At 30.5% G+C, this 53,933-nt stretch overlaps 1 protein-coding gene across 1 annotated transcript; it reads right to left on the reverse strand.

Moving 5' to 3' along the window:
- Nucleotides 1-6,044: 6,044 nt before the first annotated feature.
- LOC115890977 (gamma-aminobutyric acid type B receptor subunit 2) lies at nucleotides 6,045-49,243 on the reverse strand. Its single transcript, XM_030911351.1, has 13 exons — nucleotides 48,931-49,243; nucleotides 47,120-47,262; nucleotides 35,847-35,984; nucleotides 35,406-35,681; nucleotides 32,596-32,661; nucleotides 26,534-26,716; nucleotides 24,244-24,444; nucleotides 24,127-24,187; nucleotides 21,475-21,609; nucleotides 19,244-19,359; nucleotides 18,957-19,082; nucleotides 11,844-12,122; nucleotides 6,045-7,473 (listed from the first exon to the last, which is right to left on the reverse strand). Exons 1-13 carry the CDS (start codon nucleotides 49,241-49,243, stop codon nucleotides 6,607-6,609), a joined length of 2,904 nt encoding a protein of 967 aa, XP_030767211.1. The 3' UTR covers nucleotides 6,045-6,606.
- Nucleotides 49,244-53,933: the final 4,690 nt, after the last annotated feature.

The raw sequence follows: 53,933 nt of genomic DNA on the forward strand, positions 1-53,933 counted from the left end.
TGCTAAATCAAATCGTATTGTAGCCTCATCTTTTGTGAGCATTTTATTTTTTTAATCACGACATTATCTGTTGTTTGTATTGGAGATACGCTGCTTTAAACAAACGCCTCGGAAAAATGCTTCGCAGGCAGAAAGTTTTATGTAAAAATAATCAAGGCGACATAGGCGAAAACGGATTTATGAGTATTTGGTATACTGGCTACAGATACAAGTGGCACTAAAAAGTTTTATACAATTTTGCGGAAAATGTCAAGAAAAATATAACATTTTCAAAATTGTTTTTTTTTGCAAAAAACCTCTTATACCTGTTTCTGGGGATTAATTATACTACCAGTTAAAATACTTGTTTCTGAGACATGTTACAGAGAGAAAATACAGTTTCTGAGACATTACTGTATAATTAACAGCATTGTAGAAAATGTGTTTATGTTGCAGTTTATAAAAAAAGACTCAAAAGTTTTAAATAATCCTTGATTATACAGGGTGAGTCTTAAATAATTGGGTTAGTCTTAATAATTTTTAAGGGTGGTACATTTCGACCCCAGAAACACGATCATGAGTTTTTTCGCGAAAAAAAAAATTAAAATTTAAAATTTTTTGAAAAAAATTTTCGATTTTTTTTAGTTTTTAGTTAAAAAACATAATTTGTTGATAATATGGCAACAAAGGTAGTAGATTAAATTTACAAGAAAGAAAATCCAGATAAGATCCAGTGGCTCTCAAAATTATTCTGGATTTATTTGAAAAACGATAAAGAGAAAATATGTGTAATTTATCAAGATCTACCAACCCCGAAAATATTTGCACTTATTTAAGACTCACCCTGTATATTCGGTCAAAACGGAGGTAACTGCAGCTTTCACTAATACCTAGGGAGTTTAACAAATGTCTGATAGTTCAGTTAAGTTTCGTAAATCAATGTTTATGTTGGACCTTGAACAACTGTTGTTTCAGGAACGGTAATACCACCAATTTGGACAAGACGTAGAAATGCATATTGTTATAAGATGTTCTTATACAGGGTGAGTCTTTATGTGATGTCATAAGTGCAAATACTTTCAGGGGCGGTATATTTCGAAAGAAAAAGATGTTGAAAATCGTGCATTTTCTTTTAAATTTCCTTGTATATTTTTCGAAAACTTTTTAGAACTGCCTGTTTACCGCAAATTTTCCCACGGTATAATTTCTTAATCTCTGATATTACCATAGCTACAGCTTTACTCTATGGTTAGGGCACTAAAAGGGATGCAAATACAGAAAATTATATATACAGGGTGTTTACAAATTTGAATCTAACCATTATGATTTAGGAAACGGTAAGGGATACGGGGTGGCTTAAATTGGGGAAAAGTTGTCTATTAGTGACAGAGCTGCAAGTTCACAGAAAACTTAAGTCTTTTTTTGACTTAAATCATTTTAATGACATAAATCATTTGATTTTAAGTCATATTTTGAAAGCTGTCTTAAGACTTAAGATTTAAGTCATTTTCAAAATGTCTTTATTCCCTATTTGTTTTATTTATTTCTTTATTTTTTATTTTATTTATTTATTATTTATTTTATTTTTTTATCTTTATTATTATTATTTCTTTATTTTTCTTTATGTTTTTTTTTTTCTTTTTATTTATTTATTATTTTTTATGTGTGTTTTTATGTCTTTGATGCGTTTATTTTTTTATTGTTTTTTATTGTTTAATGTTCATTATAGTTGTTTATACAATATTTTATTCTAATTTAATATAGATAGTAAAAAAATCGGTTTTAATAGGTAATATAAGAAAATTAATTTAACAATTAAAAATAGGTATTTCAATTGAATTGTGATTGTCTTGACTTGAGGGAAATTGTAATGATTTAAGTCATTTTACTGATTTAACTTGCAGATTATCATGATTTAAGAAAAAAAAAGATTTAAGTAAAAAAAAGACCTTAGTCAAAAAAAGACTTAAATGACGTTATATTGATTTAAGTCTTCAGAAAATTGATTTGACCTGAAAAAAATGACTTACCTCAAAGACTTAAAACTTAAGTCATTTGAACTTTATATTGAAATTGACTTAAGACTTAAGTATTTTTAAAACTGACTTGTTGCACCTCTGATTAGTGAGCCCCATGGTAATGCGCTTAGTAATTAATGTTAAATAATGTTTTGTATTCTCTTTTGTTTGTTTACTTTATTTGTTTAGTTTACCTTTGTCTACAAATTGAAAATTTTTTAAACAATAAAGGCATTTATTTATTAGTAATTAACTTGTCTTTGTCATTTTTTGTAATGCGTGTCTTGTAAACCAAGTATAACAAATTATAAAACCAATTTAATCCAATAAAATTGTCATTTGAAAAAAAAATTACAAAAAAAAATACAATTTGCGTCTAATTATTTTGTTGTAGTACAGTTTAAAAAAAACACCCCTATTGCTCAAAAACCGCAAGAGGAAAATTTCCGATTTTGTTTATTTTACACTCAGAAGACAGTCGCTGATAAACTCTGAAAAAATCAGCTTGTCCGTAATTTTTTTTTCACTCTCTATACGGCGATACAATTTTACTGGATTAATTCCAGAATAAATATCACTAAGTATTGAAAATGAACTACGACAAAAGGAGGACAATATTTTTATAACGTAAAATAGATATTATATGTTTATGTTATTAAGTTTCTTCCACATGGAAATAGCAATACATATAAATGTTACTTTTCGAAAAGAATTTTACTTGGATGCTGTAATATAAAATGTAACCTATTGGCAGCAGGAGACTGTGCTATAAACGTACTAAAAATAATTTTATGACAGGCTTCACCTTTGCAGCTTTTTTTATATTTCACGGTTTTTATTAGCTATCATAAAAAAGTTTGGTCGGGAGTTTACCTTTTTTACGTAAAATATAGAAATACTTCTTTTTTAATTCATAAATACTGTTGCGGACCTGTGTGGACTCGGCCTAACCCGTTCAACAAAAGTCTTTAAGTAGAAAAAAAAATAATTTAAACCAGGTCTCTTCGAGAAGAATGGACGCCTTCTTTAAAAGTCTTTAAAGTAATTGCGTTGTTTCTATAAATCGCTCTGTATATTATTACAAAATTCATGAGACCTATTTATTTATAAATACCGTTCTTCTAAGTGCAATTCTATGTCGGATAATAATAAAATTGTGCAATAATTTATAATCTGTATAAAATTTCAATAAGGTTCTAGAGTACATTTTCATTTTAACCCATCCACGATATGAGGATGACATTAAATATACATTTCCTTTCCTCAATACATAAAATACAGAATATTTTTAAGGAAATATTGATTGGTATTCTATACAGGGTCTTAAATAAGTGCAAATATTTTCAGGGCTGGTAGATCTCGAAAAAAAGAAACATATTTTCTCCTTACCGTTTTTCAAATAAGTCCAAAATAACCGAGTTATTTTATGTTGAAAATTAAAAAAAAAATAACTCTTGTTTAAATTTTGAGAACCACTGGATCTTTCTGGGTTTTCATTGTTGTAAATTTACTCTACTACCTATGTTGCCATATTATCAAGCAATTATGTTTTTTAACAAAAAACTAAAAAAAAATTTAAAAAATTGAAAACTATACAAAACATTTTTCGCGAAAAAACTCATAATTGTGTTTCTGGAGTTGAAATATACCACCCCTAAAAATATTTACACTTATTTAAGACTCACCCTGTATAGACTAACCGACTCCTTCAAAATACTTATATGGATTAATCTTGAAATGACATATATTTGTATATTGATTATGTATGACTTTAAAGAAGCTAGGTAAAATCAAGAACAATTTACGCTTTAAAACTAAATCTTAAATAACTTAAAAACGATTTACTTTAGTTAATAAGTTTAACAAAATAAAAGAGTAGGTTTCAATTGAAAAAAAAAATTATGAAAATTTTTAATCTCTCAACTGCATGACGGCCAATATTATATGACATTCCAAAAAATTTAATTTTTGAAATAGATGGCCACATGTCTTCTCTTTATGTCACAGTGGCTGTGGTAATCACTAAATTTGACGTTTAGGCTGTACAGGGTGGGTCAAATTCGACGCTTTTAAATGGAAACACCCTTTTCTGTAGGAGATAGACGAAAACTAATATCGGTGTCTGGAGCTCAATTTTCATCAAAAACATGATGGAGAAAACCGCACATCAATATCTGTTACCGTTTCGGAGTTACGGGGTGTTTTTCAAAAATGTGCATTTTTAACAAATCGCTGTAACTTTTTTGCTATGGAAAATTTTGTATTTCTATGAAAACATTTCCAAAGCACCTTTTACGTAGAATTTAATGGTTTAAGTATAATTTTTATAAAAATAATAATTTAAGAGTTATCAACAGAAAAATTGATTTTTATTTGGGACACCCCTATATTTTTAATTAACTGTAAAAATTTAAAATTACCTTTCCAAAATATAGCACACCTGATATTTTGTTATAATCCCCTTCGAAATACAGAATTTTTAAAAGTTCGCCACTTTTAACTAGTAGGCTTTGGATCCCTTATTGCTGTTATGCCCTTAATGGAACTCGAAAACATATTTTTCCAGCATGACGACGCACCGCCTCTGAACGCTGAAGTTATCAGCAAATTTTTGCAGCCAATTTCAAGAATAATTGAATAGCTAATCAAGACCCCAGCCGTTGGCCGTCGAGGCCCCCTGACTTAGTGCCCATGGATCTAATCCTATGGATATATTTGCTGAAGAATAAAGGTTCCTTATTCCGTATAATCTAGACAAGCATTAGAAATACTTAGCAGTTATGAGAGGGTACCTTTCACCCCTACTGAGTTAATGAATTCCGCGAGAAATGTTCAAAAAGTGCCCCGTCTGTCCATAACAGAAGACGTCGATATGTGGAACATCTCTAGCAAAATCTCATGTCTTGGTTTGCTATTTATTTTTATTAGATATAGTTTAAATGTGTTGATGTTGGTTAAATATATTTTAAATTGTTATAAAATTCTGCATCTCTCATAACAAATATTATCTTCGTTTTAATTGATGCTCACAGTTTGAATTTTTTGTCAATTTTTTGAAATCATAGCCGGTGCCGTTCAAAGCCTACTTATTTAAAGCGGGCAAATTTGTATATACTCTATATCTCGAAGAGGAATCGAGCAAAATATCAAGTGTGTTATATTTTTGGAAAGGTAATTTTAAATTTTTTTCAATAAACTAAAAACATACAGGGTGTCCCATATAAAAAATCAAATTTTTTGTTGATAATTATCAAATTATTAATTTTACAAAAATTATACTTAAACCATTAAATTCTACGTAAAAAGGTGCTTTGGAAATGTTTTCATAAAAATACAACATATTCCATAGCAAAAAAGTTACAGCGATTTATTAAAAATGCATATTTTTGAAAAACACCCCGTAACTCCGAAACGGTAACAGATATCGATATGCGGTTATCACCATCATGTTTTTGACAAAAATTGAGCTCCAGACACCGATATTAGTTTTTGTCTATCTCCTACAGAAAAGGGTGTTTCCATTTAAAAGCGTCGAATTTGACCCACCCTGTACAATTTATTTTCACAGGCAGTTTTTTTTCGTCCAAAGGTTTTTTTTCTCAAAAACGGTTAATGTTAGGTATAGAGTGTTTGATAACAAAATTCACATAAAATTATATAGAGAATTTAAATATGTAAGAAAAAATAGGGGTACCCATTTCAAATAAGAAAGTTTCTGTTAAGTTCCGTCATATTAAAAGTATTTTTAATTGATAGATCTCATTGTGAAAAGGTGATGTGCAAAAAATATCTGATCTAGATATTGTAGTTGGGGCTGGGACACCCTGTATATATCTGTTTGTTCTGTGTTTAAATCGCTAGAAGAATAGTTCAACAAATCTTGAAACGTAACGTAATAACCAATGTAAGGAAAATTATTAAAATAATAAAAAAAATGTAGGAAAACGAGAATAAGTTTTAAAAAAAAAACTTTGTAAAATATTGGTCTTAATTTTGGTACAAAAATTAACACCAGAACTATAGATATTTATTTCAAAATACTTTTTTTCTTAACACGGACTAAAAAGAATTTATTTTAATTTGTCTAAAGCTAGTCTTCGTAATTTGCCTCTAATAAGACTTTCTAACACATGTCTCCGAACTTATCCCACCGAAATCCTGATTAACAGGAACATAAAGCCTGCTAAAAATCTCCGGATTGGACCTCAACACCTCGATTTCCCGGCTTCTTTCTTGCCTGTTATCGATTTTGTTGTTTCCCAAAGACGTAATGCTTCCAAACAACCGTTTTAGTTTACCCAAAATATTTAATTTTTCCGAGTTTTTCACGTTGTTCAATTAGGCCACAATTAGTTCTAGTAGGCCACGACGACCGAGGTATACGAAGGTAGTTTAAATCTGCTAACCAATATAAAAAAACAAAATAATAAAAAAAATTGTAGGAAAACCAGAATAAGTTTATAATAAACGTTGCAAAATATTGATCTTAATTTTGGTACAAAAATTAACACCAGAACTATAGATATCTATTTCAAAATACTTTTTTTCTTAACACGGACTAAAAAGAATTTATTTTAATTCGTCTAAAGCTAGTCTTCGCAATTTGCCTCTAATAAGACTTTCTAACACATGCCTCCGAACTTATCCCACCGAAATCCTGATTAACAGGAACATAAAGCCTGCTAAAAATCTCCGGATTGGACCTCAACACCTCGTTTTCCCGGCTTCCTTCTTGCCTGCTATCGATTTTGTTGTTTCCCAAAGACGTAATGCTTCCAAACAACCGTTTTAGTTTACCCAAAATATTTAATTTTTCCGAGATTTTCACGTTGTTCAATTTATGTTCAGAAGAAAACTGTTTAATGCTAGTTCTGTTGTCCCAAGTAGGCCACGACGAACGAGGTATACGAAAGTAGTTCAAATCTGCGGTTACGTGAAATATTTCTGTATGTGCTTTGTTTAAATCACTCGAAGAATAGTTCTTTAACAAATCTTCTAAATAAGCGATTTCTTTATCGAGATCTTCAAGTCGAGCCTTATAAACTCTGTTTTGAATCTCCAAACGATTCAAAGCTTCTTTTGAATCATCAGCAATGAATCTTCTCGTATTATACTCTACCTTCAATCCCATAGTCTGCATTATATTAACCTCTTCATCTACTTTGCAAAATATTGACTTTAACTTTGGCACAAACATCAACACTACAACTATAGTCGTCGATATCAATATGCTTGTTGTTTTGGCGATGTAGCTTAAAATGAAATAGTCGGTGACAAAACTGAACACGATAACTATAACTGTGCAAAATACGCAGCTGTATACACAAATTCCGATATAGTGGGAATCATTAAGTGCTGGAACCTTGACATGTCGTGTTTTCCAGGCCATATATGCCCCCATTATCAGAATTAGACCTTTGTATCCAAATAAGGCTATGAACCATCCTATAGTGTTCTGGCATTGGCATATACCAATCTAAAAAAAAAATCAGTATGTACCTATAATAAAAAAAATTATAACAAACTATACATTAGGATTGATATTTTATTTTTTAATGTCAAATCAGCACAGACAAGAATAATAGGGGTAGTCTATTACAACCTTTTACACTTATTTTAAAAAAGTGAAAAAATATATGGGCATCCTAGAATAAAAAATTTGCATTTCAGGAAAATATTTTAACTTTTATAGGTGGCTCAAAAAAGTGTGAGTGGATCGGAATGAGTTTTTATAAATGGAACATCCTGTATATTATTGAATTTTTGACTTCTTTTCAGATCACCTTACATATGTTTTTTAACTAAAAACTAAAAAAAAATTAAAAAATTGAAAACTATACAAAACATTTTTCGCGAAAAAACTCATAATTGTGTTTCTGGAGTCGAAATGTACCACCCCTAAAAATATTTACGCTTATTTAAGACTCACCCTGTATAGACTAACCGACTCCTTCAAAATACTTATATGGATTAATCTTGAAATGACATATATTAGTATATTGATTATGTATGACTTTAAAGAAGCTTTCTCAAATATAAAATAACTTTTCTTTGTTTTTTTTTAATGGAACAGCCTGTATATTATTGTTTTATTAGATGGAGGGTTAAAAAATGGACATTTTTTGGATTTAAAGTATTTCAAAATTTTGAATGGTTTCGCAGACACACGCAGTATTATTTCATATGGTTCTTTCAACGGTAATGTATGAAAAGAAAAACCATTGGATGGCTTTGTTAAAAATTTACTGTTGAAAATGACATATTAAATATAAAAGCGCGAATATCTGCGAAACAGTTAAATATTTTGAAATACTCTAAATACAAGTAAATTTAATTTTTTTAATTCTCTATCTATTGGGAAAATAATATACAGGGTGTTCGATTTAAAAAAAAAACGAAGAAAAATTATTTTATATTTACATACATACTGCCATTACTCGCTGACGAGTATTTGTCACGCATCAGAAGATGGTCACGCAAGGCGTTTTCTTTCATGAGCTTTTCTGTGACTGAAAAGCCCGATACGTGATGTTATTTGTCTACCGTACTCCAGACATTCAAAAATCTCATTACTTTGTTGCCTCTTTACTTTTTGGTTGTCGCTGTTAACTGACTTTACAATTCTTCTCCATTCCGTTCTATTGTGAGCTGCCTCCTCCCACTCATTCTGCTTGTTAATTCCCTTTAAGTTTTCGTGGCAAATATCCTTGTACCTTTTGAGTTGTCCACCCGGCCTCCTCTTACCGTCTACAAGCTCACCGTAAAGCAGAGCTTTTGGTATGCGGTTTTCTTGCATTCTGAATACGACCAGCCCATCTTAAGCGGGACTTTGCAATCATGACTTCAATTCTCTCGCAGTTAGCTTTTTCAAGGACCGATACGTTTGAGACATGATGGAACCATTTTATTCTTAAGAGTTATCTAAGATGTCTCTGTTGCAACTTGTTTAATGCGTTCAGTGATCCGGTATATGCACTCCAGGATTTGTTCCATATAACATAACATGGTGGGAATTATTATTGCTCGGTATACTGCAAGCTTCGTTTTGTGCTCAAGTCATGATTGTAGAAAACCCTGTCTTTTTAATTTCCAGAATGCTCTTGAGGGGCTGCTAATCCTGTGCTGAATTTCAGAGTCGATATTGGCCTTCTCCGAAATCAAACTGCCGAGGTAATTGAATTCCGCTACATATTCCAACAGCTCATCGATTTTTATAGCATTGTTGTGATCTTCCGGGGAGTGCACACGATTTTAGTTTTATCGATGTTTAGCTTATAATTGCCCAAAGCCTCGTATCTCTGTTCACAGAGTCGAAAAGCCCGTTTGCGATTCTTTCTATATGTTGGTGTGGGTGCAGGCGGTTTGACATATACAGATATATATTAGCCCCCTCCCATACCCCCTTACCAACCCCCACCCCCACCAAAAACTAATGACCAGATTCTCGGGTGCCACAGTATTTTTGTGCCAAATTTGGTTAAAATCGGTTTAGCGGTTTTTGAGTTATCGTGTTATAGACGGACAGACAGACAGACACCCTGAAAATATTTTGTATTTAGGTCATTTATGACCCAAATAACTCATTTTGAGTGAAATTAAAAAAACTTTTTTTTGCCGATCTTAATACCTGTTGGTATGGTCGGCTAAAAAGTTGCAACCAAAATGGGACACTGTGTGTAGTTGATAAAACAAAATTAATTTTGCAGCTTGAATAATAGCTATCGAGGGAGCTAACGGCATCAAAGAAGAGAATGTTTTGAACACGACCGTTACGATTTTTTTAATAAGTTAACCTAATTATAAATTTGCCTGGGGCTGATAGCATTCTGGACTTGCAGCAAATTTGTAAACAAATAATAAAAGGATACGTTTAATAAAGCAAATTTAATTTAGTTACTGGAAGCTTGCGTATTAGATATTTGAAAAGACCTATTGTAAATTTCTGAATAAGTTAACCTAATTAAAATGCCACCTGAGGCTGATACACCCACCACTCTGTATCACGTTAATTTAGAGTACGCTGTACGTTTACTAAACTAGCATTAATTTTGTAACTTGTATTATAGATTGCTCAAAAGCTATACACGGTGTCTCTATAAAAACCAGAAGAGTATATAAGCCGGAGCCATCGACAACTGAGACAGTTTTTGAAATTTGAATATACCGCGTGGAAATTGAAAATCGGACAATTTGGTGAAGGAATCTTAGTTTGTTGTGTGTTATAAGTTAGTAATTGTGTATAAAGTGAGAAAATAAATTCGTTAAGTATTTTATCGTGAGTTTAAATAGTGGACCCACGGAATCCGTAACATTATTAATCAACGCAGTCATTTAATGTAGTTTGAATACTGGAATCATATTAATTTGTCCTTTTTAACAAATATTTAAACAGTTTTTTTATTGCCAAGACTTTTTTAAAAAATTAAAAATATTAACTCTTCCTTCCTTATTTATATTTGAATCCGTTTGCCTAATACGTAAGCATGTATCAGCTTCTCAAGAAAGGCCATCTCACACTTATCCACTCAGGAACGCGGAGCAAGATCTTTATCTACCTACCCTTTACGCACTGTTAGTCTCTTTAGCTCTTTTACGAGTTAGTTAAAAATTCAATATTATACAACTCGAAAAAATGCACAATCACCTGCCATTTTAAATCAAATCCATAACACCATTTTCTTCATTTCGCAAAGCATTGAAATCTTATTTACTAGACAAGGCTTTCTACGCCGTAAATGACTTAAGTACATTTTAATAATCGAATTTGATCTTGAAATTGAAAATTGAAATTGAAATTGATCTTGCAAACACTGGTCTGTTTGCTATTACTATATTTACCAATGACATCGAGATAAATCTATCTAGAGGTCATTGATCTTTAGTACAAACTTACTAAATATTTTTGAATCTTATTTTTATTTTTTTGTTCTTTGACATCGTAAACATTTATAAATGTTTATTTTAAACAATAAAACTGACAATGTTATTTGTATAATGTTTTGTATTCTCTTTTATTTGTTGGTTTGTTTGTTTACTTTACCTTTGTCTACAAATTGTAAAATTTTTTGGGAATAAAGGCATTTATTTATTTATTTTTTTAATGAAATAAAGGAACCATATCGACAATTAGTATCTGTACTCTTTAAAAATTTGTTACATCTTTAAAAATAATCTAAATGTCAAAAGCTAGTCTTAAAATATGGTATAATACAATTTGATAGACAATTAAATTGTGCCATTTGATTCTGATAACATATACAGGATGTTCCATTTAAATTAAACAAGTTATTGCCGTTTAAAACTAGTAATTATATAAAATAAATTTTTCGACACTCTGTATAAGGTAGTATAATTTTTATTATTACAACACAAAATTTAGTAACAAGAAATACTTCAGTACAATATTTGGTTTTAAAACTTAAATACGTCTAAAGAAATGAAGCATTAAAATTATTACCTACTGTATTTTGCCCTAAACCAAAATATTTCAAAAACGGTAAGATGAAAATGCGGTAAACCTTAATCATATTTACCTTTTTTTTATTCGTAGAAACTGAAAATGCAATAATATACAGGGTGTTTCATTTAAAAAATACAACTTTGATATTTTTTATTTATTTGGGACACTCTGTATCTTGTAAAAATGTTTTTAAATTGTAGCTCTAATAGTCCTTCAACGAACCCAAAACTTACAATTTGCAAAAATTAAATCATTTAGCTACAATACCCCTTGTCGTATGTGGTGAACAACCCTGTATACACAGTGTATGGAGCATCAAAGAAGCGCTTGTCTTACACAGAACTGTTGCAATATTATTAAATAAGTTAATCTAAGTATAGATTTACCTGGGGCTGATAAACCACTCTGGGATCGTCTGGACTAATTTCGAGCAGTAAATTATACAGTCGCTTATTTAGGGGATCCACCGCCAACCATAAGCTCATTATTGCAGTGTCTATGAATAAAGGAATCAATATCAGGCCGATTAGATGCTGGTCTTTGAGCAGTTTATCTCGAACGAGGCCGGCTGTTGTGTAGGCGAATAAACGATGAACTCGGTACGTTTTGGCAAAGATCGAGCCAAAAGTTAGAGAAAAACCGGCAGACAGCAAGTAAACGTTAATCTAGAATACAGAAAAACACTTTTGTTTTCTAGCATTTTATTTTTAAAATCTACAGAAATTATTGTTTAATCAAAGCTGAACTGCTTTGAAGGTGCGAGTCGGACTCGCGCACGAAGGGTTCCGTACCATTCATTATCTATACAAAATAAATAAAACCTTAAAAATGTCTATTGGTAAAAATCGCTACGAGCAACCATTCTCGAGATACAGAGCTGCAACAAGTCAGTTTTAAAAATACTTGAGTCTTAAGTAGTCATTTCTAAAATCAAAGTGATTTAAGTCTTAAGTCAACTTTAATATAAAGTTCAAATGACTTAGGTTTTAAGTCTTTGATTTAAGTAATTTTCTTTCAAGTCAAGTCATTTTTGTAAAGACTTAAATCAATATAACGTTATATAAGTCTTTTTTGCGTAAGTTTTCTTGAACCATTTCTTAACTATACAAAAGTCATATTTTCTTGGGCTTAGGTTCGTTAATAATTAATAAATTTAGTTTTTTTTAAAAACATCTTCTGACGTTTCGCCCTTAAGTTCGGGGCATCTTAAAAAGTTTTTATTATCTAAACAATGTTTTTTTTTATAAATTACAATGTCAAAATAAACACTAAAAACATTCATACAACAAATTAAACTAATATACTATATAATTGAGTCACGAAAGCATTAAAGCATTAAGTCTACGAAAGTATTAAAGTAAAATATGGATTGGACGCACCAAAAATATTGAAAGAAATGTCCAAGTTATATACCAAATTAGCGACGCAAAAAAATAGAAGAATATTCCTACTTAGATGTAAACACATGGACGTAACACCGAAGTTTCTACAAATGAATGTCAATCATCTATGTTTTAAAGGTACGTACCTTGAGACGAAATTTAATAGCATTATGTCAAAAACTAAACTCGATTTATTAAATTTATCTATTACACAAACTGTTAAAAACATAAATCTTATCAACAAAAGCATTAATGAAACAATTGATAAAATAAAAAATATTATTCCTAACGATACTTTGAAAACATTTTTGAGTCTTGAACAAAAAAAATGCGAAATTACTTATTTGAAAATTAAAGACAAACATCAAAAAAAGTTAAATAGACTAATAAACACACAAGACATAACACCAATATAAAATTATAATTCTAACTGGATCCAAAATATATCAAACACCCCGATTCCAGAAGGTGTTGCTGAAATTTTATCACTAGGTCCAAAATTTGCTCTGGACGTTACAAGAGAACATGATATACCTACGACAGAGTACATAGCGGCCGTAGAATCAGTAATAAAAGGAAAATCTGACAGCGACAAAAATTTGATTAGAGCTGAAATTACAAATGCAATTACTAACCATAAAATTAAAATTAAACATAAAAAAATAAAACAAAACAAACTTCAAAAAAAGATAAAAAATAACATTCATAAAACAAGGAATTTCATAAAGGAAAACCCAAGTATAATAATTTTAAGACCAGATAAAAGCAATAAAACTGTCGTTATGAACAAGATCGATTATGAAGATAAAATGGAAAATATGCTTAACAACAACATATATAAAAAAATAAACAGTGACCCTACGAATATATTTCAAAATAGAAATAATACTTTTGTTAAAAAATTATTAAACGAAAACGAAATAAATGAAAATGTTTCAAAATACTTAAGCATACATAACCCCAACTGCGCCTAAAATATATGGTCTACCTAAAGTCCACAAGCCAGATCTGCCACTTAGGCCAATAGTATCGTATATAGGATCTCCTTTATATAAATTATCAATATATTTGGCAGATTGTATATCTAAAATAACATGTCAAAACGAATTTTACATTAAAGACTCGTTTTCCTTTAAGAACTTCCTTGACCAAGGAAGTTCTTAAAACCCAAACAATTCCACAAGGTTACAAACTTTTGTCTTTAGATGTGGTGTCCTTATACACAAGTATACTTTACGAGTTGGTCCAAACCGTTCTAAATAAAAAATGGGACCTTCTGAAAGAGCATACCACACTTTCAAAAAATAACTTTTTTGAGGCTGTCAATCTCATGTTCTCTTTGAATTATTTTCAGTATAACGAAGCCTTCTATAAACAACTAAATGGATGTGCTATGGGCTCCCTTATATCATCAGTTATAGCACAAATGGTAATGGAGTTTTTGGAGGAGACTGTAATAGGAGATTTAAATTTTAACATCATTTTTTTTAAACGTTACGTTGACGATTGCTTAGTTGCCGTACCAAACGATAAAGTAACTGATATCCAACAAGCGTTTAATAAGTTTCACAAAAATTTACAATTTACTTCAGAAAACTATAAAATAACAATGAAATAAACTTCCTTGATATGACTCTTATCAGAAAGGACAGCAAAATTTTGACTAAGTGGTACACAAAACCTACTTGGTCAGGTAGATATCTCAATGGTCACTCCAATCACTCCAAAAGCCAAAAAACTAGTGTCATCATAAGTTTAACTGACCGTGCAATTGCTCTAACATCCCCACAATTTAGACCTACCATATTGAAAAAAATTAGCTAGACTTTAGTTGGGAATAATTATAATATTAAGAAAATCAATCAAATTTTTAAAAAAAGAACTTATAAGTTTTATAACTCAATTTCGATCAGTAATAAAAAAGAAAGTGGTAATACAGAAAAAAACACCTATGTCGCCTTACCATATGTTCACGACCTTTCAGAGAATTTAAAAAATACTCTACAAAAACATAATATAACTGTCTGTCAAAAAACGTATAATAATCTCAACTTTTTGTTTACTAAACTTAAAAGCAAAGTACCAACTATGAAAAGATCAAATGTTATATATTCAATTCCATGTTCTGATTGTCCTAAAATATATATTGGAATGACATCCCAACTTCTCAAGAATAGAATAAATGGTCATAAGTACCAAAAATCAGCAAAAACTGCACTTCACAAACACGAAGAAAATACTAACCACTCTTTTGATTACCATAACACAAAAATAATTAATAGAGACACAAATTATAACAAGTTGGCTATAAAAGAAGTTATAGAAATAAAAAAAACATCCGAACGCCGTTAATGACAAGACTGAAATAGGCCAATTTTACAATATATACAATAACATTTCGATCTAAAAAAATAAACGCTAGATAAGAAAAATAAACGAATCATAGTAGGTACTCTTAATGTAAATATGCGATATAGGACCCTTAATTTTGTGACCAGCAGAAAGACGCATTTATCCAAACAAAAAACAACAAAAAAAAACAAAAAATGCATTCCAAGTGTTGATACGATTCTTAACATACAGTAAACTATTAAAGCAAGACCTGCTGAATAGCACGAACATCCTGAAAAAATAAAAATCTGAAGGTGCGTATCCCTTTTAAATTACATGTTTTCTTGTTTTTTAATTGTATTTGTTAGCTAATTGACTCAATTATATAGTATATTAGTTTAATTTGTTGTATGAATGTTTTTAGTGTTTATTTTGACATTGTAATTTATAATAAAAAAAACATTTTTTAGATAATAAAAACTTTTGAAGATGCCCCGAACTTAAGGGCGAAACGCCAGAAGATGTTTTAAAAAAAACTAAATTTATTATTTATTAACGAACCTAAGCCCAAGAAAATATGACTTTTGTATAGTTATATAAGTCTTTTTTTTTTACTTAAATTATGATAATCTGCAAGTTAAGTCAGTAAAATGACTTAAATCCTTATAATTTCCCTCGAGTCAAGATAACCAGAATTCAATTTAAATACCTATTTTTTAAATGTTAATATTAATTTTTACCCATGATTTTTTATTATCTATAGAAATTTTAAAACATTTTCCAATGCACGTCATCGACGTTGAGTGACAAGCGATGGGACAGCGCTGCCAGATTGTGATGGATTTATGAGATGAATCTTAATTTAAAAGTGACGAACAATATATTTAGTATCTAATTTTTACATATATTTTTTAAGACAGCAGCTACTTGCTACAAATTGAAATAAGTAGAAATAACTTGAAAGTGGTATAATGTGCTTACCAATCAATCTTACTTCTCTGACTGCATTCAAGGGTAATAAAGGACCTTTATTGTCACGTTCGCACAGTCTTGGAAAACACACCACAATTTTCCAAGCTGAGCTATATGCTATTGAAACCTGTGTGCAACTGCTGGTAGAACAGCAATACACCGGGAAAACAATATGCATTTTTTCGGATAGTCAAGCCGCGCTGAAAGCACTTGAGACAACGAAAAGCACGTCTATGACGATTCTTCATCGTAAGAAACTACTCAATATATTAGGAGATAGGAACCAAGTGTCGCTAATATGGATACCGGGACATGTCGGCCTAGAAGGGAATGAACGTGCTAATTCCCTCGCCAAAATTGGTGCAGGCTCGCCATTCGGGGGCCGAGAACCGACACTTAGCGTTCCTAAAAATCTCGCAAGAGACAGGCTCTGTGAATGGGTTAGGGGTGCGACGTGAATGGGTTCCAGAACTGTCATTCCAGTCCCGGAATGGAACATGCCAAGAAAATCCTAGCAGGGCCATCCAAACATAGAACAGGAGAACTCCTAAAGGCCGGTAGGAATGGAGCGCGTACGCTCACTGCAGTGTACACGGGCCACGGCCGGCGGAGATCTCACCTACAGAGGATGGGACTGGTGGAAGACGCCGAATGCCGACTCTGTATGGAAGATGACGAAACAATGAAGCACGTTATGTGTACCTGCCCCGCTGGGGGCAGGACCAGGTTTGAGATGTTTGGTAAACCCATGCTAGACCTATCAGACATAGGAGACATATCGCCCTCAGACATAACGGCCTATGTTAAAAGGCTGGGTCTTGAACTTTGACGCTCTTTGTATATTAGAGCCTGTAGAAACTGAGCCACAATAGGCCTTCGCGGCCGCAGTGGAGGGTCTCATGGGACCCACTCTTAATCAATACAATACAATACACGTTCGCGCTCAAAATATTTATCAGGGAAGCTACAAGTGCTTTGCTTCGACTGTTTAAAGGCTTCGGCATATTTTCAATCCACAATTTCAAAAAATGCAGTAAAAAATCTCGAAAATTTAGTTCTTAAAAGAACTGTTCGTGCTGAGAAGTCCAATTTAAAAGAAAAAAAACTATGAAAGACGGCAAAAAACGACAATAACTCCCAAAAAATCAAAAACGCGATATTATACAAAATAATGGGTGACACTAGGATAATTGTCAAATAATACATAACATTGCTGAACATGGCGCAATGTGACCAACAAGGAGATAATAAAAATCGGTTTAAACTAATTTTTGCAGCCTTAATCTAAATAAAATATCTGTTACAATCATTTGCTCTATAAAGTATAATGAAGAGCTGCTTGGTATTTTAAATTAGTCAACAAATTTAAACATTTTTGCTAAAATTTCATTTACTCAGGTTTATAGGCTTTAGTGTCAATTTCAATGTGATTGATGACGTGCATCGGAAAATGTTTTAAAATTTCTATATATTAATTTATTGTAGGTACAGATTAAAATAAAATATAATGTAAACAACTAAATAAAATTAAATTTCGTGGTACTTTGTACAGGTTGCCCCATTTTTGAGTGTTTTACAGGGTTTCTCGTTTATGAGCAGCGGTACAAAGATACGGTTTTCACAGTTGCTATTTTTTATGAAACTAAAAATGGTAAACACATATTTGATGCCGCTGTTAAAAATTTACGATAAAAATATATAAAAAAAGACTTAAATCTTTTCTAAAAAGACTTAAGTCTCATAAAAGACTTAAATCTTTTAAAATATTTAAGGCTTTCATAAAATGACTTAAGTCGTTAAAAAAGATTTAAATCTTTTTTAGTGGCTTAAATATTTTCGAAAAAGACTTAAATCTTTTTTTAATGACTTAAAACTTTTTCTCTTACGGAAGAAAATTATTTCGGAATCACAAGTCATTTTGAAAATGACTTAAATTTTAAGTCTTAAGTCAGCTTTCAAAATATGACTTAAAATCAAATGATTTAAGTCATTAAAATGATTTTAAGTGAAAAAAATTAAGTTTTCTGTGAGCTTGCAGCTCTGTCGAAATATTTAATGTATTGACAAAAAATAAACATGTTGAGTAGATTGTTATTTGACTGAAATGATAAATTTGGGAACTTTTTACTATTTTAAATTAATAATAAATTTTTCTTCTAAAAAAAGATGCTAAAACAGTTTCTGTTGAACTTTTGGCACAAAAATATGTAAAATTTATGATTTCAGTCGAATAACTATTTAGCAAACATGGTTAATTTATGTCAATAATGGCAAGTATTGGATAATTTAGATTCAAAATAGCTCGAGAACCATTACCTCGATTTTCACCAAGAGATCTTTTTTAAATAAAAAACGTCGTAAATGTATATTTTTTACTTATTAGTGTTATACAGGTACGGAGGAAAAGATATCAGTCTTCCAACCAGTTGGTTAAAAAATATGTTGGTGGCGCCCTCTACAAATAGGAGCCATATTGACATCAAAATCAAATTTCTCATGCCAAAAAACTCCCAGACACCAATTTTCATCTAAATATTAACGTTACTTCAGAAATTATTTAGAAAAAATCGAAATAAAAATGAAACTTCTACACCCTGTATCTCCGAAACTAAGCATTTTAGGAGTACATTTATACGAACTTTTTTACTTATTTTTATCTGCAGAATATGCTGCCGAAGTTTCCGGAATACAGTACGGACCACCCTATATAGTAATTAATATTAGACAATGATTAAAACTAAACATTCTTGTGTAACCTTAGAGGAGTTTCTAATTTAATCTACAAACCAGATTTCAATAAATAACTTTACTTACCGAACATAACTCGTCGGCATATGGTTGCCACATTTTGGTTATATTGTGAACTTCGTATAACACAACGGAGATATAAACTAAAATGCAACCTACTACAGCGATGTTGTTAAGATTTGGACTAGAAAGCTGAAATATAAAAATATTCAGTAAGTTCTCGTTAAGATGTAAAAAGATGTACTTGTAAAATGTAAGCAGATCGAAAAATAATTCTAGTGTCTGTATTTTATATTTCTAATAGCTGTTATATGATTAATTGATAAAATGCCAAATAATTCATATGTACTTACTTTTACTGTCTTCAACTGTCGAAATCTCATATTGAAATATAAGAATACTAGAGATATCGCTATACCCATCAAAGAAATTCCACAAATTATAATATACAGAGCGTTTGGTATATTAACTAAAATAAGGTAAAATTAAATCCAATATTACCAACAAAATTACCTGACTTTTCACGTAGTCTAAGAGCTAGCAACATTTTCGAGAAAGTATTTTAAGACGTCTGGCTCTTTGATATATCTTTTACTATGCTCTCTGGAACAGCATGCGGCCCGAAACCCGTTGCGTTCACTACTGCGCATCGGAAGAAAATCCTATATTTTTTGTTAATTTAGTCCTATAAATTCTAGTATTGAATATAAATCAAACATGTCTCCATAGCGCGGTGCGTAGAGTTTCCGACCACAAACCGATGGTTCAGAGTTCGAATCCAGATCAGGGCTATAATAAATATATTTAATAATTCTAGTGATTCAAAAAAACAAATATTTAATACTTTACTATCAGAATATAAACGAAAATAAAATAAAAAAGTATTTGCCCTGACCCGGATTCGAACTCTGAATCATCGGTTCGTGGTCGGAAACTCTACGCACTGCGCTATGGAGACATGTTCGATTTATATTCAATACTAGAATTTAAAGGACTAATAAAAATATAGGATCCTCTTTCAATGCGCAGTAGGGAACGCAACGTTTACCGGCAGCTAGACGAGCCGCATGCTGTTCTAGAGAGCATAGTAAAAGATATATCAAAGAGCCAGACGTCTTAAAATACTTGTTTTTCCGACGTTGCTAGCTCTCGTACTATACGGTTTTGTTTGTTTACTTAGATACAAACAAGTCACAATATACATGGTGGTCCGAACTGTATTCCGGAGACTTCGGCAGCATATTCTGAGAATAAAAATAAGTAAAAAAATACGTATAAATGTATGTCCGAAAATGCTTAGTTTCTGAGATACAGGATGTAGAAATTTCATTTTTATTTCGATATTTTCCAAATAATTTCTGAAGTAACGTCAATATTTGGTTGAAAATTGGTTTCTGGGAGTTTTTGACATGAGAAATTTGCTTTTGATGTCAATATGTCTCCTACTTGTAGAGGGCGCCACCTACATATTTTTTAACTGTATTGAAGAGTAATAACTTTTCGTCTGTACCTGTATAAAACTACTGAGTAAAAAAATATACATTTAAGATGTTTCTTACGTAAAAAAGATATCTTGGTAAAAATCGCTATGGGTAATGATTCTCGAGATATTTGGAATTGAAATTTATCAATACCTGTCGTCACTGACATAAATTAAACATATGTTGACTAAATTGTTATTAGATATTAATTTGTATCATAAATTTGAAATGTTTTTGTGCTCAAAGTTCAGCAGAAACAGTTTTATCATCATTTTTTAAATAGTAAAAATCGCTATGAGTAATGGTTCTCAAGATATTTGGAATCAAAATTATCAATACCTGTCATCATTGATATAAATTAAACATGTTGACTAAATGGTTATTAGACTGAAATATCACATTTCAAATAAATTTGAAATGTTTTGTGCCAAAAGTTCAACAGAAACTGTTTTATCATCATTTTTTCGAAAAAAAATTTATGATTAATTAAAAAAAATAAAAAGTTCCCAAATATATAACTTCAGTCAAATACCTATCTACTCAACATGTTTATTTTTTGTCAATAATGACATGTATTGACTAGTTCCATTCTAAATATCTTGAGAACGATTGCTCGTAACAATTTTTACAAAGAGATATTTTTTACGTAAAAAATCACGGAAATGTATATTTTTTCACTCAGTAGGTTGATACAGGTACAGACAAAAAATTATTACTCTTCAAACCAGTTAAGACACATGTACGTGGCGCCCCTGACAAATAAGAGTCATATTGACATCAAAATCAAATTTCCCATATCAAAAAACTCCCAGACACCAATTTTCATCCAAATATTGACGTTACATCAGAAATTATTTGAAAAAAATCAAAATAAAAATCACCCTGTATCTCTGAAACTAAGCATTTTAGGACATACATTTATACGAACTTTTTTACTTATTTTTATATGTTGCCAAAGTTTCCCGAATACAATTTGGATCAACCTATAAAATAATTGTCGGCCAGCTGGATAATATGAATAAGCTGTGGTTAGAACGATTTTTTATATTAATTATTTAAAAATATATTCTGTTTAATAATATATAAAGCTGGCCATGTCTTACCCAGTGTCTCTTTTAAAATTCGTTGAGCAATCGGTATCAGTCCATTATACCAGTAAATCTTTTGGCAGCCATTGCAAGCGAAATTCAGTTTATCTTTAATTGAATCGTATAACGCCACATCAGTTATGCGGCCGTCTGAAAATTGAGTTCAACGTTCATTTCACTTTAGAATTGATTGAAAAAGACATTTAGTCAATTAAAAAGAGCATAGTGCGATTCCCCAGATCATTTCACCAGCCAAAAATAATGTCTATATTGTCTATGCTCGAAAACCTATATTATCAACTTCTATAATTGCAAATTGTTGGTAACAAGTTCATTTCGCTCATAAAAATGAGCAAAGGCATGTTTTGACATGAAACAAAGAACAAAATGCTCCGTTTGATTGAAAGGTTCCGATTGATAAATTATGTTGTAGGAAAATTTGCTCATAAAATTATTGCACAGGGCGTTTTAACCCTGTATAACAAGCAAAATCTAAAATTTATAAAGAAAATGAGTTTACGAACTAAAGTTGATATACAAGGTAATCCGAACTGTATTCCGAAAACTTCGGCAGCATATTCTCCAGATAAAAATAAGTAAAAAAGTTCATATAAGTGTATGTCCTAAAATGCTTAGTTTCGGAGATACAGGGTGTAGAAGTTTCATTTTTAGTTCGTTTTTTGTTCAAGTAATTTCTGAAGTAACGTCAGTATTTGTATGAAAATTGGTGTGTGGTAGTTTTTTGACATGGGAAATTTGTTTTTGATGTCAATATGATTCTTATTTGTAGGAGGCGCCACCTACATGTGTTTTATCTCTTTTGAAGAGTAATAACTTTTCATCCGTACCTGTATAAAACTACCGAGTGAAAAAATATACATTTTCGTGACTTTTTACGCAAAAAATGCCTCTTGGTAAAAATTGCTACGAGTAACCATTCTCAAGATATTTAGAATGGAAATAGTCAATACATATTATTATTGACAAAAAATAAACACTCAACGCGTGTTTATAATTATTTGCCTGAAATAATAAATTTGGGAAATTTATATTTTTTTAAATTAATCATAAATTTTTCCGCAAAAAATAATGATAAACGGTTTGTGTTAATTTTTTTTTAAAGTTATGATTTCAGTCTAATAACTATTTAGTCAACATATTTAATTTAGGTCAATGATGAAAGGTATTCATAATTTCGATTCCAGTTATCTCGGGAGCCATAACTCATAGCGTTTTTTACAAGAGAATTTTTTACGTAAAACGTCATAAATGTACATTTTTTTACTCAGTAGTCTTATACAGGTACGGACAAAAAGTTATTACCATTCAAACCTGTTAAAAAATATGTATGTGGCGCCCTCTAGAAGTAGGAGTCATATTAACATCAAAATTTCTCATGTCAAAAAACTCTCACACAATTTTCATCCAAATATTGACGTTACTTCATAAATTATTTGGAAAGAATCTCGAAATAAAAATGAAACATCTACACTCTGTTTTTCCGAAACTAAGCATTTTAGGACATACATGTATACGAACATTTTTACTTATTGTTATCTTCAGAATATGCTGCCGAAGTTTCCGGAATACAGTTCGGACCACCCTGTATTTATATACAGTTTAAAACTATAAAAAAATATAACATTTTATATTTGACAAAAAAAAATCCAGTTAAATTTCTTTTGCAGACGCAAAACATACTGTTTTTTTTCAAGGTATGAAAAAAATTCCTTAATGAATACAATTTAAATTTAATGGTTTCAAGTGGTGTTTTAACGCGAATTATGTTTGTGCATTTGCTCATGTTTATAGCGTATTATGTATTCAGTTCACGACCGTAAAACTACTTGAGTTAATTAGTACATTAAACGCTACTGAAAGCCCAAAATGAATACGTGTATTTATGATCTTAATATTTTTTTAGGATAATGCTGTTTTAATACCTAAATTAAAGTAGATTTTCAAGTTAATTAATTCCTGAATATGTGTTTTACCGAATAAGTGCGATAAATAGGATTCATTATATTCTGATGCAGTGGGAAATAATCATATAAATACCGAAAATTAGACTATAAACGTTGATTTTAAATATACACTCACCGCCACGAAAAACAGGCACCTTAACATTTTGATGTTAGTAACATTCAAAATGTTAGATGTACTTTAATGTTTAATATATTTTGTTCTAGTAGGCCAATTTTGATGATTTTTTAAGCAATATGTAGCTAAATTATTGTACTTTTTAGTATCTCTTTCTAAATTAAAAATACAAGTTTCATCTGCCAATTATACGAGGGAAAACAAAGTGTTGATATTTTGGTGAAAGTATTGACCAGCCCTGAAAATATTTGTTCTTATTTAAGACTCCCCTGTATAATATTTCCATTTAAAAATAGGAATAATTATTTAATATTTTATAGTTTTGGGAGAGTTTAAAATGTGTGGCAAATTTAGTTTTTAAATTATCATATATTTAAGAAACCACTGTGTATATAGAAAATTACATTTTGGTATTTATGAAATGAAAAATTTACTGATCTAAAAAATATTAGTAATCATTTAAAATTATACAACCTTATTTTGAAAATATGTTTGAATATCTCCGTATATTGACTAAAAGGGCAGAATATCATACATACAAATCATACTTTATTCATGACCGTTTACCTTGAATCTGGCTGATTACAAAATCTCCTACTCTATCAGCACCAGTAAATTTTATCGGACCCTTAAAATAAAATAATTTGAAAGTGAAAAATATTGATATCTTAATGAAAAACTTACAGATATGCCAATAAATTCCAAGTTTCTCATTGTTTTTACAAATAAACAGGCCATTTCTTTGTTATTGTAGTTAAAATCTTCCAACATACCCACATGACTTTCTCTTAAAGTCAAAGCCATGGTCCAAATAGCATCGTAAGCCAGTCTGGCATTTTTGGTCTCACCAGTTTCCGATAATAAACGGTACAGTTCATAAGTTTCCTATAAAAAATACAATAGTTTATATATTTTTTTTACAAAAAAATACAATTTGAAAAGTCGGTTGGCTGGATATTAATAAGCTGTTAATAAACTATTTAGGTGGTCCAAACTGTATTCCGGCAACTTTGGTAGTAATAATAATAATAATAATAAATGCCTTTATTGTCAAAAAATTTTTCAATTTGTAGACAAAGGTAAACTAACAAACAAAGTAAAAAAACAAGGTACACAAACAAACAAACAAAAGATAATACAAAACATTATACAAATAATATTGTCAGTCTTATTGTTAAAATAAACATTTATAAATGTTTATAATGTCAAAGAACAAAAAAATAAAAATAATATTCAAAAATATTTAGCTAGTTTATAGTAAAATATCAATGACCTCTAAATAAATTCATTTCGATGTCATTAGTAAATATAGCAATAGCAAACATTAGACCAGTGTTTACAAGATCAAATTTGATTTTCAAAATATAATTCATTTACGGCGTAGAAAGCCTTGTCTAGTAAATAAGAATTCAATGCTTTGCGAAATGAAAAAAATGATGTTATGGATTTGATTTCAAATGGCAGGTGATTGTGCATTTTTTTCGAGTTGTATAATATTGAACTTTTAACTAACCCTGAGCGTGGGGTAGGTAGATAAAGATCTTGCTCCGCGTTCCTGAGTAGATAAGTGTGAGATGGTCTTTCTTGAGAAGGTGATACATGTTTACGTATTAGGCAAACGGATTCAAATATAAATAAGGAAGGAAGAGTCAATATTTTTAATTTTTTAAAAAAGTCCTGGCAATGAGTTCTGCTGTTTAGACCCAGTGAATATCGAACAGCTCTCTTCTGGAGCCTGAAAATGCGGTCAAATTGAGTCGCACAACACGTACCCCAGAATGGAAGGTAGTATATTCTGCAGATAAAAATAAGTAAAAAGAGTTCGTATAAAAAATGTATGTCCGAAAATGCTTACTTTCGGCGATACAGGGTGTAGAAGTTCCATTTTTATTTCTATTTTTTCTAAATAATTTCTGAAGTACCATCAATATTTCGACGAAAATTGGTGTTTGGATGTTTTTTGACATGAGAAATTTGATTTTGACATCAATGTGACTCCTACTTGTAAAGGACGCCACCTACATATTTTTTAACTAGTTGAAAGAGTAATAACTTTTCGTTAGTACCTGTATAAAACTACTGAGTAAAAAATACAAATTTACGACGTTTTTATGCAAAAAAAGTTTTTGGTAAATCGCTACAAGTAATTTTTCTCGAGATATTTAAAATCTAAATTAAATATGTTGACTAAATATAGTTATTATACTGAAATTATAAATTTGAAATGTTTTTGTGCTAAAAGTTCAACAGAAACTGTTTTATCATCATTTTTTCGAAGAAAAATTTATGATTAACTGAAAAAAATAAAAGTTCCCAAATTTATAATTTCGGTAAAATATTTATTTTTGTCAATAATAACAAGTATTGACTATTAACGTTCTAAATATGTTGAGAACGGCTGCTCGTAGCGATTTTTACTAAGAGACATTTTTTTACGTAAAAACTCACAGAAATGTATATTTTTTCACTCAGTAGTTTTATACAGGTACGGACGAAAAGATATTACTCTTCAAAACAGTTAAAACACAAGTAAGTAGCGCCGGCTACAAATAGGAGTCATATTGACATCAAAATCAAATTTCTCATGTCAAAAAACTTCCAGGTACCAATATTCATATAGATATTGATGTTACTTCAGAAATTATTTGGAAAAAATCGAAATAAAAATGATACTTCTACACTCTGTATCTCCGAAACTAAGCATTTTAGGACATACATTTACACAAACTTTTTTACTTATTTTTATCTGCAGAATATGCTGTCGAAGTTTCCGGAATACAGTTGGACCATCCTGTATATCATTTCTTCAAAAAAGTCCTTGCACTGTAAGAATATGTTTTTTATAAAAGACGAAAACATTTTTACCCGAGATAAAAACTTTTTGACTAAAATTAAAGAACTAAAACCATGAAAAATTAATTTAAAGACATTGATAATCGTATACAGACAAGTTATGAACTTCATATTAACTTACATTCTTTGTTTCATTAAATAACTGATCCCGACGGAGCTTATCAAAATCTCCCACCGTGATTACGCCTTCGGTAGCTTGTTTTAATTTTACCTGGCTGCAACCAGATGTTCCTTCCCACCATTTATCTTCTTGCCTTTCCAAGATCCATACATATTCATTGCCGTACATATTCAGCTCGTATATCTAGATTAATATAACAAATTAATGTTTTATTATAAAACAACACTGTCGATTATTTTATTTAATGTATTACCGAACAAAACTATCTTGGAAACTTATTTTTTTATTCTACCTTATATATGTAAATCATAGACTTAAAATAAAATATAGACTACACTATTTACATCTCAACGCGGACAAACAACCTTTTTTGTACACATGTTTACTTCTGGGTACAGTCGACCGAGCCTTCCTCATCCAGCCTATGTTGTCACGTCTTTAATATTATCAATATTTTTTTTCTTGTTATACACATATATTGAGATATTAATACTACAGTTTAATAAAGTAGGTTTTAATATTCCAGAGATGTATTAAATAGTCCTTATACTACTAAATTATAAGTCGGATACTGTTTAAAAAGGCTAAGTTCTTTACAATATGACAACACCGATTAGAGGCGAGGGAGCCTATTCATTCATTTATTACCTTGTAGTACGTGTTGCACGTGTGCGGTAAAGCTTTGTTGCCGCTATCTCCCCGGTTGTATTAACGCATTTTCTTAGCTTGTAGTCCTTAAGTGTTTATTTTATTGACTTTTTCTGTTCAAGAACTATAAAATGTGGTTCGCCAGTGCCTAATTTGCAAGAAATTTGACTTAAATAATCCAATTAAGTCTTGAAACGACTTTCGACCTTTAGGCAACTCTTAATTTACCCATTAGGAGTCAGTGGCGTTGTTGTAGAAAGGCGCTTATTTAGATAATATTTTAGTAAAATGTAAAATCTGAATTTTTTCTCTTACATTACAATATTGACTTACTTACATTGTAACAAAATCATAATTATAACCCTGTTAATAATTAATAATGTTTTTATTAAAAATATATTCCGGTTTATTTTAAAATTATCTTCAGAATCTAAAATAACATACAAGAATTTTAAAATGATATTACATTATGAAACAATATTTTTTAAGATACCGGGTCGTCTCAAAAGTGGCTCACCCCTATAACTTTTTTATTTTTTCAGATACAAAAAAAAATTGTATGTTAGTAGGTATATGACATAAATTAGGATTTATTGACGTATTCAATTGTTTTTGGTCTCTTCCTGTTTCACCGAAATGATTACATCTTTTGATTTTTAAAGGCACCCTCGGTATATTGCTACTTTATTCGATAAAAAATGACACTCTGAATAGAATGACTATCATATGTCAACTTTTGACATTGTCGCTTAAAAACAAATCGTATTTTAAATTTCAATCTAGGGTGCCATGGTGTTGTTAAAAACACTAAGTTTTAATCAAGGAGCCTTGGAAAAATAGTTTTGATCGTCTAATGGGTTTCGTGTCTTGTTTAGGCCGGTTAAAAGATGTACAAATCGTAGTTTTAATCATACATATGTCAATTTTTTCAAATGGAACAAGGGAGACTCATTAGCATATTTGGAAAAAGCATTTTTTTATGAATATATTGATACCACACACTTGGTATTTCGAGTCAAATTGTCGTTATGAACCGCGTGTTACAATTACAATTAAACCATATGCGAAAATGTCAAAAGTTGACATATTATGCTATGTCATTCTATTCAGAAATCAATATTATTATTAAAAATTAAATTGTTATCATTTTCTATCGAATAAAGTAGAAATATACCGAGGGTGCATTTAAAAATTAAAAGTTATATTCATTTCGGTGAAACAGAAAGTGACCAAAAACAATTGAATGCGTCAATCAATCCTAATTTATGTAATTTTTTATTTGAAAATATAAAAAAATTATGAGGATGAGCCACTTTTGGAACGCACCCGGTATAATAAAGACAGTACCGAGTTAAATAAATGTAGTTTTCATATTATCCACTTCCTATCACCTTCCTTGCTTTAATGGAACAGATTTATGTTTTCTCTAATTTACATAATAAGACGTCACTTAACCAGAAAAAAAATTACAAAAATCATATTTTTTTTCTCTCCCTGTCGCCGATTCTATTATATCTGTGAAATAGATCCTGTTTTGATTAATATTAGGGGTTGTAAATGTTTGACTAAAATTAATAATTTATTATTAATTTCAAAAATTACGTAATTTCGATTATAAAATTTCTTCTATAACGTGTATTTTATTATTTTTATCCTTTTTGGACTCTAAGACGTTTTTTTCTAAACTTTTATTCAAAAAACCTGTCCTAAATCTTAATAAAATATTTAAATACGATATATTTTTAATTTAATTATAGCTTCATTAAAATAAAAAAGTTACCCGGCTATGATACGGAGAGTTCAGGTGTACTTGAGAAACGAAAGACAGTGTTGTGTTTTCGGCAGAGTCGTCAGGGAACGACCGTTATGACAGAGACAACCTATCTATCGCTCGTGTCGCACTCGTTATAACCTAAAACAATAACACAACAATAACAAGACGTTGTCTGACCGCATGTTCCAGCTATTTATGAATGAGATGCTCAGTCTATATTTTATTTTAAGTCTATGATGTAAATCATATTATTTGTATCTGATATAAATACCGGGTGCGTCTCAAAAGTGCCTCACCCCTATAACTTTTTTGTTTTTTCAGTTAAAAAAACGAGATTTGGTATGTTAGCATATGACATAAATTAGTCACTTTCTGTTTTAACGGAAATGACTACAACTTTTGATTTTTAAATGGCACCCTAGGTATTTTTTGACTTTATTTGATAGAAAATTCCACACATGTAATTTTTAACCAATCAAAACGTGTTTTTTTGACAAATCACCATGGCAACGGATAAATTTTAGTGAAAATGTTTTCCTTGTGGGGTAGCCAACAGCGAATTATACTGGAAATTTTTTGACGTTTATAATGACAGAATATCTTTTTGAGAGTCTGGTTTTTATTTGCTTACATGATAATTTTGATACATTTCAATTATAAAGCTGAGATGGAAGTTTGTAAACTGCTTCCATACGCTTGACTTCGATTTCCTAGTATTCGCGGGTGTCAACTGCTTAATCTCCTGGCGAATATTTTCATTGCTTTCATGACCGAAGCGAAACCTTTTTTAAGCCGTGCCGCTTGACAGCTTCAAAACTGAAATAGTTTTTAGGTTTGTGTGTCACTTAGTTACCATAGTAACTAAATAATGAAGTCGACCAAAAATCGAAAAATACATTTTAATTATTTGATTTTCAAACACAATTTGGTGTGGAATTTTCTTACCGAATACCACACGCGGTCAAATTAAATCCTAAAATTTTTTCTCGCTCATGAATATTTTTAGAAAATTATCCCTCGTCTTCGACTCGGCAAAATTTCCGGAAATAATTTGACCTCTAGTGGTATTACTAGTGAAAATAACACTCTGCATTGAATGACATATCACATGTCAACTTTTGACAATTTCGCATATGGTTTATTTGAAATTATAACTTGCGGTTCGAAACGAAAATTTGACTCGACATACCAAGTGTATGGTATCAAATTATTCGTAAAAAAATGCTTTTTCCAAATATGCTAACCCTCGTTCCATTTAAAAATATTGAGATATGATTAAAAATACGATTTAAGGATTTTCTAATTGGCCAGGACAAGGCACTAAAAACATTAGACGATCAAATCTGGTTTTCCAAGGCTCCTTGAATAAGAATTAGTGTTTTTAACATAGCCATGGTACTCTAAATTGGATTTTAAAATACGATTTTTTATTACGCGAGAATGTCAAAAGTTGACATATGATATGTCATTCTATTCAGAATGTCATTTTCTATCGAATAAAGTAAAAAATACGAAGGGTGCCATTTAAAAATCAAAAGTTATAGTCATTTCCGATGAAACAGGAAGTGACCGAAAAGAATTGAATACGTCAATAAATCCTAATTTATGTCATATACTAACATACCAAATCCAGTTTTTTTATTTGAAAAAACAAAAGAGTTATAAGGGTGAGCCACTTTTAAAACGCACCCGGTATACATATAACCTTTTCGGAATTCGGGGCCACTGTGTAGTCGTGTGTTAACTTAATTATTTTTGAATTTTGGCAATGATCTTCACTTGTAACGAAAAAGTTAAAACAGTTTTAAGTCAGTTTGCGCTAACTGTAGATAACGTTTTTTATAACTCAAATCAAATCTCAAAGCTTTAGTCATTTCCGGTGTCAAAAGCTGTAGTCATTTCCGGTGAAACAGGAAGTGACCAAAAAATAATTGAATACGTCAATCATTCCTAATTTATGTCATATACTAACATATTAATTTTCGTTTTTTATCTGAAATAATAAAAAGTTATAGGGGTGTGTCACTTTAGAGACGCACCCGGTATAGGATATAGGTCATTAGATCTAAAAATTATGTCTATTAAAAATTTTAAAACATCTGAAACGGCTATATTTTACCAAGAACAATCATGCTGTGTAACAAATTAAGATTTTTTATTATAAATAAAATTACAAATTTAACTGAAAAAAAAAATAAAAAAATAGGAGTTACCGGTTGACAAAAAACTATATACAGTATGTCCCCAGATTGTCTTTACAAGAGGACACAACTTTTTTATTAATGATATATTGAAAATAATGCATTGTTCATTAAAATTTCTGCTTGTTCTAAAATGGTTAATTCCGTTTATGTTTTCCAAATTTCCACATCATTTTAGAGACAATTTAAAAAAAAATTGGTCAAGTGCGAATCGGACTCGTGCACGAAGGTTTCCGTACCATTCATTATCTATACAACATTAGACACTAAGTTATTATAAACTTTTTTTCCGATTTAGCTGAAATTTTGAATGCGCGTATAAGTAATTTAAAAAAAATGAAGAAACACATTACTAAACTTTGTATTAATCAATAATAAATATATAAAAATATGTAAAAATAAAAAAAAAACGATTAAAAAAAGTCGCCTTTACTAGGATTCGAACCTGCCATACTATACCGCTCCAACGTCATAGCAGCGTAAAGTCCTAACGCTTTAACCACGCGGCCACCGAGAACTTGAAAGATTCTATGTAAAATTCTTACTTAAAAGGTAATGTTTAGTGAAAGTACTTTTTCATTTATAAAGATTTATTTAATTCTGTTTTTAGTATTTGTTCTTATAGCGGCAACATAGATACATTATCTGTAAAAATTTCAACTGTCTAGCTAAAACGGTTCATAAGATAGACTTTGGATAGACCTTTGTGACCGACCGACGGACGGACGGACGGACAGCGAAGTCTTAGTAATAGGGTTCCCGTTCTTACCCTTTGGGTACGGAACCCTAAAAACATGAAAATATGATTGTTTTTTTTTCTAAAAGTCCTAAAAATCAAAAAGCTATGGTAATATAATTCAGGTTTCATTGTTTGATAGATGGTTATTATATTTATTTTGATTAAAGTCATATTTTTTGCTGTTGTTAAACGGAAAAGTATCACATTTTCCGATAACTATTATCATCCTTTCCCTAGCATTGAACAAGAATTGAACTAAATAAAATTTGTGCTTCTTGGACATTTTAAAACAGCAAATAATATGACGTTAATTAAAATTCTATCAATAACAATCTATCAAATGAAAACGAAATTACATTACCATAGAAACGCGTTTTTATTTTTAGGACTTTCAACCTTTCAACCATATTTTCATGCTTTTTTTAATTTTCTCTAAAACAGTATGGATATTTGAAAAAGTTTAAGCGGGATTAACTATTTCAGGACAAGCAAACATTTTTTATGAAGAATGTATTTTTCTTAAAATGTCAATAATAAAAAGTTTTTCCTATTGTAAAGACAATCCGGGGACATACTGTATACTACTGCAAATTATACAGGGTGAGTCTTAAATTAGAGCAAATATTTTTAGTCCCTAAAACACTTTTTTAGTTTTTTTCGCAAAAAAAGTTTTTGAAAATTTTGAATTTTGTATACTTACGGCACAAAATATTTTAGAAGCCATTTTTGAAGAAAAACTGCTTATTATTATGCGTATATCCAAACTCTAAAATAAAAGAAATATTTATTTTGGTATCATTCCTATGTTTCAAAATATTGTTTTAATATTTATTCTATCAAAAATACTTTTTGGTATGTAAAGTTATTTTTCAGACAACAGAAGACAAAAAATGTATTAATACTAGAAGGATCAATTGTTTTGTGAAAGTCAAATATTAAAGAGCTTAGCAAAACATAAACACCCCAAATCTCGTTGAAATCGGAATAACGGTTATTAAAATATCTGAAAAAATGTGTTTATTTTTTATAGTTTGTTGCCCTCTAACGGACAAACCAAGCACTTTTGTATAGAGGTAAATTGGGTCCAATGAACTTATTTTGATTCCAAAAATACGTAATAGTTCGTTTTTTGTTCATGGATTATTTGGACACCCTGTATATCCAGAATATCAAAAAAACTTTTTTTAATATTGTCTGTATTCAAATGCCCAAATAAAAATTCCAAGAAGTCCCAAAACGCTTAGAGACTAAGTCATATTTTATTTTTGACCTGCTTTTATTTTTCCGAATTCTCATAAATCTTTATATTTCACTGCCCTTTTATTATTGTGGACCTTGGCTACATAAACTTTAGTTTTACATGTAAAATTTTTATTATTTTCTTTATTGTTATGCTCGATAGGATGAAATGAACAAGGCAGAGCACGTGATTATGATAGGGTATAATATTGCTAAGTTGTTTATTAAATTTTAGTACCACTGCAATCGTTTTAATAATATATTATTAAATATCTACAGTAAATTAGAACACTAGTTCCCCACAATGCACTAAAACACTTTAGTTTAACATTGGAGGTGCAGACGTGCGTTTCGCTAACCAAGTTAACAACTATTTTCTTAAAAAAAATATGAGGAATCACATCCTCAAATTTTTTAGACTATTTAGGAAGCAGCCTTCAAAATGTCAAAACAGAGTTATCTATTAACAACTTTGAATAAAAAGATTAAGAATGGAGCTAATGAAAATTGAATATATTATAAAAAAAATTAAATCGCTTAAAATATTAATGTTAAGTGGATTTCATAAATGATCGGTTTACTACACGTATGTGTATATTATACTACTAGCGTGTACCAGCGACTTCGTTCGCGTCGAATTAATCATTTGTAATGGTGATGATAATAAAGCAAAGCAAGAATTTCCATTGACATACAAACTGGATAAAATTTTCTCACATTTATGTCAGCATGAGATAAAACAATATGGCGATATTATTATATAACTTGGTAATATTTGAGGGGTAGTTTCATCTCGTTGGAATTTAATAATAATAATAGCTCCCGTATATAGCGTTTAACGCCTTGGGAGTAGCAAGGTACAGCTTACTATACTAGAGCCGTTCGGTATACAAGGAAGGTAATGTGGCTAGCACTACCCTTCAACCGCCTATTATTACCTCAGGATTGTGAATCCCAAGTACTCATTTAAGGCTGAGTCGACCTAGGTACCCAAACTATTTTTATTTTAATAAAAATAGTCGGCTGATGAAATGCCGGGTGTGGGAATCGAACCCACATCTTGAGATGGGTAGACGAGAGCCTGTATCTACGCCACCGGGCACCTACTTCGTTGGAATTTGACTTTCGAAATATCCGTTTGCCAAAAATAAGCTTTTTACGTCAAGCAGTTTAAGCAGAATCGTGGTTAATCAATTACCCAACTTTTTGGACACCCTGTATGATTTTTAAAAAAAAAAGCAAAATTTGTAAAAAAAACAAATAAATTATGCTTGTCCAAGCGTTTTCCCGAAAGACTAACCGTTTTTTAAATAACAAATATTGTAATATTTGAGGGGCGTTTTCACCCTCTTGGAATTTGAGATTCGAATCGAACCAAATCGAACCTCTACACCCCACAGTCAATCCGTTTGCCAAAAATCAGCTTTAAAAGTCAAGCAGTTTAAGCAGAATCGTGATTACTCAATGGTCATATTTTATGAAACACTCTGTATAAATTTATAAAAAAAATCTTAAAATATGTAAAACAACAAAATAAAATATACGTGTTTAAGTGTTTTTTTCGGAAACGACCGTTTTTTAAATAAAAAATATTGTAATATTTGAGGGGTGGTTTCACCTACTTGGAACTGGAATTTCGGAAAATCCCTTCTTATCGAACCTCTACACCCTAGAATCAGCCTGTATGCCAAAATTGAGCTTCTTACGTTGAGTGGTTTGAGCAGGATCGTGATTAATCAGTATGTCAGTCACTTAAGGATTTTATATATTAGTATAGATTACTAGCGAAAAGTCATTCCATTATTTCCCTCGATTTTTGATCGAGATCTACTGCACGCTACACAACCAACTATTTTACAGTCTTTTTCGATAAATTGCAATAGTGTCACTGTTAAAGTTCTGCCACAAAAATTTCCTCCTAGATTTACTACCTTTAAACAACTATCAGTAGTAAAATAAATAATAAATAACATAAAACAAGCTCAGTAAAGACTGACATATCCACAAAATTTCAAATTAAATTCAAATGTGTCAAATGAATCGTCAAACAGAACTGTCAAGGATCCCCACCCTAGGGGGGTCCTTTGTCCGTCTACCTTTCATGATTACATGGATAGCATTATACTTCTTCCTTAATATTTTTATTCAAAGAGTTTTTCCAATTCAAAATGTTAAAATGTCAAAACAGGGTTATCTATTAACAAAATATATAAGTGTGTTTCTTCGATAATATTCTTCGGATGCATAAATATAAACGAATACTATATTTACCTTCAATATTTTTAACTGGTCTTTATAATTATCTATGGAGAACGTTACAGTAGCTGCACAACTTATATTCTCTTTTTCCAGGTCAGTTATCAGCTTGTTTACTGGCAGCAAGTAAGCATTTTCACTCTCGCTAAAAGTGGCAACAACCTGCCAGTTGAAATGCTTGATAAAATGAACTTTGGCAATGTCATGCGACGAATCCGGAGCAATTGTACGAAAAAACAATGGAAATTTCTTTGTATCGGACAAACTTGGAGATTTTGAACCATATGAAACCTAAAAAAATATTTTATTTTCTTAGAAAAGAAAATCCCAGAATTATTGTCAACAAAAAAATGCTGCTATTAGAGTGATCTATTTTTTTCTAATTAAAAAAAATGAGAAACAGAACATGCCAACCTACAAGGGATGAATTCTATATTTTTACGTTGTTAAAATTACTTGCAAAATGTTCCAGTATGGCACTATATGTGCCAATGCTTCACTGACATTGGAACAGCCCGATCCCAATAACATAGTGACAGTTTTTTCAGAGTAGATGGCGTGAAACAATCTGTCAATTGCCACGCCTGGATCACACTGCAATCAAACAAAAATAAATGTAGTAAAATAATACTGTATGATCGAAAAAAATGCGTCAAGAACGGCTGGGGAACGACAGTCCATAATAATTTTGGCAAGGTCAATCCCTAGACGTCGTTTATAATGTTCATAGATATGATATTCATGTTTAATTTTATCATATCATATGATATTCATGTTTATAGGACTAAATAAAGAAAACTAAAGTAAACTGTTTGTAAAACTAATGTCGATTTTGAAAATAGCTACTAACTGTCACTAGCAAATTGCCATGGCCACACCAGCCATCTTCATTGCCATTTTTTGAAAAATAGCTTTTTATTCAAAATCTGAGCCAGATAGGTATAGGAAACCCTAATATAGTTCGAGAGAGCATCTAAATCTGCTTCGACTTGTTTTTATGTAAGATAAATATTTAAAATAGACCAGCAATTTATGACACCCCTGTATACAATTAAGGAAGCAATAACATTTTTTGGTAAAGTTTATTTCTCTGGCTTCAAAGTCAGCACAAGAATTAACTCTGAAAAGTAATGTACCATGTGTTGACAAACTTTTTTATTATAGCATGCATATTTAAATATCTTTAAAAATCTCAAAAACCAAAACATTTAAACATATTAAACACTTATAATAAATGTCTCATTTTATGCCCAAGAATCCAAAAATGAAATAAAATACCGGGTGTTCCATAAGAAAACATATAACTTTGGTATGGATCTTATTTCTGACCATAGGTTCTGACGCACATAAAAAATTTTGTTTCTACATCTTTCCGATTTCTTATAATCAACCGAGGCGAGAATGAGGTGCTCCACCCTGTATTTGGGGTATAATTAAATATGATTTTTGTATTTCTAATTCAACTGAAATAAACTGTAATTACAATAAGTGTACAAATTGCAGTCATTTTTATATATGATACAATTTAGTTTATTCGTTCATAGTAAAGAAAAGAAAGAGAGTTTTAGTAGAAAGCATCGCATGCTTACAAATTGCTGTTTACGATGACAAGGTAAAATATTGAGGGAGATTATTTATTTTATGCCCTTCTGTCACTAGAGATATGCAGATGCAAATGAAATATAAGAAAACACCAAGACAGAAGAGCTCATAAACCTTCATAGTTGCAAGGGTGCGACGTATACGTTGAGCTTAAATATTAATAGCATATATATTGAAAAATTACAACGCACTTGCCATATTATTTTTGACAGAAATATAATTAGATTTTTATTTTTTTTAAGAAACAAAGAAAGTTGCGTTAGATACAGAGTGATAAAGCGATTTATTATTTATAAAAAAATATATCGTTTGTACTATAGTAAAACTAAGAACATACAGAGCTGAAGAAAATTCTCTGTAATATTATATTTACAATTTTATAATAAATATATCTATTCATCGTGATATCTGATCTTCCATTGTAAATAGCAGAATATAGTTATCGCTAAAGGTTTTGGAGGGCAATAATAACCAAGAAGCTCATTTATCATTTGTAGAAATCGATATAAATTTGCTTTTGATATATGGATACATATGTAGGAAAAGATATATCGAGAAATAGGTTACAAAAAAACAACAAAAAAAAGATGGCAGTAAATGTAAAATTTATTTTGGAGAGAAAAAATAAATGAAAAATGAAATAAAAAAATCATAAAAAATACATGAAATATAAAATTACGTAAGAAGAATTTTAATTGCCAGACGTTCAGAAGAACACACAACTCAATTTAGTTTAATTATTGTAATTTAAATTGCAGATTAAAGAAAAATATTTCGTAAAAAAGGAATTCATAATTTATCTGATCATGATACGCATTTTATATTAAAATATTAAATATATTTCATTCATTGTTTTTAATTGGAAATCAAATAAACTTTTGTATGACATTTAAAAGTGTGATTTTTAGGGACAATTTTTCGAATTATTTTATTAAAAATCTATACGTACCGGGTGTCCCACTAAGAATAGCTCTCGGCTGTATCTCGGAAAGTATTAGTCGTAGAGCTTGCGAAAAAAAAATATCACTAAAGAGAGCATGAGAAATTGCTGGAAATTATTTTCAAGTTTGTAGAGCGGCCGCTCGAGGGTGCAACTGTGATTAAAAATAAAAAAAGGAGATTTTACACAATTTTGCTTAGACGACGGATACTATAAATAATAGATTCATAATCTTCAGTAAATTTTGCATATTTTTTGTTAGAACCATTTTCCCCTAGCTGCTAAAATAAAGTGGTGGGGGAAGGTTAGATCTGTTTATATTTAAATGTTAATAACTCCGAACTGGTTGATCGCAATCCAATAAGTTGGGGCTCGTTTAAAAGAGCGTTTCTTACTCTATAACAACAATAAAATAAATAAATATTAAACAATAAAAATAAGCTTGTGAGCGTAGACGCTAGGGGGCGCTGTCTTACAATTTAAGAAACATTACGCGGTTTTTTCAAAAAAATTAAATGCAATAGTATATGTAATTTTAGCTGATAGTAAAGAGTAGTAAAAGCTTAAAAAGTCAGCGAAAACCGCATCTTGATATCTTCTTTCAAACCGAAGATATTAGCATAATTATAATAAATACCAAAAAATATGCCCTTAATTCCCTTATTTTTACAACACGGTATCAGTAGCCCTCTTGATTATGCCCATTCTAACCTAAAAATAAGATAGAAACAGTTAGTTTATTTTAAAATCGACGATATACCAGAATATCATAATATCAGATGTATTAATATCTAATAATTAAGATATTAATAATAGTGAACAAGAAACGATGATTCAGTGAAGTCATGGTGGGCTTTGGAAGTTGCTTTTGACGTAATAGTATAAACGTCAAATTGTTATTAGATCAACATTTTGATAGTCTTAGCAGCGTTTTTTTTATCTTTTGATGGATTTTTCAAAATGCTAATAACTTCAACTACTTCAAATAATAAAGGCATTTTGAAAAAGCATTTAAAAGATAAAAAAAAACGCTGCTAAGACTATCAAAATGGTGATCTAATAACAATTTGACCTTTATACTATTACGCGAAAAGCAACTTTTTTCCAAAGCCTACCATGACTTCACTGAATCATCGTTTTTTGCTCACTATTATTAATATCTTAATTATTAGATATTAATATATCTGGTATTATGGAATTCTGGTATTTCGTCGATTTTAAAATAAACTAACTGTTTCTATCTTATTTTTAGGTTAGAATGGGCATAATCAAGAGGGCTACTGATACCGTGTTGTAAAAAGGGCTTATTTTTTGGCATTTATTATAATTTTGCCAATATCTTCGGTTTGAAAGAAGGTATCAAGATGCGGTTTTCGCTGACTTTTTAAGCTTTTAATACTCTTTACTATCAGCTAAAATAACACATACTATTGTATTTAATTTTTTTGAAGAAACGCGATATGTTTGTTAAATTGTAAGAAAGCGTCTACGTTAAAAACCTTATTATTATTATTTTTATGGTATAATATAGAGTAAGAAACGCTCTTTTAAACGAGCTCTCGTTTGTTAGATTCTGATCATCCAGTCCGGAGTTATTAACATTTAAATAAAGATAGATCTAACCTTCCCCCACCATTTTATTTTAGCAGATAGGGGAAAATGGTTCTAACAAAAAAAATCCAAAATTTACTGAAGATTATGAAGCTATTATTTATAGTACCTATTATCTATGCAAAATTCTGTAAAAAATCTATTTTCTTATTTTCCATAGCAGTTGCGCCACCTAGCGGCCGTTTTACAAACTTGAAAATAATTTCCAGCAATTTCTTATAGCCCCTTTAGCTATAAATATTTGTTTACGTAAGCCCTACGGCTAATACTTTCCGAGATACAGCCGAGAGCTATTCTTAGTGGGACACCCGGTACATATAGTTCAAATCAAACTTTTAGTCACGTGATTAAGCTTGACCGGCACAGCATTGCCCACTTTTAGTTATGTTCTTTATAATTTCTTAATTCTAATTAATTATAAATATATAAACAGTTATTATTAAGTTTTGTAGTAAATTTATACAGGGTGTTTCATAAAATATGACCATTGAGTAATCACGATTCTGCTTAAACTGCTTGACGTTTAAAGCTGATTTTTGGCAAACGGATTGACTGTGGGGTGTAGAGGTTCGATAAGGAGGGGTTTCTCGAATCTCACATTCCGAGAGGGTGAAAACGCCCCTCAAATATTACAATATTTAATATTTAAAAAACGGTTAGTCTTTCGGGAAAACACTTGGACAAGCATAATTTATTTGGTTTTTTACATATTTTGAAATTTTTTAAAAAATCATACAGCGTGTTCCAAAAAGTTGGGTAATTTCTTAACCACGATTCTGCTTAAACTGCTTGACGTAAAAAGCTTATTTTTGGCAAACGGATTTTTCGAAAGTCAAATTCCAACGAGATGAAACTACCCCTCAAATATTACCAAGTTATATAATAATATCGCCATATTGTTTTTCTCATGCTGACATAAATGTGAGAAAATTTTATCCAGTTTGTATGTTAATGAAAATTCTTGCTTTGCTTTATCATCACCATTACAAATGATTAATTCGACGCGAACGAAGTCGCTGGTAGACGCTAGTCAATATATACATTTTATAACTAAAATTAAATGTATAAAACTTGCTGAACAGTGACGAAAAATATTAAAACAAGCGTCTCGGAATACTTATGACGAAGAAATCAATAATGTCGTAAATTTTCAATTTAAAACTTATTGGCGGTATTTGGCAGTAAGTTTGAGCATAAATTATTATAGCTGGATTTAACATCAGTTACATTTAAGTACTGTGGCCTAATAAAGCCGAAAACAGAGCTATTAATTTACATTGATACTCTCAGTGTATGATTACAGAATAAGTAACAGATTATAGAATAAAATTAGTTCCATATTTAACAAATTTATTCAATTTTCTAAAAAATACAACAATTTTGAGAGAAGGTGAGTTTTTCTACAGGTTATAACAGGGTGTCCCAGAAATCAAAATATATTTCGGCCCCAGAAACACGCCTATGAAGTTTTTTTTGCGAAAAAAATTGTTGAAAATTTTATATTTTTCAAATTTTAAAAAACTTTTTAGTGCCACTTGTTTAATCACTTGAGGCGTCGAATAAGCTGAAAAACCTTGTGAAAAAAACCTTAATACCCGGTTATCGCCAGCGGATCTCAAAATGTTGCAATTATTTTTTAAAATTTGCAAAGTTAAATAACTCGGTTATTTTCAATTTATTTTAAAAATGGCAAAGAGAAAAGATGTTTCTTTTGACCAGATCTACCACCCCTTTAAATATCTGCATTTATTTCTGGGACACCCTGTATAATATAAGCGTACATTCTTTTTACTCTAGAGGAAATGCATAAAAAAAAAGTTTGGATAAAAAGTATGTAGAATTTAGTTCAATTGTGGAAAAAACCTCCCTTTAGCTTAATAAAGAACTACATTGTGTATTTTCAGCGATGCAAAATAAAAGCGATAAAAAGCTTTCTAGGTTTATTTTAGAACACTATTAATACGGATTTTGTATCTTTGTTTTTTTTTGCGTGTTATTTTGTTTGTTTATTTTTTAAAGCAAATCAGTTATACAGGGTGGTCCGAACTGTATTCCGGAAACTTCGGCAGCATATTCTTCAGATAAAAATAAGTAAAACAGTTTGTATAAATGTATGTCCTAAAATGCTTAGTTTCGGAGATACAGGGTGTAGAAGTTTCATTTTTATTTCGTATTTTTCAAAGTAATTTCTGAAGTAACGTCAATATTTGGATGAAAATTGGTGTCTGGGAGTTTTTTGACATGAGAAATTTGATTTTAATGTCAATATGACTCCTACTAGTAGAGGGCGCCACCTACATATTTTTTAAATGGTTTGAAGAGTAATAACTTTTCGTCCGTACCTGTATAAAACTACAGAGTAATAATACATTACGAGCAATATACATTTACGACGTTTTTTACGTGAAAAAGGTCTTTTGCTAAAAATTGTTACGAGTAATGGTTTTCGAGATATTTGGAATAGAAATTATCATTGCCTGTCATCATTGACATAAATTAAACATGTTGACTAAATAGTTATTAGACTGAAATCATAAATTTGAAATGTTTTTGTGCCAAAAGTTCAACTGAAACTGTTTTATCATCATTTTTTGCAGAAAAATTTATGATAAATTTAAAAAAATAAAAAATTCCTAAATTGATTTATTTCAATGAAATAACTATCTACTCAACGTGATATTTTTCGTCAATAATTACATGTATTGTCTATTTCCATTGTAAATATCTTAAGAACGGTTGCTCGTAGCGATTTTTACGAAGAGATATTTTTTACGTAAAAAGTGACAGAGAGGTATCTTTTTTCGCTCGGTAGTTTTATACAGGTACGGACAAAAAGTTACGCTTAAAAACAGTTAAAACACATGTAGGTGGCGCCCTCTACTAGTAGGAGTCATATTGACACCAAAATCAAATTTCCGATGTCAAAAACTCCCAGACACCAATTTTCATCCAAATACTGACGTTACTTCAGAAATTATTTAGAAAAAATCGAAATAAAAATGTAACTTCTACACCCTGTATCTCTGAAAGTAAGCATTTTAGGACATACATTTATACGAACTTTTTTACTTACTTTTATCTGCAGAATATGCTACCGAAGTTTTCGGAATACAGTTCGGACCACCCTGTATATCGGTATTCGAGAATATATAGCAGATTGCAATTTTAACTAACTTTATTTATTTAAATATCCAGTTTAAACATATGTTTCAGAGTATTTAAATAATATAAATAAAGATTATGCAATATGTGGGTGTATGTATATTTGAAACGTTTGATTTTTGATTTAATAAAACTTTCTGTATATTTATTTATGAATGAATAAAACATCCAATATTTACAGTTATAGTTACATTTAGCTAAAATATTAAATTTTATTTGACTCAATAATTAACGTTTGTAATTAAATTGATGCAATAAGGTCGTTCAACGAAGTTGAAGAGGTAATATTTTGGCCAACTGTATAGCAAACAATTTAAATGAAATAAAGGAACCTATGTTGTGATAAAGATATGTTTTATTGCCACTTACTTCGGATGCACTCGACAGCAGCAATCTTTCGAAAATCTGAGGAGAATAGGTTATGTCACTCAAACGCTAAATGTAAATAGTCCTACTTATTTTATTAAATTAAACGAATGGAGTGTCATACACTCCATGGAATTCATAAGTAAAAGAGCACAACAGAGAAAACCTTGATCACTATTCCAAAGAATCCAACTATGCTGTTCTAAACTTTAAGAAAAGGGTAATAATAATAAAATAAATACTGTTCTCATACCAACATTAGCGTAACTAGCAATTTATCCCGGGGTGGACCTGGGAGGGCCTGGGGTTGAGCCCAGGGGGTGCCTATGGCTTTTGTTTTTTTTTAAATGAAAAATAATTTTAAAAAACAAAAAATTTTTGAATAAAACAAAATAATATTAACTAAACAAAATTAAAAAGCGTAATTTTTACTGCATCACAAGCAAATAAAAATTAATACGTAGCCTAGAGTCATAATACAGGATTTCTCTGGGGGGTACCCCCGGGCATCCCTGTAGTTACGCCAATGTATATATGATGTATAAACCATATGATTCCTGATGTTTCCTAATGGAAGGATATGCAAATATTAAGAATACCAAGGTTTCAAGTTTAACGCACTTAAAACATTGGATTCGGGAAGCTACTCAGCTATGTCAATAGCTTTTTTCGGGTTCTTGTTATTACCGATTCTGAACCGTCCTAAAACTCTGCAGCGCATGCGCAAATGAAATAATGTCTTCATATTTCCATCTGCGCATACGCATCAGAGTTCTAGGACGGTCCAGAATCGGTAATAACAAGAACCCGAAGAAAGCTAATATCTTTAGACTATGAGTTATACCATTTTTTGGTTTTGACTGCTCACTTGTTTGCTAAGATATTCGCCCAGGCACGGTTGGAAATTATTAGTACACGCAACAAAATCCGTATTCAAAATAATCGGCACGAATGGACAGTTACGATTGCATTTAGATTTAATTTTAAACTAGAAATTATTCACAGCATAAATTGAATCCATTAAATAGACATGTTAAAGATCAAATAAATAAGTAAAACCTTTAACACAGAATATTTCAACATGAAAATAAAATATATGCTTTAGTTAAAATTAGTTAAATAATGAGGAAACATTTACTTTACCTTTAATAACCTTCTTTGTCACAATAACCAAAATTTACAAACAACAATAACATCAGTGCGTCACAAATGGTAGTCTAAAAGCTATTACCTAACACCTATTATCTCTGTTTTTGTTTTCGATTTCCCTCTCCCTAGTTTATTCTTAAAAATGAATGTTTTGAATTTGAAGAAATATGCTTATTTTTAAATAGGCGGTTCATGTTAAGAGGGTTTGGAACAAAGCGTAAATAAATCGATGTCGATAAACATGACACAAAAAATGACAAAAAGTAGAATTAACATAATAATACAAAATATATTATTTAATTTATTTTTATTTTTCTAGTGTGCTAACTGGAGGGTAATTCTCTTTGTTAATAATAAAAGGCACTTTGATATATAAACTTTGCATGAAAGGTCAACTATTATCAGTACGACATTGATCTCATTTTATACAGGGTGTCCCAGAAATAAATGCAAGTATTTTAAGGGATGGTATATCTCGATAAAAGAAACATATTTTCTCTTTATCGTTCTTCAAATAAGTCCAAAATAACGGAGTTATTATACTATGACAATTTCCAAAAAATTTTTGCCAAAATTTTGAGAACCACTGGATCTTTTCTGGATTTTCTTTCTTGTAAATTTAATCTACTACCTATGTTGCCATATTATCAAGAAATTATTTTTTTTAAATAAAAACTAAAAAAAAATTCATAATTTTTTCTTTCGCGAAAAAACCTCATAGGCGTTTCTGGGGTTGAACCATAAAGTAACTAAAATAAAAGAGTGTTTGAAAGGTTGTCTAACTTGGCCATAATGTTGCATAGTTCAGTTAGGGCTCCAAAGCGTCGCCACCTGCTACCTGTCACGTGTCATGACAAGTGACATGACAGCAAATTATTTGTATTTTGCAATTGTTTAAAATTTTGTTTTGAATTTTGAAATTTTGTTATTATTTTGTGTAGCATATCCTTTGTTTGTTTGTTTTCTGTTTGTGCGTACAGAAATTATGGAGGAAGTTTTATTTCCCGAGGAACCAGAGACCTTATATTTCTCTATGATTTGTGCTATGTGTTTTGCCGTCATCATGTAATATTTTGTTCAGCCGATGATGTAATTTGAACACGATCCAGGAAAGGGCATCATGCAAAGCAAGTTCGATATGTAAAGACATTGCCCATCTCTAAACTCCGTGAACGTAAAACGAACTGACTATAAATTCGCGCCCTCATTTTACAGTGTTGAACAGTTGCTACCTCAACTGAACTTCAACTGCTGAGTTTATAAATCCAACTTAAAGGTGAATTAATTTTTGATGACATCTTATTTAAATCTTAATCTGTTATAATAGCATAGATTGCAAACCCTGCGATCTTATATGCTTTGTTAGTGGCGCTGTTAAATACGTTTTATAATACCTACTATAGGTTAATCGAGGGGTAAACCGCTGGTGTATTTTGGTGTACAAGATGTTGGCATTTTTGGCATTCTCGTGGTATTATTGGTATTAGTACTTAATTATTTGGCATTAGTGTACAGAAATTCATCAGCGGTTTACCACTCGAGGTTAATTCAGCATATATGTTTTATATTATCAAATTTAATTTAGCATTTAACTGTAAGCATTTGAAAAGTGCTCAATAGTTTATACTTTTCAAATATTCCGTTATTTAAAATAAATTTTCGTTATATTTTTTTGCAGTTTTGATTTAGTAATAATTTTAAAAACATAAAATTTGATATTCACATTTAAACTGCCCGCCTTTTTTGTGGTAGGTAATGCCTGTTTTACCGATTACGTCTGTCATATTTCCATTAGTTCAGTTAGGACTCAAGGGTGCGCTATAATCGATCCTCGTTAAACGTGTTGCCTACTTTTGACTATGGAAATGACAACTCTTTTATTTTATACGAGGGGTGTCTCACTACTGGAATTACATGTACATTTTCTTGGCAGTCGCTGGCAATCATTGGCAGTCTTATGGCAGTCGTCTATAATAATTACATGGCAGTCATAGGCAGTCTTCTTCGTAGTCATTGGCAGTCGCTTGGCAATGGAAGGATATTTTGGCAGTACGTGTACATTTTTTACCCGAGTGAGACACCTCTCGATTTTATATTCCTCTATGGGTTGTGGTACTACCAGTTAAAATACTTGCACCTATTTCTGGGACACCCTGTATAGATATTTATACAGGGTGCGTCTTAAATAAGTGCAAATAATTTGAGGGGTGGTAGATCTCAATAAAAGAAACATATTTTCTCATTACCGTTTTTCAAATAAGTCCAAAATAAACTATTTAACTTTGAAAATTCAGAAACGAAATATTTTTCGTTTAAATTTTGAGAACCAACCACTGGATCTTTTCTGGGCTTTCTTTCTTGTAAATATAATCTACTATCTGTGTTGCCATATTACAAAAAAATATATTTTTTAACTAAAAACTAAAAAAAATTCAAAAAAACTCACAATCATGTTTCTGGGGTCGAAATATAGCACCCCTAAAATATTTGCACTTTTTTAAGACTCACCCTGTATAGGAGACCGAAAACGACAAAATATCAAGAGACAGAGACAGAAAATAAAAACAAAGAATAAAAGAAAAAGACGAAACAAAATTTCACTCGAATCGCTAAAACCACTTGGAAGAAAATTATAATAAATCGAAAAAAATTAAGACTACAATCCCCTGTAGCTACGAAACAAAGCAGAATCGGACCTATTATGATATAAAAAATAAATTTTATTTTTACTTAAGGAATCTCCCAACGAGAGATGGCACATGTTTTTTTAAACATCCTGTAACGCTAGGTTTCTCCTTTTTGCCTCACTTTACATTCAAAACTCTATTTGTGGGACGCCTGTATCAAAAATTAAATTTACTACGGTGCCGTCTTAGAGCAATTACTTAGCACTAATTACCTTTGTATCGTTAACCAGCAGCTGTAGCTTGTACCCGGGCAAAACATTAAGAGCGTTCACGTGTTTTACTGCCATTTTGGCCGCCATTAATTCGGTTTCGCCTCTTGGCGTCCTCCCCTCGTCGCTTGTTAACTCGAAAAGTCCTGAAACGAAAGTCACCCTCTCAGAACCCTCTCAAAAACGAGTGTTTTGTTTATACACCGCAAATTAATGTTTTTATAATATCTAATTTACAAATATTACAGTTAATGAGTTGAAACGTTTGGTGTTACAACGGCAAAATAATACACTACAGGCTTGGTGCATTTTAGATGAGTTCAAAAAATTCTGATCGCAGCGATCGAATCAGAAGCTCTGTATTTCACGCCATCTCGGTTGCAGTTCATGTTGATTGCATTAATTTTGCAATTTGCATTGTTTTTTTTGTTGCCTCGTTCAATTTTGTTGTTTTGAGCTATTTCCAAAACGTGGCGGTATCTGTACCGGTGGCAAAGGATTTTTTTTCATAAATCTCAGTGAAACAAGTAAACCTAGACGTTTCTAAAATAGCTGTTGTAACGATGATATTTCGTTAATTATACATCTCGTTTTATGTTATATTAATATACAGGGTGTTTCAAAAAACATGTGCCATCTCTCGTGGGGAGATTCCTCAGGAATAAATTAGATTTACTTTTTATATGAACATAGGTCCAATTCTGCTTAGTTTCGTAGCTACGGGTGTTAAGTCTTAATATAATTTTTTCGATTTATTACAATTTTCTTCCAAGTACTTTTAGCGTTTCAAATGAAATTTTGAGGGTAAAAATTACTATAAATGCGACATATTTTAAAGCTAAAAAAGTGTCGACATATTCACCAGGGACGTGCATATGGGTTATCACTGGAATATTTTTCTAAAAATATCATGTACGCCACTGACTTTTTTTTTCACTTGTTAGGTAAATGTTGTAAGCTGTTTAATGCCTATTAAAAGTTGTCTCTTGATATTTTGTCGATTTCGGCCTCCTTTATGAGATAAACACGATTTTATTAATTTGCCTTGATCCCAGTCTAATAGAGCAACCTTTAAAAAAATTTAGTATCATTAACTTGCGGAAGTTTTAAATAAATACTCATTGATTCCTTATCAAAAAATATGAAAAAAAGTTCCTATAAACAAGGGTATGGAAATGCACAGTTTTAGAGTTATAAGATGTTAAAATTTTCTAAAATTGTTTTTTTTGTAATTATTTTAAGTACCCATTATTTTTTTATTCGAAATTGCTCTAGGTTGGACTTATAGTAATAATAACTAACAGTATTAATATTTAATAAAAAATTAGGTAAAATATATCATTTTTATTTTAATTTTATTAATTCTGATTAATAAAATTGCGTTTATCTCAACAAGGAGGCCGAATTCAACGAAATATCAAAAGGTAACTTTTAATTGGCATTAAACGGCCTATATAATTTGATATCAAAAGAAAAAAGTCAGTGGCGCACGTTTTTTTTGAAAAAATGTTCCTGTTATAACTCGATATAATTTATCGACACTTTTTAGCATTAAAAACACCCTCTAGCTACAAAACAAAGCAGAATCGGACCTATATGTTGATATGAAAAATAAGTCTTATTTTTACGTGAGAAATATCCTCACGAGAGATGGCACATGTTTTTTGAAACACCCTGTATATAAAAAAATTGTGTAATTTACATTTTGTTCTTTTTCTTTGAGAAACAAAAAGATAATTGAAAAAATAGTGTCAAGTAGTAAAAAGAACCTTGAAACGCTAAAATTACATTTCCTTTAAAAGAATACGACTTACCCAATATATAAACCAAACCAGCTGTCTCTTCATTTGGCCAACTATCGATTTTTAAATTACCTAAATCAAAGGAATCGTCGAGAAAACTCAACGTATTAAAAATAAAGCCCGAAGAGTTTTCCGCAAAGTTTTCCCGATTGTCTACAACTGAAGGGATTATGTTTGTAGTTGCACTAAAATCCTCGTTCTGTTTGAAAGCTGTGCTATCATTGTTACGTTTTTTTTCTTGTTTTAGCTCGGTGAAGTAGACAATGATGGCCAAGGAAATGAACAATACGCAAAAACTTCTCTGGTATGGATGTTCAAAAACCATTTTTATAAGCAACGTTGATTTATAAAGACACAATTCATGGGTAATAGTCAGTGCCTGTAATTTGTAGAAACACAATTAAAAGCATTATAATACGGGATGTTAATGTGTAAAATTTATATTTATTTTTATTTTATTTTATTTTTTTATTTTTTTTATATTTATTTTTTTTTATATTTTTTTTTAATAATTTTTTTTATTATTTTTTTATTTTTTTATATACCGGGTTTTTAAAAGGGGTTCACCCCTTTAACTTTTTTATTTTGTTACATAAAGAAACGAGATTTGGTATGTTATTATATGACATAAATTGGGACTGATTGATGTATTCAATTGTTTTTTATCACTTCCTGTTTCACCGGAAATATCTACAACTTTTAATTTTTAAATGGCACCCTCCAAATTTTTTTTACTTTATTCGACAGAAAATGACACTCTCAATATAATAATAGAATGGCATAGCAGATGCAAACTTTTGACATTTTCTCTTATGGTTTAATTGAAATTGTAACATGCGGTTCATAACGACAATTTGACGCGAAATACCAAGTGGTGTGGTACCAAATTATTCGTAAAAAAATGTTTTTTTTCCAAAAGTGCTAATGAGCTACCCTCGTTCCATTTGAAAAAAATGAGATATGATTAAAAATACGACTTGGGCATCTTTTAATCGGCCAGAACAAGACGCTAAAAACATTAGACGATCAAATCTATTATTCCAAGGCTCCTTGATTAAAAATTAGTGTTTTTAATCAAGGAGCCTCAATCACAGCGATGGCACTCTAGATTGAAATTTAAAATACGATTTTTTTTAAAGCGAAAATGTCAAAAGTTGAAATATGATATGTCATTCAATTCAGTGCCATTTTCTATCAAATAAAGTAAGAAAAAATACCGAGGGTGCCATTTAAAAATCAATAGTTGTAGTCGTTTCCAGTGAAACAGGAAGTAACCAAAAACAATTGAATACGTCATTCAATCCTAATTTACATTATATACTAACATACCAAATCTCGTTTTTTTATCTGAAAAAATAAAAAAGTTATAGAGGTGAGCTACTTATTTTGAGACGCATCCGGTACCTATAATACTTAAACATATACTTTACATACTAATTAAAAAAAAACATTTAGACACAGGTATTTGGAAATTTGGGCATTAACTCTTAACCAAATGTTGACTATTTAAATAGTAGTTATTTACATAAATTCAGATCCTATTGTCAAAAATATAAATTTCACAGATACTGTGAATAAACTTTAAATCTTTAAATCCTCAAATATCTTGAAGATACTGTTTTATATTATTTCAAAGATCAAGTCATTAGTTAATATAAAAAAAGTTTTACCTTATTTAGAAAACACCTTCTATATTTATTTCTTCAAAAATAATTATAGGCAATAGAGTTTTAAACATTTTCTTTTTGTTAACTTCAGTATGACACTACGAAAATACGTATTTTAAAGCTTTTTTTCAATTCTTTACACTACATGAACAGGTATGTACATATATGTTACGTTGGTCGTGTGAGAATAATAAAGAAACTAAAAAAAATCTAACAGCCTTTGTCCTTTTTATAAGCTACCGTGAACACCGCAAGGTTTGTTCTTCAAGGGGGTACTCCAATGGTCGCGCCCTAGTTATGAGATCAAGTAGGCGAGGAGTCTTTAACAAATGCCGAGTCGGCAGTTTTTACCCCATTTGCTACTTCGTTTGCCGAATACAAGAGTTATGACGTCACCAGATTTTTCTCTTTAATTTAATAAGTAACTATAATTCTAGAAATATTTTTATTTTAAATTTATTTTAACTACATTTTGAAGTGTTGAATACATAGACTTAAAATAAAATATAGACTGAGCATCTCATTCATAAATAGCTGGAACATGCGGTCAGACACTGTCTTGTTATTGTTGTGTTATTGTTTTAGGTTATAACGAGTGCGACACGAGCGATAGATAGGTTGTCTCTGTCGTAACGGTCGTTCCCTGACGACTCTGCCGAGAAACACAACACTTCTTTCGTTTCTCAAGTACACCTGAACTCTCCGTATCATAGCCGGGTAATTTTTTTATTTTAATGAAGCTATAAGTAAATTAAAAATATATCGTATTTAAACGTTTTTATATTTTATTAAGATTTAGGACAGGTTTTTTACATAAAAGTTTAGAAAAAACGTCTTAGAGTCCGAAAAGGATAAACATAATAAAATACACGTTATAGAAGAAATTTTATAATCGAAATTACGTAATTTTTGAAATTAATAATAAATTATTAATTTTAGTCAAACATTTACAACCCCTAATATTAATCAAAACCGGATCTATTCCACAGATATAATAGAATCGGCGACAGGGAGAGAAAAAAAAATGATTGTTGTAATTTTTTTTCTAGTTAAGTGATGTCTTATTATGTAAATTAGAGAAAACATAAATCTGTTCCATTAAAGCAAGGAAGGTGATAGGAAGTGGATAAAATAAAAACTACATTTATTTAACTCGGTACTGTCTTTATTATACCGGGTGCGGCTCAAAAGTGGCTCATCCCCATAATTTTTTTATATTTTCAAATAAAAAAACAAGATTTAGTATGTTAGTATATGAAATAAATTAGGATTGATTGACGCATTCAATTGTTTTTGGTCACTTCCTGTGTCACCGGAAATGACTATAACTTTTAATTTTTAAACGGCACCCTCGGTATATTTCTACTTTATTCGATAGAAAATGACACTCTGAATAGAATGAAATATCATATGTCAACTTTTGACATTTTCGCATATGGTTTAATTGTAATTGTAACACGCGGTTCATAACGACAATTTGACTCGAAATACCAAGTGTGTGGTATCAATATATTCATAAAAAAATGCTTTTTCCAAATATGCTAATGAGTCACCCTTGTTCCATTTGAAAAAATTGACATATGTATGATTAAAAATACGATTTGTACATCTTTTAACCGGCCTAGACAAGACACGAAACCTATTAGACGATCAAAACTATTTTTCCAAGGCTCCTTGATTAAAAACTTAGTGGATTGAAAAAACTGGATTGAAATTTAAAATAGGATATGTTTTTAAGCGACAATGTCAAAAGTTGACATATGATATGTCATTCTATTAAGAGTGTCATTTTTTATCGAATAAAGTAGCAATATACCGAGGGTGCCTTTAAAAATCAAAAGATGTAATCATTTCGGTGAAACAGGAAGAGACCAAAAACAATTGAATACGTCAATAAATCTAATTTATGTCATATACCTACTAACATACAAATCTGTTTTTTTATCTGAAAAATAAAAAAGTTATAGGGTGAACCACTTTTGAGACACCCGGTATATTAAAAAATATTGTTTCATAATGTAATATCATTTTAAAATTCTTGTATGTTATTTTAGATTCTGAAGATAATTTTAGAATAAACCGGAATATATTTTTAATAAAAACATTATTTATTATTAACAGGGTTATAATTATGATTTTGTTACAATGTAAGTAAGTAAATAATGTAATGTAAGAGAAAAAAATCAGATTTTACATTTTACTAAAATATTATCTAAATAAGCGCCTTTCTACAACAACGCCACTGACTCCCAATGGGTAAATTGAGAGTTGCCTACCGGTCAAAAGTCGTTTCAAGACTTAAATGGATTATTAAAGTCAAATTTCTTGCAAATTTGGCACTGGCGAACCATATTTTATAGTTTTTGAACAGAAAAAGTCAATAAAATAAACAATTAAGGACTACAAGCTAAGAAAATGCGTTAATACAGCCGCGGAGATAGCGGCAACAAAGCTTTACCGCACACGTGCGACACGTACTACAAGGTAATAAATGAATGAATAGGCTCCCTCGCCTCTAATCGGTGTTGTCATATTGTAAAGAACTTATCCTTATTAAACAGTATCCGACTTATAATTTAGTAGAATAAGGACTATTTAATACATCTATGGAATATTAAAACCTACTTTATTAAACTGTAGTATTAATATCTCAATATATGTGTATAACAAGAAAAAAATATTGATAATATTAAAGACGTGACAACATAGGCTGGATGAGGAAGGCTCGGTCGACTGTTTTCTCTTAAACATGTACAAAAAGTTGTTTGTCTATAATTGAGATGTAAATATTTTTAGTCTATATTTTTTTATTTACAGTTTGAAGTGTTGAATACCTCAATTTTAGAAAGTTTATTTAATTACTAGCGTGTACCAGCGACTTCGTTCGCGTCGAATTAGTCATTTGTAATGGTTATGATAAAACAAAGCAAGACTTTCCATTAACATACAAACTGGATAAAATTTTCTCACATTTATGTCAGCATGAGAAAAAACAATATGGCGATATTGTTATATAACTTGGTAATATTTGAGGGGTAGTTTCATCTCGTTGGAATTTGACTTTCGAAAAATCCGTTTGCCAAAAATAAGCTTTTTACGTCAAGCAGTTTAAGCAGAATCGTGGTTAATCAATTACCCGACTTTTTGGAACACCCTGTATGATTTTTTAAAAAATTTCAAAATATGTAAAAAAAAACAAATATATTATGCTTATCCAAGCGTTTTCCCGAAAGACTACCCGTTTTTTAAATAACAAATATTGTAATATTTGAGGGGCGTTTTCACCCTCTTGGAATTTGAGATGCGAGAAACCCCTCCTTGTCGAACCTCTACACCCCACAGTAAATC

The sequence above is a fragment of the Sitophilus oryzae genome, unplaced genomic scaffold (assembly GCF_002938485.1).
Source record: "Sitophilus oryzae breed Bouriz unplaced genomic scaffold, Soryzae_2.0 scaffold_942_pilon_pilon, whole genome shotgun sequence".
NCBI lineage: Eukaryota > Metazoa > Arthropoda > Insecta > Coleoptera > Curculionidae > Sitophilus > Sitophilus oryzae.

What these genes read in the sequence shown, in the direction of transcription:
- LOC115890977 (XM_030911351.1), bottom strand. Translation starts at nt 49,243, where the DNA reads ATGGTTTTTGAACATCCATACCAGAGAAGTTTTTGCGTATTGTTCATT. An exon ending in TGGTTTGGTTTATATATTGG is followed by an intron (nt 47,263 to 48,930) that starts GTAAGTCGTATT and finishes CTTTCGTTTCAG; the next exon opens with GACTTTTCGAGTTAACAAGC. An exon ending in ATGCCGACGAGTTATGTTCG is followed by an intron (nt 12,123 to 18,956) that starts GTAAGTAAAGTT and finishes TCTGTATTCTAG; the next exon opens with ATTAACGTTTACTTGCTGTC.